Here is a 70,941-nt window from a genome sequence, read left to right as displayed (position 1 = left end):
TATAGTGGGGGAATCTAGGACCAGAGGACACAGATAGAGTGGATGTGGAGAGGATGTTTCCTATAGTGGGGGTCTAGGACCAGCGGACACAGATAGAGTGGATGTGGAGAGGATGTTTCCTGTAGTGGGGGAGTCTAGGACCAGAGGACACAGATAGAGTGGATGTGGAGAGGATGTTTCCTATAGTGGGGGTCTAGGACCAGCGGACACAGATAGAGTGGGTGTGGAGAGGATGTTTCCTATAGTGGGGGAGTCTAGGACCGGAGGACACAGATAGAGTGGATGTGGAGAGGATGTTTCCTGTAGTGGGGGAGTCTAGGACCAGAGGACACAGATAGAGTGGATGTGGAGAGGATGTTTCCTGTAGTGGGGGAGTCTAGGACCAGAGGACACAGATAGAGTGGATGTGGAGAGGATGTTTCCTATGGTGGGGGAGTCTAGGACCAGAGGACACAGATAGAGTGGATGTGGAGAGGATGTTTCCTGTAGTGGGGGAGTCTAGGACCAGAGGACTCAGATAGAGTGGATGTGGAGAGGATGTTTCCTATAGTGGGGGAGTCTAGGACCAGAGGACACAGATAGAGTGGATGTGGAGAGGATGTTTCCTATGGTGGGGGAGTCTAGGACCAGAGGACACAGATAGAGTGGATGTGGAGACGATGTTTCCTATGGTGGGGGAGTCTAGGACCAGAGGACACAGATAGAGTGGATGTGGAGAGGATGTTTCCTATAGTGGGGGAGTCTAGGGCCAGAGGACACAGCTAGAGTGGATGTGGAGAGGATGTTTCCTATATTGGGGGAGTCTAGGACCAGAGGACACAGATAGAGTGGATGTGGAGAGGATGTTTCCTATAGTGGGGGTCTAGGACCAGAGGACACAGATAGAGTGGGTGTGGAGAGGATGTTTCCTGTAGAGGGGGAGTCTAGGACCAGAGGACACAGATAGAGAGGATGTGGAGAGGATGTTTCCAATGGTGGGGGAGTCTAGGACCAGAGGTCACAGATAGAGTGGATGTGGAGAGGATATTTCCTGTAGTGGGGGAGTCTAGGACCAGAGGACACAGATAGAGTGGATGTGGAGAGGATGTTTCCTGTAGTGGGGGAGTCTAGGACCAGAGGACACAGATAGAGTGGATGTGGAGAGGATGTTTCCTATAGTGGGGGAGTCTAGGACCAGAGGACACAGATAGAGTGGATGTGGAGAGGATGTTTCCTGTAGTGGGGGATTCTAGGACCAGAGGACACAGATAGAGTGGATGTGGAGAGGATGTTTCCTGTTGTGAGGGAGTCTAGGACCAGAGGACACGGATAGAGTGGATGTGGAGAGGATGTTTCCTATAGTGGGAGAGTCTAGGACCAGAGGACACAGATTCAGTGGATGTGGAGAGGATGTTTTCTGTAGAGGGGGAGTCTAGGACCAGAGGACACAGATAGAGAGGATGTGGAGAGGATGTTTCCTGTTGTGAGGGAGTCTAGGACCAGAGGACACGGATAGAGTGGATGTGGAGAGGATGTTTCCTATAGTGGGGGAGTCTAGGACCAGAGGACACAGTTAGGGTGGATGTGGAGAGGATGTTTCCTGTAGTGGGTGAGTCTAGGACCAGAGGACACAGATAGAGTGGATGTGGAGAGGATGTTTCCTATGGTGGGGGAGTCTAGGACCAGAGGACACAGATAGAGTGGATGTGGAGAGGATGTTTCCTGTAGTGGGGGAGTCTAGGACCAGAGGACACAGATAGAGTGGATGTGGAGAGGATGTTTCCTATGGTGGGGGAGTCTAGGACCAGAGGACACAGATTGAGTGGATGTGGAGAGGATGTTTCCTATAGTGGGGGAGTCTAGGACCAGAGGACACAGATAGAGTGGATGTGGAGAGGATGTTTCCTATATTGGGGGAGTCTAGGACCAGAGGACACAGATAGAGTGGATGTGGAGAGGATGTTTCCTATAGTGGGGGTCTAGGACCAGAGGACACAGATAGAGTGGGTGTGGAGAGGATGTTTCCTGTAGAGGGGGAGTCTAGGACCAGAGGATACAGATAGAGAGGATGTGGAGAGGATGTTTCCAATGGTGGGGGAGTCTAGGACCAGAGGTCACAGATAGAGTGGATGTGGAGAGGATATTTCCTGTAGTGGGGGAGTCTAGGACCAGAGGACACAGATAGAGTGGATGTGGAGAGGATGTTTCCTGTAGTGGGGGAGTCTAGGACCAGAGGACACAGATAGAGTCGATGTGGAGAGGATGTTTCCTATAGTGGGGGAGTCTTGGACCAGAGGACACAGATAGAGTGGATGTGGAGAGGATGTTTCCTGTAGTGGGGGAGTCTAGGACCAGAGGACACAGATAGAGTGGATGTGGAGAGGATGTTTCCTGTTGTGAGGGAGTCTAGGACCAGAGGACACGGATAGAGTGGATGTGGAGAGGATGTTTCCTATAGTGGGGGAGTCTAGGACCAGAGGACACAGATTCAGTGGATGTGGAGAGGATGTTTTCTGTAGAGGAGGAGTCTAGGACCAGAGGACACAGATAGAGAGGATGTGGAGAGGATGTTTCCTGTTGTGAGGGAGTCTAGGACCAGAGGACACGGATAGAGTGGATGTGGAGAGGATGTTTCCTATAGTGGGGGAGTCTAGGACCAGAGGACACAGATAGAGTGGATGTGGAGAGGATGTTTCCTGTAGAGGGGGAGTCTAGGACCAGAGGACACAGATAGAGTGGATGTGGAGAGGATGTTTCCTATGGTGGGGGAGTCTAGGACCAGAGGACACAGATAGAGTGGATGTGGAGAGGATGTTTCCTATGGTGGGGGAGTCTAGGACCAGAGGACACAGATAGAGTGGATGTGGAGAGGATGTTTCCTATAGTGGGGGAGTCTAGGACCAGAGGACACAGATAGAGTGGATGTGGAGAGGATGTTTCCTATATTGGGGGAGTCTAGGACCAGAGGACACAGATAGAGTGGATGTGGAGAGGATGTTTCCTATAGTGGGGGAGTCTAGGACCAGCGGACACAGATAGAGTGGATGTGGAGAGGATGTTTCCTGTAGTGGGGGAGTCTAGGACCAGAGGACAGAGATAGAGTGGATGTGGAGAGGATGTTTCCTATAGTGGGGGTCTAGGACCAGCGGACACAGATAGAGTGGGTGTGGAGAGGATGTTTCCTATAGTGGGGGAGTCTAGGACCAGAGGACACAGATAGAGTGGATGTGGAGAGGATGTTTCCTGTAGTGGGGGAGTCTAGGACCAGAGGACACAGATAGAGTGGATGTGGAGAGGATGTTTCCTGTAGTGGGGGAGTCTAGGACCAGAGGACACAGATAGAGTGGATGTGGAGAGGATGTTTCCTATGGTGGGGGAGTCTAGGACCAGAGGACACAGATAGAGTGGATGTGGAGACGATGTTTCCTATGGTGGGGGAGTCTAGGACCAGAGGACACAGATAGAGTGGATGTGGAGAGGATGTTTCCTATAGTGGGGGAGTCTAGGGCCAGAGGACACAGCTAGAGTGGATGTGGAGAGGATGTTTCCTATATTGGGGGAGTCTAGGACCAGAGGACACAGATAGAGTGGATGTGGAGAGGATGTTTCCTATAGTGGGGGTCTAGGACCAGAGGACACAGATAGAGTGGGTGTGGAGAGGATGTTTCCTGTAGAGGGGGAGTCTAGGACCAGAGGACACAGATAGAGAGGATGTGGAGAGGATGTTTCCAATGGTGGGGGAGTCTAGGACCAGAGGTCACAGATAGAGTGGATGTGGAGAGGATATTTCCTGTAGTGGGGGAGTCTAGGACCAGAGGACACAGATAGAGTGGATGTGGAGAGGATGTTTCCTGTAGTGGGGGAGTCTAGGACCAGAGGACACAGATAGAGTGGATGTGGAGAGGATGTTTCCTATAGTGGGGGAGTCTAGGACCAGAGGACACAGATAGAGTGGATGTGGAGAGGATGTTTCCTGTAGTGGGGGATTCTAGGACCAGAGGACACAGATAGAGTGGATGTGGAGAGGATGTTTCCTGTTGTGAGGGAGTCTAGGACCAGAGGACACGGATAGAGTGGATGTGGAGAGGATGTTTCCTATAGTGGGAGAGTCTAGGACCAGAGGACACAGATTCAGTGGATGTGGAGAGGATGTTTTCTGTAGAGGGGGAGTCTAGGACCAGAGGACACAGATAGAGAGGATGTGGAGAGGATGTTTCCTGTTGTGAGGGAGTCTAGGACCAGAGGACACGGATAGAGTGGATGTGGAGAGGATGTTTCCTATAGTGGGGGAGTCTAGGACCAGAGGACACAGATAGAGTGGATGTGGAGAGGATGTTTCCTGTAGAGGGGGAGTCTAGGACCAGAGGACACAGTTAGGGTGGATGTGGAGAGGATGTTTCCTGTAGTGGGTGAGTCTAGGACCAGAGGACACAGATAGAGTGGATGTGGAGAGGATGTTTCCTATGGTGGGGGAGTCTAGGACCAGAGGACACAGATAGAGTGGATGTGGAGAGGATGTTTCCTGTAGTGGGGGAGTCTAGGACCAGAGGACACAGATAGAGTGGATGTGGAGAGGATGTTTCCTATGGTGGGGGAGTCTAGGACCAGAGGACACAGATAGAGTGGGTGTGGAGAGGATGTTTCCTATAGTGGGGGAGTCTAGGACCGGAGGACACTGATAGAGTAGATGTGGAGAGGATGTTTCCTGTAGTGGGGGAGTCTAGGACCAGAGGACACAGATAGAGTGGATGTGGAGAGGATGTTTCCTGTAGTGGGGGAGTCTAGGACCAGAGGACACAGATAGAGTGGATGTGGAGAGGATGTTTCCTATGGTGGGGGAGTCTAGGACCAGAGGACACAGATAGAGTGGATGTGGAGAGGATGTTTCCTGTAGTGGGGGAGTCTAGGACCAGAGGACTCAGATAGAGTGGATGTGGAGAGGATGTTTCCTATAGTGGGGGAGTCTAGGACCAGAGGACACAGATAGAGTGGATGTGGAGAGGATGTTTCCTATGGTGGGGGAGTCTAGGACCAGAGGACACAGATAGAGTGGATGTGGAGACGATGTTTCCTATGGTGGGGGAGTCTAGGACCAGAGGACACAGATAGAGTGGATGTGGAGAGGATGTTTCCTATAGTGGGGGAGTCTAGGGCCAGAGGACACAGCTAGAGTGGATGTGGAGAGGATGTTTCCTATATTGGGGGAGTCTAGGACCAGAGGACACAGATAGAGTGGATGTGGAGAGGATGTTTCCTATAGTGGGGGTCTAGGACCAGAGGACACAGATAGAGTGGGTGTGGAGAGGATGTTTCCTGTAGAGGGGGAGTCTAGGACCAGAGGACACAGATAGAGAGGATGTGGAGAGGATGTTTCCAATGGTGGGGGAGTCTAGGACCAGAGGTCACAGATAGAGTGGATGTGGAGAGGATATTTCCTGTAGTGGGGGAGTCTAGGACCAGAGGACACAGATAGAGTGGATGTGGAGAGGATGTTTCCTGTAGTGGGGGAGTCTAGGACCAGAGGACACAGATAGAGTGGATGTGGAGAGGATGTTTCCTATAGTGGGGGAGTCTAGGACCAGAGGACACAGATAGAGTGGATGTGGAGAGGATGTTTCCTGTAGTGGGGGATTCTAGGACCAGAGGACACAGATAGAGTGGATGTGGAGAGGATGTTTCCTGTTGTGAGGGAGTCTAGGACCAGAGGACACGGATAGAGTGGATGTGGAGAGGATGTTTCCTATAGTGGGAGAGTCTAGGACCGGAGGACACAGATTCAGTGGATGTGGAGAGGATGTTTTCTGTAGAGGGGGAGTCTAGGACCAGAGGACACAGATAGAGAGGATGTGGAGAGGATGTTTCCTGTTGTGAGGGAGTCTAGGACCAGAGGACACGGATAGAGTGGATGTGGAGAGGATGTTTCCTATAGTGGGGGAGTCTAGGACCAGAGGACACAGATAGAGTGGATGTGGAGAGGATGTTTCCTGTAGAGGGGGAGTCTAGGACCAGAGGACACAGTTAGGGTGGATGTGGAGAGGATGTTTCCTGTAGTGGGTGAGTCTAGGACCAGAGGACACAGATAGAGTGGATGTGGAGAGGATGTTTCCTATGGTGGGGGAGTCTAGGACCAGAGGACACAGATAGAGTGGATGTGGAGAGGATGTTTCCTGTAGTGGGGGAGTCTAGGACCAGAGGACACAGATAGAGTGGATGTGGAGAGGATGTTTCCTATGGTGGGGGAGTCTAGGACCAGAGGACACAGATTGAGTGGATGTGGAGAGGATGTTTCCTATAGTGGGGGAGTCTAGGACCAGAGGACACAGATAGAGTGGATGTGGAGAGGATGTTTCCTATATTGGGGGAGTCTAGGACCAGAGGACACAGATAGAGTGGATGTGGAGAGGATGTTTCCTATAGTGGGGGTCTAGGACCAGAGGACACAGATAGAGTGGGTGTGGAGAGGATGTTTCCTGTAGAGGGGGAGTCTAGGACCAGAGGATACAGATAGAGAGGATGTGGAGAGGATGTTTCCAATGGTGGGGGAGTCTAGGACCAGAGGTCACAGATAGAGTGGATGTGGAGAGGATATTTCCTGTAGTGGGGGAGTCTAGGACCAGAGGACACAGATAGAGTGGATGTGGAGAGGATGTTTCCTGTAGTGGGGGAGTCTAGGACCAGAGGACACAGATAGAGTCGATGTGGAGAGGATGTTTCCTATAGTGGGGGAGTCTTGGACCAGAGGACACAGATAGAGTGGATGTGGAGAGGATGTTTCCTGTAGTGGGGGAGTCTAGGACCAGAGGACACAGATAGAGTGGATGTGGAGAGGATGTTTCCTGTTGTGAGGGAGTCTAGGACCAGAGGACACGGATAGAGTGGATGTGGAGAGGATGTTTCCTATAGTGGGGGAGTCTAGGACCAGAGGACACAGATTCAGTGGATGTGGAGAGGATGTTTTCTGTAGAGGAGGAGTCTAGGACCAGAGGACACAGATAGAGAGGATGTGGAGAGGATGTTTCCTGTTGTGAGGGAGTCTAGGACCAGAGGACACGGATAGAGTGGATGTGGAGAGGATGTTTCCTATAGTGGGGGAGTCTAGGACCAGAGGACACAGATAGAGTGGATGTGGAGAGGATGTTTCCTGTAGAGGGGGAGTCTAGGACCAGAGGACACAGATAGAGTGGATGTGGAGAGGATGTTTCCTATGGTGGGGGAGTCTAGGACCAGAGGACACAGATAGAGTGGATGTGGAGAGGATGTTTCCTATGGTGGGGGAGTCTAGGACCAGAGGACACAGATAGAGTGGATGTGGAGAGGATGTTTCCTATAGTGGGGGAGTCTAGGACCAGAGGACACAGATAGAGTGGATGTGGAGAGGATGTTTCCTATATTGGGGGAGTCTAGGACCAGAGGACACAGATAGAGTGGATGTGGAGAGGATGTTTCCTATAGTGGGGGAGTCTAGGACCAGCGGACACAGATAGAGTGGATGTGGAGAGGATGTTTCCTGTAGTGGGGGAGTCTAGGACCAGAGGACACAGATAGAGTGGATGTGGAGAGGATGTTTCCTATAGTGGGGGTCTAGGACCAGCGGACACAGATAGAGTGGGTGTGGAGAGGATGTTTCCTATAGTGGGGGAGTCTAGGACCAGAGGACACAGATAGAGTGGATGTGGAGAGGATGTTTCCTGTAGTGGGGGAGTCTAGGACCAGAGGACACAGATAGAGTGGATGTGGAGAGGATGTTTCCTGTAGTGGGGGAGTCTAGGACCAGAGGACACAGATAGAGTGGATGTGGAGAGGATGTTTCCTATGGTGGGGGAGTCTAGGACCAGAGGACACAGATAGAGTGGATGTGGAGAGGATGTTTCCTGTAGTGGGGGAGTCTAGGACCAGAGGACTCAGATAGAGTGGATGTGGAGAGGATGTTTCCTATAGTGGGGGAGTCTAGGACCAGAGGACACAGATAGAGTGGATGTGGAGAGGATGTTTCCTATGGTGGGGGAGTCTAGGACCAGAGGACACAGATAGAGTGGATGTGGAGACGATGTTTCCTATGGTGGGGGAGTCTAGGACCAGAGGACACAGATAGAGTGGATGTGGAGAGGATGTTTCCTATAGTGGGGGAGTCTAGGGCCAGAGGACACAGCTAGAGTGGATGTGGAGAGGATGTTTCCTATATTGGGGGAGTCTAGGACCAGAGGACACAGATAGAGTGGATGTGGAGAGGATGTTTCCTATAGTGGGGGTCTAGGACCAGAGGACACAGATAGAGTGGGTGTGGAGAGGATGTTTCCTGTAGAGGGGGAGTCTAGGACCAGAGGACACAGATAGAGAGGATGTGGAGAGGATGTTTCCAATGGTGGGGGAGTCTAGGACCAGAGGTCACAGATAGAGTGGATGTGGAGAGGATATTTCCTGTAGTGGGGGAGTCTAGGACCAGAGGACACAGATAGAGTGGATGTGGAGAGGATGTTTCCTGTAGTGGGGGAGTCTAGGACCAGAGGACACAGATAGAGTGGATGTGGAGAGGATGTTTCCTATAGTGGGGGAGTCTAGGACCAGAGGACACAGATAGAGTGGATGTGGAGAGGATGTTTCCTGTAGTGGGGGATTCTAGGACCAGAGGACACAGATAGAGTGGATGTGGAGAGGATGTTTCCTGTTGTGAGGGAGTCTAGGACCAGAGGACACGGATAGAGTGGATGTGGAGAGGATGTTTCCTATAGTGGGAGAGTCTAGGACCAGAGGACACAGATTCAGTGGATGTGGAGAGGATGTTTTCTGTAGAGGGGGAGTCTAGGACCAGAGGACACAGATAGAGAGGATGTGGAGAGGATGTTTCCTGTTGTGAGGGAGTCTAGGACCAGAGGACACGGATAGAGTGGATGTGGAGAGGATGTTTCCTATAGTGGGGGAGTCTAGGACCAGAGGACACAGATAGAGTGGATGTGGAGAGGATGTTTCCTGTAGAGGGGGAGTCTAGGACCAGAGGACACAGTTAGGGTGGATGTGGAGAGGATGTTTCCTGTAGTGGGTGAGTCTAGGACCAGAGGACACAGATAGAGTGGATGTGGAGAGGATGTTTCCTATGGTGGGGGAGTCTAGGACCAGAGGACACAGATAGAGTGGATGTGGAGAGGATGTTTCCTGTAGTGGGGGAGTCTAGGACCAGAGGACACAGATAGAGTGGATGTGGAGAGGATGTTTCCTATGGTGGGGGAGTCTAGGACCAGAGGACACAGATAGAGTGGATGTGGAGAGGATGTTTCCTATAGTGGGGGTGTCTAGGACCAGAGGACACAGATAGAGTGGATGTGGAGAGGATGTTTCCTATATTGGGGGAGTCTAGGACCAGAGGACACAGATAGAGTGGATGTGGAGAGGATGTTTCCTATAGTGGGGGTCTAGGACCAGAGGACACAGATAGAGTGGGTGTGGAGAGGATGTTTCCTGTAGAGGGGGAGTCTAGGACCAGAGGATACAGATAGAGAGGATGTGGAGAGGATGTTTCCAATGGTGGGGGAGTCTAGGACCAGAGGTCACAGATAGAGTGGATGTGGAGAGGATATTTCCTGTAGTGGGGGAGTCTAGGACCAGAGGACACAGATAGAGTGGATGTGGAGAGGATGTTTCCTGTAGTGGGGGAGTCTAGGACCAGAGGACACAGATAGAGTCGATGTGGAGAGGATGTTTCCTATAGTGGGGGAGTCTTGGACCAGAGGACACAGATAGAGTGGATGTGGAGAGGATGTTTCCTGTAGTGGGGGAGTCTAGGACCAGAGGACACAGATAGAGTGGATGTGGAGAGGATGTTTCCTGTTGTGAGGGAGTCTAGGACCAGAGGACACGGATAGAGTCGATGTGGAGAGGATGTTTCCTATAGTGGGGGAGTCTAGGACCAGAGGACACAGATTCAGTGGATGTGGAGAGGATGTTTTCTGTAGAGGAGGAGTCTAGGACCAGAGGACACAGATAGAGAGGATGTGGAGAGGATGTTTCCTGTAGTGGGGGAGTCTAGGACCAGAGGACACAGATAGAGTGGATGTGGAGAGGATGTTTCCTATAGTGGGGGAGTCTAGGACCAGAGGACACAGATAGAGTGGGTGTGGAGAGGATGTTTCCTGTAGAGGGGGAGTCTAGGACCAGAGGACACAGATAGAGAGGATGTGGAGAGGATGTTTCCAATGGTGGGGGAGTCTAGGACCAGAGGTCACAGATAGAGTGGATGTGGAGAGGATATTTCCTGTAGTGGGGGAGTCTAGGACCAGAGGACACAGATAGAGTGGATGTGGAGAGGATGTTTCCTGTAGTGGGGGAGTCTAGGACCAGAGGACACAGATAGAGTGGATGTGGAGAGGATGTTTCCTATAGTGGGGGAGTCTAGGACCAGAGGACACAGATAAAGTGGATGTGGAGAGGATGTTTCCTGTAGTGGGTGAGTCTAGGACCAGAGGACACAGATAGAGTGGATGTGGAGAGGATGTTTCCTGTTGTGAGGGAGTCTAGGACCAGAGGACACGGATAGAGTGGATGTGGAGAGGATGTTTCCTATAGTGGGGGAGTCTAGGACCAGAGGACACAGATAGAGTGGATGTGGAGAGGATGTTTTCTGTAGAGGTGGAGTCTAGGACCAGAGGACACAGATAGAGAGGATGTGGAGAGGATGTTTCCAATGGTGGGGGAGTCTAGGACCAGAGGTCACAGATAGAGTGGATGTGGAGAAGATATTTCCTGTAGTGGGGGAGTCTAGGACCAGAGGACACAGATAGAGTGGATGTGGAGAGGATCTTTCCTGTAGTGGGGGAGTCTAGGACCAGAGGACACAGATAGAGTGGATGTGGAGAGGATGTTTCCTGTAGTGAGGGAGTCTAGGACCAGAGGACACAGATAGAGTGGATGTGGAGAGGATGTTTCCTGTTGTGAGGGAGTCTAGGACCAGAGGACACGGATAGAGTGGATGTGGAGAGGATGTTTCCTATAGTGGGGGAGTCTAGGACCAGAGGACACAGATAGAGTGGATGTAGAGAGGATGTTTCCTGTTGTGAGGGAGTCTAGGACCAGAGGACACTGATAGAGTGGATGTGGAGAGGATGTTTCCTATAGTGGGGGAGTCTAGGACCAGAGGACACAGATAGAGTGGATGTGGAGAGGATGTTTCTTGTAGAGGGGGAGTCTAGGACCAGAGGACACAGATAGAGAGGATGTGGAGAGGATGTTTCCTATAGTGGGGGAGTCTAGGACCAGAGGACACAGATAGAGTGGATGTGGAGAGGATGTTTCCTATAGTGGGGGAGTCTAGGACCAGAGGACACAGATAGAGTGGATGTGGAGAGGATGTTTCCTATAGTGGGGGAGTCTAGGACCAGAGGACACAGATAGAGTGGATGTGGAGAGGATGTTTCCTATGGTGGGGGAGTCTAGGACCAGAGGACACAGATAGAGTGGATGTGGAGAGGATGTTTCCTGTAGTGGGGGAGTCTAGGACCAGAGGACACAGATAGAGTGGATGTGGAGAGGATGTTTCCTATAGTGGGGGAGTCCAGGACCAGAGGACACAGATAGAGTTGGTGTGGAGAGGATGTTTCCTGTAGAGGGGGAGTCTAGGACCAGAGGACACAGATAGAGAGGAAGTGGAGAGGATGTTTCCAATGGTGGGGGAGTCTAGGACCAGAGGTCACAGATAGAGTGGATGTGGAGAGGATATTTCCTGTAGTGGGGGAGTCTAGGACCAGAGGACACAGATAGAGTGGATGTGGAGAGGATGTTTCCTGTAGTGGGGGAGTCTAGGACCAGAGGACACAGATAGAGTGGATGTGGAGAGGATGTTTCCTATAGTGGGGGAGTCTAGGACCAGAGGACACAGATAAAGTGGATGTGGAGAGGATGTTTCCTGTAGTGGGTGAGTCTAGGACCAGAGGACACAGATAGAGTGGATGTGGAGAGGATGTTTCCTGTTGTGAGGGAGTCTAGGACCAGAGGACACGGATAGAGTGGATGTGGAGAGGATGTTTCCTATAGTGGGGGAGTCTAGGACCAGAGGACACAGATAGAGTGGATGTGGAGAGGATGTTTTCTGTAGAGGTGGAGTCTAGGACCAGAGGACACAGATAGAGTGGATGTAGAGAGGATGTTTCCTGTTGTGAGGGAGTCTAGGACCAGAGGACACTGATAGAGTGGATGTGGAGAGGATGTTTCCTATAGTGGGGGAGTCTAGGACCAGAGGACACAGATAGAGTGGATGTGGAGAGGATGTTTCTTGTAGAGGGGGAGTCTAGGACCAGAGGACACAGATAGAGAGGATGTGGAGAGGATGTTTCCTATAGTGGGGGAGTCTAGGACCAGAGGACACAGATAGAGTGGATGTGGAGAGGATGTTTCCTGTAGTGGGGGAGTCTAGGACCAGAGGACACAGATAGAGTGGATGTGGAGAGGATGTTTCCTGTAGTGGGGGAGTCTAGGACCAGAGGACACAGATAGAGTGGATGTGGAGAGGATGTTTCCTGTAGTGGGGGAGTCTAGGACCAGAGGACCCAGATAGAGTGGATGTGGAGAGGATGTTTCCTATGGTGGGTGAGTCTAGGACCAGAGGACACAGATAGAGTGGATGTGGAGAGGATGTTTCCTATAGTGGGGGAGTCTAGGACCAGAGGACACAGATAGAGTGGATGTGGAGAGGATGTTTCCTATAGTGGGGGAGTCTAGGACCAGAGGACACAGATAGAGTGGATGTGGAGAGGATGTTTCCTATGGTGGGGGAGTCTAGGACCAGAGGACACAGATAGAGTGGATGTGGAGAGGATGTTTCCTGTAGTGGGGGAGTCTAGGACCAGAGGACACAGATAGAGTGGATGTGGAGAGGATGTTTCCTATAGTGGGGGAGTCTAGGACCAGAGGACACAGATAGAGTTGGTGTGGAGAGGATGTTTCCTGTAGAGGGGGAGTCTAGGACCAGAGGACACAGATAGAGAGGAAGTGGAGAGGATGTTTCCAATGGTGGGGGAGTCTAGGACCAGAGGTCACAGATAGAGTGGATGTGGAGAGGATATTTCCTGTAGTGGGGGAGTCTAGGACCAGAGGACACAGATAGAGTGGATGTGGAGAGGATGTTTCCTGTAGTGGGGGAGTCTAGGACCAGAGGACACAGATAGAGTGGATGTGGAGAGGATGTTTCCTATAGTGGGGGAGTCTAGGACCAGAGGACACAGATAAAGTGGATGTGGAGAGGATGTTTCCTGTAGTGGGTGAGTCTAGGACCAGAGGACACAGATAGAGTGGATGTGGAGAGGATGTTTCCTGTTGTGAGGGAGTCTAGGACCAGAGGACACGGATAGAGTGGATGTGGAGAGGATGTTTCCTATAGTGGGGGAGTCTAGGACCAGAGGACACAGATAGAGTGGATGTGGAGAGGATGTTTTCTGTAGAGGTGGAGTCTAGGACCAGAGGACACAGATAGAGAGGATGTGGAGAGGATGTTTCCAATGGTGGGGGAGTCTAGGACCAGAGGTCACAGATAGAGTGGATGTGGAGAGGATATTTCCTGTAGTGGGGGAGTCTAGGACCAGAGGACACAGATAGAGTGGATGTGGAGAGGATCTTTCCTGTAGTGGGGGAGTCTAGGACCAGAGGACACAGATAGAGTGGATGTGGAGAGGATGTTTCCTGTAGTGAGGGAGTCTAGGACCAGAGGACACAGATCGAGTGGATGTGGAGAGGATGTTTCCTGTTGTGAGGGAGTCTAGGACCAGAGGACACGGATAGAGTGGATGTGGAGAGGATGTTTCCTATAGTGGGGGAGTCTAGGACCAGAGGACACAGATAGAGTGGATGTGGAGAGGATGTTTCCTATGATGGGGGAGTCTAGGACCAGAGGACACAGATAGAGTGGATGTGGAGAGGATGTTTCCTATGGTGGGGGAGTCTAGGACCAGAGGACACAGATAGAGTGGATGTGGAGAGGATGTTTCCTGTAGTGGGGGAGTCTAGGACCAGAGGACACAGAGAGAGTGGATGTGGAGAGGATGTTTCCTGTTGTGAGGGAGTCTAGGACCAGAGGACACGGATAGAGTGGATGTGGAGAGGATGTTTCCTATAGTGGGGGAGTCTAGGACCAGAGGACACAGATAGAGTGGATGTGGAGAGGATGTTTCCTGTAGTGGGGGAGTCTAGGACCAGAGGACACAGATAGAGTGGATGTGGAGAGGATGTTTCCTATAGTGGGGGAGTCTAGGACCAGAGGACACAGATAGAGTGGATGTGGAGAGGATGTTTCCTGTAGTGGGGGAGTCTAGGACCAGAGGACACAGATAGAGTGGATGTGGAGAAGATGTTTCCTGTTGTGAGGGAGTCTAGGACCAGAGGACACGGATAGAGTGGATGTGGAGAGGATGTTTCCTGTTGTGAGGGAGTCTAGGACCAGAGGACACAGATAGAGTGGATGTGGAGACGATGTTTCCTGTAGAGGGGGAGTCTAGGACCAGAGGACACAGATGGAGAGGATGTTTCCTATAGTGGGGGAGTCTAGGACCAGAGGACACAGATAGAGTGGATGTGGAGAGGATGTTTCCTGTAGTGGGGGAGTCTAGAACCAGAGGACACAGATAGAGTGGATGTGGAGAGGATGTTTCCTGTTGTGAGGGAGTCTAGGACCAGAGGACACGGATAGAGTGGATGTGGAGAGGATGTTTCCTATAGTGGGGGAGTCTAGGACCAGAGGACACAGATAGAGTGGATGTGGAGAGGATGTTTCCTGTAGAGGGGGAGTCTAGGACCAGAGGACACAGATAGGGTGGATGTGGAGAGGATGTTTCCTGTAGTGGGGGAGTCTAGGACCAGAGGACACAGATAGAGTGGATGTGGAGAGGATGTTTCCTATGGTGGGGGAGTCTAGGACCAGAGGACACAGATAGAGTGGATGTGGAGAGGATGTTTCCTGTAGTGGGGGAGTCTAGGACCAGAGGACACAGATAGAGTGGATGTGGAGAGGATGTTTCCTATGGTGGGGGAGTCTAGGACCAGAGGACACAGATAGAGTGGATGTGGAGAGGATGTTTCCTATGGTGGGGGAGTCTAGGACCAGAGGACACAGATAGAGTGGATGTGGAGAGGATGTTTCCTGTAGAGGGGGAGTCTAGGACCAGAGGACACAGATAGAGAGGATGTGGAGAGGATGTTTCCAATGGTGGGGGAGTCTAGGACCAGAGGTCACAGATAGAGTGGATGTGGAGAGGATATTTCCTGTAGTGGGGGAGTCTAGGACCAGAGGACACAGATAGAGTGGATGTGGAGAGGATGTTTCCTGTAGTGGGGGAGTCTAGGACCAGAGGACACAGATAGAGTGGATGTGGAGAGGATGTTTCCTATAGTGGGGGAGTCTAGGACCAGAGGACACAGATAGAGTGGATGTAGAGAGGATGTTTCCTGTTGTGAGGGAGTCTAGGACCAGAGGACACTGATAGAGTGGATGTGGAGAGGATGTTTCCTATAGTGGGGGAGTCTAGGACCAGAGGACACAGATAGAGTGGATGTGGAGAGGATGTTTCCTGTAGAGGGGGAGTCTAGGACCAGAGGACACAGATAGAGTGGATGTGGAGAGGATGTTTCCTGTTGTGAGGGAGTCTAGGACCAGAGGACACTGATAGAGTGGATGTGGAGAGGATGTTTCCTATAGTGGGGGAGTCTAGGACCAGAGGACACAGATAGAGTGGATGTGGAGAGGATGTTTCCTGTAGAGGGGGAGTCTAGGACCAGAGGACACAGATAGAGTGGATGTGGAGAGGATGTTTCCTGTTGTGAGGGAGTCTAGGACCAGAGGACACGGATAGAGTGGATGTGGAGAGGATGTTTCCTATAGTGGGGGAGTCTAGGACCAGAGGACACAGATAGAGTGGATGTGGAGAGGATGTTTCCTGTAGTGGGGGAGTCTAGGACCAGAGGACACAGATAGGGTGGATGTGGAGAGGATGTTTCCTGTAGTGGGGGAGTCTAGGACCAGAGGACACAGATAGAGTGGATGTGGAGAGGATGTTTCCTATAGTGGGGGAGTCTAGGACCAGAGGACACAGATAGAGTGGATGTGGAGAGGATGTTTCCTATAGTGGGGGAGTCTAGGACCAGAGGACACAGATAGAGTGGATGTGGAGAGGATGTTTCCTATGGTGGGGGAGTCTAGGACCAGAGGACACAGATAGAGTGGATGTGGAGAGGATGTTTCCTGTCGTGGGGGAAGTATAGGACCAGAGGACTCAGATAGAGTGGATGTGGAGAGGATGTTTCCTATAGTGGGGGAGTCTAACGCCAATGGACATAGATAGAGTGGGTGTGGAGAGGATGTTTCCTGTAGTGGGGGAGTCTAGCGCCAATGGACATGGATTGAGTGGGTGTGGAGAGGATGTTTCCTGTAGTGGGGGAGTCTAGCGCCAATGGACATGGATAGAGTGGATGTGGAGAGGATGTTTCCTGTAGTGGGGGAGTCTAGCGCCAATGGACATGGATAGAGTGGATGTGGAGAGGATGTTTCCTGTAGAGGGGGAGTCTAGCGCCAGCAGACACGGCCTCATAAGGATGTCCATTTTGAACAGAGGAGGAATTTATTTAGCCAGAGGGAGAATCTGTGGAATTCTTTGCCACATGGGCCTATGGAGGCCAAGTCTTTCTGTATACAGACAGAGTCTGATAGATTCTCGATTGGTCAGGGTTTGAAGGGTTATGGGGAGAAGGCAGGAGATCGGGGCCGAGAAGGAAATGGTGGAGCAGACTGGAAGGTTCAAATGCCCTAATTCTGCTCCTATACCTTATAGTCCCTGTGCTGAGATTCCAAATTGGAGAAAGGCAAATGTTAACGGTAGCAGAACGGATCTGACAGGTGTGGATTGGTACAGGTTGTTTTGGCAAGTGAGAAGCCTTCAGAAGTATTGAGGGATTAATCATGTGGATAGTCAGAGGTTTTTTCCCAGGGCTGAAGTGACTAGCACGAAAGAGGTGCTTGGAAGTAGGTACAGAGGAGATGACAGGGGTAAGTTTTTTACTCAGAGAGGGGTGAGTGTGTGGAATGGGCTCCCAGTAACGGTGGTGGAGGCAGAAACGATAGGGTCTTTTAAGAGATTCCTGGATAGGTACATGGAGCTTTGAAAAATAGAGGGCTATGGGTTACCCTAGGTAATTTCTAAGGTAGGGACATGTTCGGCACAGCTTTGTGGGCTGAAGGGCCTGTATTGTGCTGGAGGTTTTCTGTTTCTAAATGAAGTATTGAGCGTACAGTTTTTATGTGCCTATCTGAATCAAAGATTTAGTGAAACTTAGTTTTTGAGATATTGAGGCCCTCGATATGAATATAACATATATATTCAATATTCATATAACAATTACAGCATGGAAACAGGCCATCTCGGCCCTTCTAATCCGTGCCGAACGCTTACTCTCACCTAGTCCCACTGACCTGCACTCAGCCCACAACCCTCCATTCCTTTCCTGTCCATATACCTATCCAATTTTACTTTAAATGACAATACTGAACCTGCCTCTACCACTTCTACTGGAAGCTCGTTCCACACAGCTACCACTCTCTGAGTAAAGAAATTCCCCCTCTTGTTACCCTTAAACTTTTGCCCCCAAATCATGTCCTCTTGTTTGAATCTCCCCTACTCTCAATGGAAAAACTGAGGCACACTGCAGGTGTAGACAGCAAGAAACAAATGAGGTGCTTGAGTATGAGAAATGCAAAAGAACATTATTTCTATTATGGTTATGTATGCCTGCAAGAAAATGAATCTCTGGGTTGTATTTGCTGACATGTAAGGAATGTAAGAGAACACCTCAGCAGGAATCTCTGGAGGGCTGAAAGGCGTGAGGTTGTGCAGCAGAACCCTAAAGGGCTTCTCAGCCGAAGCTTGCGAGCGCAACGAGCTGCCAGCTCAGGTGCTGGATGTGTCTTTGAGAAATTTGGACAGAGCAAAAGGTTAGTGAGGGACAGAATTGGATCTCTCGCAGATCAGCACGGAACCAAAAGAGATGGGAGAGATCTTAAATGGATTTCATTTGGTATCTGTATGAACTCAGGAGACAGACAGAGTCTACAGAAGTCAGGCAAAGCAGTGGTGAGGTCAGGGACCTAATATAGGTGAGGAGGTGTTTGCTGTCTTGAGGCAAATCAGGGTGGATAAATCCCCGGGGCCTGACAGGGTGTTCCCTCGGACCCTACGGGAGACAAGAGCAGAAATTGCAGGGGCCCTAACAGAGGTTTTTAAAACATCCTCTAAAGAATAAGCCTTGAAATTATAGCTGACGGGGTTGACATCAGCAGTGGAAGGTATTCTAAGGGATCAGATATATTAAATATTTGGGCAGTCAGGCCTGATTAAGTTGAGCCTACGTGGTAGGCAGGATTACAGATTTTGGGGAGTTACCAGGAAAGGCCTTTGACAAGGTCCCGCATGGGAGGTTGGTCAAGAAGGTTCAATTGCTTGGCATTCAGGATGAAGTAGATTAGAGATTGGCTTTGTGGGAGAGACGATTGCCTCTCTGACTAGAGTAGTGCCACAGGGGTATCAATGCTGGATCATAATGTGGAAAACCGGAGCAACAGATTTGCAGATGACACCGAGATTGGGGCATAGTGGTCAGGTTCAGGGAGTCATTACCCCTTAAACAGAGGGGATAATGCCTCTCAATTTCACTTGCTCTATAATGGAACTATTCCCACAACCTGTGGATTCACTTAAAGAGTCAGCTGATGTTCTTGATATTCATTCATTTATTTATATTTCCTCCTCTTGTATTTGTACAATTTGACTTTAGCTCTCTGGTTGTTCACCTTGTTGGTGTGGACAGTCACCAACTCCATAATGGTTACTGGATTTGTTGACTATGCCCACAAATGAATCTTAGGGTTGCTTATAAATACTTTGCTAACAAATTTACTTTGGACTAGACTGGAAGGGTATCAAAGCTTACAGCAGGGTCTGGACCAGCTGGGAAGACGGGAGATGTAATTTTAACACAGGGAAGTGTGAGGGCTTGCACAGGTTGTAAAGGGAATTTTTGGCACATCAGCCTTCATTAATCAATGTACTGAATACAGGAGATGGGGTCTTACGGTGAACTTGTTGGAGGGGCCTAAGTTGGAGTATCCGGTGCAGTTTCGGTCACCTACCTACAGATATCAATTAAGATTGAGAGAGTACAGAGAAAATTTACAAGGATGTTGCCAGGACTTCAGGACCTGAGTCATAGGGAAAGGTTGCATAGTTAGAACTTTGTTTCCTGAAGTGTGGGTAGAGGTATACAAAATGATGAGGGGTGTGGATAAGGTAAATGCAGTGTGGGTAGGTCTGCAACTAGAGGCCATGGGTTAAGGGTGAAATGTTTAAGGGAAGTTTTGCTCAGGGTGGACCGAGCTGCCAGCACAGCTGGTGGAAGCGTCTTTTGAGAAGTTTGGGAGGGATATGGAGAGCTATGGTGCGGATGCAGGTCATTGGGAGTCAGCATGGACAAGATGGGCCAAAGGGCCTGTACTGTTTGTTCAGCACCACCTTTTTCAGTATGTGCACACTCACTGACTCTGCTCCATATGTTCTGAACCAAATCATTGATGAACAGCAATGGTCCCAGCACTAAGCCCTGAGGAACACCATTAGTCACAGCAACGCCTTCCACTCACCCTTTCTGATTTCTACTGTCGAGTCAGAGTGCTCAGCCTGCCCTCATTTCCAAATGCTACCCAATTATTCAGAGACATAGTGAATTGGGACTGTTCAGTCCCTCTGTCAGCGAGGCAGAATCAGACCCCCACGTGAGGGGAGCCAGTGGCCTCCTACCCCAATGAGACAGGAACCTACGTGCCTGTGAAGACACCTGGGGCTAGGGAGGGGTTGTACAACGCTTTGACGAGAAGCAGTCAAGATTATCCACTGCAACCAATCAAGACAGCAGTTTGTGACGACGATCCATTCCACTGGATCCGGACTTTTGAGGTCGAGGGAATGCCACAGCTTTTCCTCTTTCAAAAACCCTCCTGCACAGGTGTGACACAACCAACAACATAGATTCTTTCAGTTTGTCTTCCTGCACTGCACTTTCTCTGTAAATGAAACATACATTCTGTCTCTTTTTGCTATTTAATGTACCTACACTCAGTGTCCATTTTATTAGTTATTGGGAAAAGCTTGCACGATGAGCTCAGGCTTGTTGAGACACACACCTGGGGGAAAGCCCAAATTTTCTTAAAAAAAAAACAAACAATATTTTATTACAAAAGAAATTCAACGATTTTGTACAAAGAACAGTTGTGGGGGGGAGGTGAGGGGAGCTAGGTCTGTGTGAGTACCAGCAGCAGGTCAATGGAGCCCGGAGACACGAAATGGAGGTGCAGGAGGGATGAGTGGAAATAAGTGTTCCTCGGAGGCCAGTTCTAGAAGGCAGGATGGATTCTGAAGGGGTGAACCCCCTCTCTTGAGAACCGGTCTCGACGTTCCTCGAGAAGGTGTTGCCGGCGGAGGTTTCTGTGGAGAGATGAAGGGACAGTGAGAGGAAACAGCATCCTCCCTGCTAGACTCAGGTGCCAGTGTTCAGTGCTGCAACCTTCCTCATCCCTCCCCTCCAAGTACCTATCCAAAGTCTCCTTGATGTCGCAATTGGTGCCCGTCCTCCAGAGCTCCTCACTATCCTTTGCGTGGAGAAGTTACCCCTCACATTCCTCTTAAATCTCCGTCCCTCTCTCCACACTGACTGGTGTCCCTCTGTCCCTCTCTCAGGGAGATCTCCACACTGACTGGTGTCCCTCTGTCCCTCTCTCAGGGAGATCTCCACACTGACTGGTGTCCCTCCGTCCCTCTCTCAGGGAGATCTCCACACTGACTGGTGTCCCTCTGTCCCTCTCTCAGGGAGATCTCCACACTGACTGGTGTCCCTCCGTCCCTCTCTCAGGGAGATCTCCACACTGACTGGTGTCCCTCCGTCCCTCCCTCAGGGAGATCTCCACACTGACTGGTGTCCCTCTGTCCCTCTCTCAGGGAGATCTCCACACTGACTGGTGTCCCTCCGTCCCTCTCTCAGGGATATCTCCACACTGACTGGTGTCCCTCTGTCCCTCTCTCAGGGAGATCTCCACACTGACTGGTGTCCCTCTGTCCCTCCCTCAGGGAGATCTCCACACTGACTGGTGTCCCTCTGTCCCTCTCTCAGGGAGATCTCCACACTGACTGGTGTCCCTCTGTCCCTCTCTCAGGGAGATCTCCACACTGACTGGTGTCCCTCTGTCCCTCTCTCAGGAAGATCTCCACACTGACCATATATAACCATATAACAATTACAGCACGGAAACAGGCCATCTCGGCCCTTCTAGTCCGTGCCGAACGCTTACTCTCACCTAGTCCCACCGACCTGCACTCAGCCCATAAACCTCCATTCCTTACCTGTCCATATCCCTATCCAATTTTACCTTAAATGACAATACTGAACCTGCCTCGACCACTTCTACTGGAAGCTCGTTCCACACAGCTACCACTCTCTGAGTAAAGAAATTCCCCCTCGTGTTAACCCTAAACTTTTGCCCCCTAACTCTCAACTCATGTCCTCTTATTTGCATCTCCCCTACTCTCAGTGGAAAAAGCCTATCCAGGTCAACCCTATCTATCCCCCTCATGATTTTAAATACCTCTATCAAGTCCCCCCTCAACCTTCTGTGCTCCAAAGAATAAAGACCTAACTTGCTCAACCTTTCCTTTTAACTTAGGTGCTGAAACCCAGGTAACATTCCAGTAAATCTTCTCTGTACTCCCTCTATTTTGTTGACATCTTTCCTATAATTCGGTGACCAGAACTGTATACAATTCTCCAAATTCGGCCTTACCAATGCCTTGTACAATTTTAACATTACATCCCAACTCCTGCACTCAATGCTCAGTTTTATAAAGGCCTGCATACCAAAAGCTTTCTTCACCACCCTATCCACATGAGATTCCACCTTCAGGGAACTATGCACCATTATTCCTCGATCACTCTGTTCTACTGCATTCTTCAATGCCCTACCATTTACCATGTATGTCCTATTTGGATTATTCCTACCAAAATGTAGCACCTCACACTTATCAGCATTAAACTCCATCTGCCATCTTTCAGCCCACTCTTCTAACTGGCCTAAATCTCTCTGCAAGCTTTGAAAACCTACTTCATTATCCACAACGCCACTTACCTTAGTATCATCTGCATACTTACTAATCCAATTTACCACCCCATCATCCAGATCATTAATGTATATGACAAACAACATTGGACCCAGTACAGATCCCTGAGGCACACCACTAATCACTGGCCTCCAACCTGACAAACAGTTATCCACCACTACTCTCTGGCATCTCCCACTATTGAATCTATTTTACTAATTCAATATTAATACCTAACGATTGAACCTTCCTAACTAACCTTCCATGCGAACCTTGTCAAAGGCCTTACTGAAGTCCATATAGACAACATCCACAGCTTTACCCTCATCAACTTTCCTCGTAACCTCTTCAAAAAATTCAATAAGATTTGTCAAACATGACCTTCCACGCACAAATCCATGCTGACTGTTCCTAATCAGACCCTGTCTATCCAGATAATTATATATACCATCTCTAAGAATACTTTCCATTAATTTACCCACCACTGACGTCAAACTGACAGGCCTATAATCACTAGGTTTACTCTTAGAACCCTTTTTAAACAATGGAACCACATGAGCAATACGCCAATCCTCCGGCACCATCCCCATCTCTAATGACATTTGAAATATTTCTGTCAGAGCCCCTGCTATTTCTACACCAACTTCCCTCAAGGTCCTAGGGAATATCCTGTCAGGATCCAGAGATTTATCCACTTTTATATTCCTTAAAAGTGCCAGTACTTCCTCCTCTTTAATCGTCATAGTTTCCATAACTTCCCTACTTGTTTCTCTTACCTTACACAATTCAATATCCTTCTCCTTAGTGAATACCGAAGAAATTGTTCAAAATCTTCCCCATCTCTCTTGGCTCTACACATAGCTGTCCACTCTGATTCTCTAAGGGACCAATTTTATCCCTCACTATCCTTTTGCTACTAATATATCTGTAGAAACCCTTTGGATTTATTTTCACTTTACTTGCCAAAGTAACCTCATATCTTCTTTTAGCTTTTCTAATTTCTTTAAGATTCTTTTTACATTCTTTATATTCCTCGAGCACCTCATTTACTCCATGCTGCCTATATTTATTGTAGATCTCTCTCTTTTCCCAAACCAAGTTTCCAATATCCCTTGAAAACCATGGCTCTCTCAAACTTTTAACCTTTCCTTTCAACCTAACAGGAACATAAAGATTTGCACCCTCAAAATTTCACCTTTAAATGACCTCCATTTCTCTATTACATCCTTCCCATAAAACAAGTTGTCTCAGTCCACTGACCACTGACTCTCTGTCCCTCCCTCAAGGAGATCTGTACACTGATCAGTGACCCTCTGTCCCTCTCTCTCTCAGGGAGATCTGTACACTGACTGGTGACTCTCTGTCCCTCCCTCAGGGAGATCTGTATACTGACCGGTGACTCTCTGTCCCTCTCTCAGGAATATCTGTACACTGACCGGTGACTCTCTGTCCCTCTCTCAGGGAGATCTGTACACTGACCGGTGACTCTCTGTCCCTCTCTCAGGAATATCTGTACACTGACCGGTGACTCTCTGTCCCTCCCTCAGGGAGATCTGTACACTGATCGGTGACTCTCTGTCCCTCTCTCAGGAATATCTGTACACTGACCGGTGACTCTCTGTCCCTCCCTCAGGGAGATCTGTACACTGACAGGTGACTCTCCGTCCCTCCCTCAGGGAGATCTGTACACTGACCGGTGACTCTCTGTCCCTCCCTCAGGGACATCTGTACACTGATCGGTGACTCTCTGGCCCTCCCTCAGGGAGATCTGTACACTGATCGGTGACTCTCTGGCCCTCCCTCAGGGAGATCTGTACACTGATCGGTGACTCTCTGTCCCTCTCTCTCTCTCAGGGAGATCTGTACACTGACAAGTGACTCTCTGTCCCTCTCTCTCAGGGGGAGATCTGTACACTGACCGGTGACTCTCTGTCCCTCCCTCAGGGAGATCTGTACACTGATCGGTGACTCTCTGTCCCTCCCTCAGGGAGATCTGTACACTGACCGGTGACTCTCTGTCCCTCCCTCAGGGAGATCTGTACACTGACCGGTGACTCTCTGTCCCTCCCTCAGGGAGATCTGTACACTGACCGGTGACTCTCTGTCCCTCCCTCAGGAATATCTGTACACTGACCGGTGACTCTCTGTCCCTCCCTCAGGGAGATCTGTACACTGACCGGTGACTCTCTGTCCCTCCCTCAGGGAGATCTGTACACTGACTGGTGACTCTCTGTCCCTCCCTCAGAGAGATCTGTACACTGACCGGTGACTCTCTGTCCCTCCCTCAGGGAGATCTGTACACTGATCGGTGACTCTCTGGCCCTCCCTCAGGGAGATCTGTACACTGATCGGTGACTCTCTGTCCCTCCCTCAGGAATATCTGTACACTGATCGGTGACTCTCTGTCCCTCTCTCTCTCTCAGGGAGATCTGTACACTGACCGGTGACTCTCTGTCCCTCTCTCTCTCAGGGAGATCTGTACACTGACCGGTGACTCTCTGTCCCTCCCTCAGGGAGATCTGTACACTGACCGGTGACTCTCCGTCCCTCCCTCAGGGAGATCTGTACACTGACCGGTGACTCTCTGTCCCTCTCTCTCAGGGGGAGATCTGTACACTGACCGGTGACTCTCTGTCCCTCCCTCAGGGAGATCTGTACACTGACCGGTGACTCTCTGTCCCTCCCTCAGGGAGATCTGTACACTGACCGGTGACTCTCTGTCCCTCCCTCAGGGAGATCTGTACACTGACCGGTGACTCCCTGTCCCTCCCTCAGGGAGATCTGTACACTGACCGGTGACTCTCTGTCCCTCCCTCAGGGAGATCTGTACACTGACCGGTGACTCTCTGTCCCTCCCTAAGGGAGATCTGTACACTGACCGGTGACTCTCTGTCCCTCCCTCAGGGAGATCTGTACACTGACCGGTGACTCTCTGTCCCTCCCTCAGGGAGATCTGTACACTGACCGGTGACTCCCTGTCCCTCCCTCAGGGAGATCTGTACACTGACCGGTGACTCTCTGTCCCTCCCTCAGGGAGATCTGTACACTGATCGGTGACTCTCTGGCCCTCCCTCAGGGAGATCTGTACACTGATCGGTGACTCTCTGTCCCTCCCTCAGGAATATCTGTACACTGATCGGTGACTCTCTGTCCCTCTCTCTCTCAGGGATATCTGTACACTGACCGGTGACTCTCTGTCCCTCCCTCAGGGAGATCTGTACACTGACCGGTGACTCTCCGTCCCTCCCTCAGGGAAATCTGTACACTGACCGGTGACTCTCTGTCCCTCTCTCTCAGGGGGAGATCTGTACACTGACCGGTGACTCTCTGTCCCTCTCTCTCAGGGGGAGATCTGTACACTGACCGGTGACTCTCTGTCCCTCTCTCTCAGGGGGAGATCTGTACACTGACCGGTGACTCTCTGTCCCTCTCTCTCTCAGGGAGATCTGTACACTGACCGGTGACTCTCTGTCCCTCTCTCAGGGAGTTCTGTACACTGACCGGTGACTCTCTGTCCCTCCCTCAGGGAGACCTGTACACTGACCGGTGACTCTCTGTCCCTCCCTCAGGGAGACCTGTACACTGACCGGTGACTCTCTGTCCCTCCCTCAGGGACATCTGTACACTGATCGGTGACTCTCTGGCCCTCCCTCAGGGAGATCTGTACACTGATCGGTGACTCTCTGGCCCTCCCTCAGGGAGATCTGTACACTGACCGGTGACTCTCTGTCCCTCCCTCAGGGAGACCTGTACACTGACCGGTGACTCTCTGTCCCTCCCGCAGGGACATCTGTACACTGATCGGTGACTCTCTGGCCCTCCCTCAGGGAAATCTGTACATTGATCGGTGACTCTCTGGCCCACCCTCAGGGAGATCTGTACACTGACCGGTGACACTCTGTCCCTCCCTCAGGAATATCTGTACACTGACCGGTGACTCTCTGTCCCTCTCTCTCAGGGGGAGATCTGTACACTGACCGGTGACTCTCTGTCCCTCCCTCAGGGACATCTGTACACTGACCGGTGACTCTCTGTCCCTCCCTCAGGGAGATCTGTACACTGATCGGTGACTCTCTGGCCCTCCCTCAGGGAGATCTGTACACTGACCGGTGACTCTCTGTCCCTCCCTCAGGAATATCTGTACACTGACCGGTGACTCTCTGTCCCTCCCTCAGGGAGATCTGTACACTGATCGGTGACTCTCTGTCCCTCCCTCAGGGAGATCTGTACACTGACCGGTGACTCTCTGTCCCTCCCTCAGGGAGATTTGTACACTGATCGGTGACTCTCTGTCCCTCCCTCAGGGAGATCTGTACACTGACCGGTGACTCTCTGTCCCTCCCTCAGGGAGATCTGTACACTGATCGGTGACTCTCTGTCCCTCCCTCAGGGAGATCTGTACACTGACCGGTGACTCTCTGTCCCTCCCTCAGGGAGATCTGTACACTGACCGGTGACTCTCTGTCCCTCCCTCAGGGAGATCTGTACACTGATCGGTGACTCTCTGGCCCTCCATCAGGGAGATCTGTACACTGATCGGTGACTCTCTGTCCCTCCCTCAGGAATATCTGTACACTGACCGGTGACTCTCTGTCCCTCCCTCAGGGAGATCTGTACACTGATCGGTGACTCTCTGTCCCTCCCTCAGGAATATCTGTACACTGATCGGTGACTCTCTGTCCCTCTCTCTCTCAGGGAGATCTGTACACTGACCGGTGACTCTCTGTCCCTCCCTCAGGGAGATCTGTACACTGACTGGTGACTCTCTGTCCCCCTCTCTCTCTCTCTCAGGGAGATCTGTACACTGACCGGTGACTCTCTGTCCCTCTCTCTCTCAGGGAGATCCGTACACTGACCGGTGACTCTCTGTCCCTCTCTCTCTCTCTCAGGGAGATCTGTACTCTGACTGGTGACTCTCTGTCCCTCCCTCAGGGAGATCTGTACACTGATCGGTGACTCTCTGTCCCTCTCTCAGGAATATCTGTACACTGATCGGTGACTCTCTGTCCCTCTCTCAGGAATATCTGTACACTGTCCGGTGACTCTCTGTCCCTCTCTCAGGAATATCTGTACACTGACCGGTGACTCTCTGTCCCTCCCTCAGGGAGATCTGTACACTGATCGGTGACTCTCTGTCCCTCCCTCAGGGAGATCTGTACACTGATCGGTGACTCTCTGTCCCGCCCTCAGGGAGATCTGTACACTGATCGGTGACTCTCTGTCCCTCTCTCAGGAATATCTGTACACTGACCGGTGACTCTCTGTCCCTCCCTCAGGGAGATCTGTACACTGACCGGTGACTCTCTGGCCCTCCCTCAGGGAGATCTGTACACTGACCGGTGACTCTCTGTCCCTCCCTCAGGAATATCTGTACACTGATCGGTGACTCTCTGTCCCTCCCTCAGGGAGATCTGTACACTGACCGGTGACTCTCTGTCCCTCCCTCAGGGAGATCTGTACACTGACCGGTGACTCTCTGTTCCTCCCTCAGGGAGATCTGTACACTGACCGGTGACTCTCTGTCCCACCCTCAGGGAGATCTGTACACTGACCGGTGACTCTCTGTCCCTCCCTCAGGGAGATCTGTACACTGACCGGTGACTCTCTGTCCCTCTCTCAGGAATATCTGTACACTGACCGGTGACTCTCTGTCCCTCCCTCAGGGACATCTGTACACTGACCGGTGACTCTCTGTCCCTCCCTCAGGGAGATCTGTACACTAACCGGTGACTCTCTGTCCCTCCCTCAGGGAGATCTGTACACTGATCGGTGACTCTCTGTCCCTCCCTCAGGGAGATCTGTACACTGATTGGTGACTCTCTGTCCCTCCCTCAGGAATATCTGTACACTGATCGGTGACTCTCTGTCCCTCTCTCTCTCAGGGAGATCTGTACACTGACCGGTGACTCTCTGTCCCTCCCTCAGGGAGATCTGTACACTGACTGGTGACTCTCTGTCCCCCTCTCACTCTCTCAGGGAGATCTGTACACTGACCAGTGACTCTCTGTCCCTCTCTCTCAGGGGGAGATCTGTATACTGACCGGTGACTCTCTGTCCCTCTCTCTCTCTCTCAGGGAGATCTGTACACTGACTGGTGACTCTCTGTCCCTCTCTCTCTCTCTCAGGGAGATCTGTACACTGACCGGTGACTCTCTGTCCCTCTCTCTCTCTCAGGGAGATCTGTACACTGACCTGTGACTCTCTGTCCCTCTCTCTCAGGGGGAGATCTGTACACTGACCAGTGACTCTCTGTCCCTCCCTCAGGAATATCTGTACACTGATCGGTGACTCTCTGTCCCTCTCTCTCAGGGGGAGATCTGTACACTGACTGGTGACTCTCTGTCCCTCTCTCTCTCAGGGAGATCTGTACACTGACCAGTGACTCTCTGTCCCTCTCTCTCTCTCTCAGGGAGATCTGTACACTGACCGGTGACTCTCTGTCCCTCTCTCTCTCAGGGAGATCTGTATACTGACCTGTGACTCTCTGTCCCGCCCTCTCAGGGGGAGATCTGTACACTGACCGGTGACTTTCGTCCCTCTCTCTCTCTCTCAGGGAGATCTGTACACTGACTGGTGACTCCCTGTCCCTGTCTCTCAGGGGGAGATCTGTACACTGATTGGTGACTCTCTGTCCCTCTCTCAGGAATATCTGTACACTGACCGGTGCCTCTCTGTCCCACCCTCAGGGAGATCTGTACACTGACCAGTGACTCTCTGTCCCTCTCTCTCTCTCAGGGAGATCTGTACACTGACCGGTGACTCTCTGTCCCTCTCTCAGGGAGTTCTTACACTGACCGGTGACTCTCTGTCCCTCTCTCAGGGAGTTCTTACACTGACCGGTGACTCTCTGTCCCTCCCTCTCAGGCGGAGATCTGTACACTGACCGGTGACTCTCTGTCCCTCTCTCTCAGGCGGAGATCTGTACACTGACCAGTGACTCTCTGTCCCTCCCTCAGGAATATCTGTACACTGATCGGTGACTCTCTGTCCCTCTCTCTCAGGGGGAGATCTGTACACTGACCGGTGACTCTCTGTCCCTCCCTCAGGGAGATCTGTACACTGACCGGTGACTCTCTGTCCCTCCCTCAGGAATATCTGTACACTGACCGGTGACTCTCTGTCCCTCACTCTCTCTCAGGGAGATCTGTACACTGACCAGTGACTCTCTGTCCCTCTCTCTCAGGGGGAGATCTGTATACTGACCGGTGACTCTCTGTCCCTCTCTCTCTCTCTCAGGGAGATCTGTACACTGACTGGTGACTCTCTGTCCCTCTCTCTCTCTCTCAGGGAGATCTGTACACTGACCGGTGACTCTCTGTCCCTCTCTCTCTCTCAGGGAGATCTGTACACTGACCTGTGACTCTCTGTCCCGCCCTCTCAGGGGGAGATCTGTACACTGACTGGTGACTCTCTGTCCCTCTCTCTCTCAAGGAGATCTGTACACTGATCGGTGACTCTCTGGCCCTCCCTCAGGGAGATATGTACACTGATCGGTGACTCTCTGTCCCTCTCTCTCTCTCAGGGAGATCTGTACACTGACCGGTGACTCTCTGTCCCTCCCTCAGGGAGATCTGTACACTGACCGGTGACTCTCTGTCCCTCACTCTCTCTCAGGGAGATCTGTACACTGACCAGTGACTCTCTGTCCCTCTCTCTCAGGGGGAGATCTGTATACTGACCGGTGACTCTCTGTCCCTCTCTCTCTCTCTCAGGGAGATCTGTACACTGACTGGTGACTCTCTGTCCCTCTCTCTCTCTCTCAGGGAGATCTGTACACTGACCGGTGACTCTCTGTCCCTCTCTCTCTCTCAGGGAGATCTGTACACTGACCTGTGACTCTCTGTCCCGCCCTCTCAGGGGGAGATCTGTACACTGACTGGTGACTCTCTGTCCCTCTCTCTCTCAGGGAGATCTGTACACTGACCAGTGACTCTCTGTCCCTCTCTCTCTCTCTCAGGGAGATCTGTACACTGACCGGTGACTCTCTGTCCCTCTCTCTCTCAGGGAGATCTGTATACTGACCTGTGACTCTCTGTCCCGCCCTCTCAGGGGGAGATCTGTACACTGACTGGTGACTTTCGTCCCTCTCTCTCTCTCAGGGAGATCTGTACACTGACTGGTGACTCCCTGTCCCCCTCTCTCAGGGGGAGATCTGTACACTGATTGGTGACTCTCTGTCCCTCTCTCAGGAATATCTGTACACTGACCGGTGCCTCTCTGTCCCGCCCTCAGGGAGATCTGTTCACTGACCAGTGACTCTCTGTCCCTCTCTCTCTCTCAGGGAGATCTGTACACTGACCAGTGACTCTCTGTCCCTCTCTCAGGAATATCTGTACACTGATCGGTGACACTCTGTCCCTCCCTCAGGGAGATCTGTACACTGACCGGTGACTCTCTGTCCCTCCCTCAGGAATATCTGTACACTGACCGGTGACTCTCTGTCCCTCCCTCAGGGAGATCTGTACACTGACCGGTGACTCTCTGTCCCTCCCTCAGGGACATCTGTACACTGACCGGTGACTCTCTGGCCCTCCCTCAGGGAGATCTGTACACTGATCGGTGACTCTCTGGCCCTCCCTCAGGGAGATCTGTACACTGATCGGTGACTCTCTGGCCCTCCCTCAGGGAGATCTGTACACTGATCGGTGACTCTCTGTCCCTCCCTCAGGAATATCTGTACACTGACCGGTGACTCTCTGTCCCTCCCTCAGGGAGATCTGTACACTGATTGGTGACTCTCTGTCCCTCCCTCAGGAATATCTGTACACTGATCGGTGACTCTCTGTCCCTCTCTCTCTCAGGGAGATCTGTACACTGACCGGTGACTCTCTGTCCCTCCCTCAGGGAGATCTGTACACTGACTGGTGACTCTCTGTCCCCCTCTCACTCTCTCAGGGAGATCTGTACACTGACCAGTGACTCTCTGTCCCTCTCTCTCTCTCAGGGAGATCTGTACACTGACCAGTGACTCTCTGTCCCTCTCTCTCAGGGGGAGATCTGTACACTGACCGGTGACTCTCTGTCCCTCTCTCTCTCTCTCAGTGAGATCTGTACTCTGACTGGTGACTCTCTGTCCCTCCCTCAGGGAGATCTGTACACTGATCGGTTACTCTCTGTCCCTCTCTCAGGAATATCTGTACACTGTCCGGTGACTCTCTGTCCCTCTCTCAGGAATATCTGTACACTGACCGGTGACTCTCTGTCCCTCTCTCAGGGAGATCTGTACACTGACCGGTGACTCTCTGTCCCTCCCTCAGGGAGATCTGTACACTGATCGGTGACTCTCTGTCCCTCCCTCAGGGAGATCTGTACACTGACCGGTGACTCTCTGTCCCTCACTCTCTCTCAGGGAGATCTGTACACTGACCAGTGACTCTCTGTCCCTCTCTCTCAGGGGGAGATCTGTATACTGACCGGTGACTCTCTGTCCCTCCCTCAGGGAGATCTGTACACTGACCGGTGACTCTCTGTCCCTCCCTCAGCGAGATCTGTACACTGACCGGTGACTCTCTGTCCCTCCCTCAGGGAGATCTGTACACTGATCGGTGACTCTCTGTCCCTCCCTCAGGGAGATCTGTACACTGACCGGTGACTCTCTGTCCCTCCCTCAGGGAGATCTGTACACTGACCGGTGACTCTCTGTCCCTCCCTCAGGGAGATCTGTACACTGATCGGTGACTCTCTGGCCCTCCCTCAGGGAGATATGTACACTGATCGGTGACTCTCTGTCCCTCTCTCTCTCAGGGAGATCTGTACACTGACCGGTGACTCTCTGTCCCTCCCTCAGGGAGATCTGTACACTGACCGGTGACTCTCTGTCCCTCCCTCAGGGAGATCTGTACACTGAACGGTGACTCTCTGTCCCTCCCTCAGGGAGATCTGTAGACTGACCGGTGACTCTCTGTCCCTCTCTCTCTCAGGGAGATCTGTACACTGACCGGTGACTCTCTGTCCCTCCCTCAGGGAGATCTGTACACTGACCGGTGACTCTCTGTCCCTCTCTCTCTCAGGGAGATCTGTACACTGACCGGTGACTCTCTGTCCCTCTCTCTCAGGAGGAGATCTGTACACTGACCGGTGACTCTCTGTCCCTCTCTCTCTCAGGGAGATCTGTACACTGACCGGTGACTCTCTGTCCCTCTCTCTCTCTCTCAGGGAGATCTGTACACTGACTGGTGACTCTCTGTCCCTCCCTCAGGGAGATCTGTACACTGATCGGTGACTCTCTGTCCCTCTCTCAGGAATATCTGTACACTGACCACTGACTCTCTGTCCCTCCCTCAGGGACATCTGTACACTGATCGGTGACTCTCTGGCCCTCCCTCAGGGAGATCTGTACACTGATCGGTGACTCTCTGGCCCTCCCTCAGGGAGATCTGTACACTGACCGGTGACTCTCTGTCCCTCCCTCAGGGAGACCTGTACACTGACCGGTGACTCTCTGTCCCTCCCGCAGGGACATCTGTACACTGATCGGTGACTCTCTGGCCCTCCCTCAGGGAAATCTGTACATTGATCGGTGACTCTCTGGCCCACCCTCAGGGAGATCTGTACACTGACCGGTGACACTCTGTCCCTCCCTCAGGAATATCTGTACACTGACCGGTGACTCTCTGTCCCTCTCTCTCAGGGGGAGATCTGTACACTGACCGGTGACTCTCTGTCCCTCCCTCAGGGACATCTGTACACTGACCGGTGACTCTCTGTCCCTCCCTCAGGGAGATCTGTACACTGATCGGTGACTCTCTGGCCCTCCCTCAGGGAGATCTGTACACTGACCGGTGACTCTCTGTCCCTCCCTCAGGAATATCTGTACACTGACCGGTGACTCTCTGTCCCTCCCTCAGGGAGATCTGTACACTGATCGGTGACTCTCTGTCCCTCCCTCAGGGAGATCTGTACACTGACCGGTGACTCTCTGTCCCTCCCTCAGGGAGATTTGTACACTGATCGGTGACTCTCTGTCCCTCCCTCAGGGAGATCTGTACACTGACCGGTGACTCTCTGTCCCTCCCTCAGGGAGATCTGTACACTGATCGGTGACTCTCTGTCCCTCCCTCAGGGAGATCTGTACACTGACCGGTGACTCTCTGTCCCTCCCTCAGGGAGATCTGTACACTGACCGGTGACTCTCTGTCCCTCCCTCAGGGAGATCTGTACACTGATCGGTGACTCTCTGGCCCTCCATCAGGGAGATCTGTACACTGATCGGTGACTCTCTGTCCCTCCCTCAGGAATATCTGTACACTGACCGGTGACTCTCTGTCCCTCCCTCAGGGAGATCTGTACACTGATCGGTGACTCTCTGTCCCTCCCTCAGGAATATCTGTGCACTGATCGGTGACTCTCTGTCCCTCTCTCTCTCAGGGAGATCTGTACACTGACCGGTGACTCTCTGTCCCTCCCTCAGGGAGATCTGTACACTGACTGGTGACTCTCTGTCCCCCTCTCTCTCTCTCTCAGGGAGATCTGTACACTGACCGGTGACTCTCTGTCCCTCTCTCTCTCAGGGAGATCCGTACACTGACCGGTGACTCTCTGTCCCTCTCTCTCTCTCTCAGGGAGATCTGTACTCTGACTGGTGACTCTCTGTCCCTCCCTCAGGGAGATCTGTACACTGATCGGTGACTCTCTGTCCCTCTCTCAGGAATATCTGTACACTGATCGGTGACTCTCTGTCCCTCTCTCAGGAATATCTGTACACTGTCCGGTGACTCTCTGTCCCTCTCTCAGGAATATCTGTACACTGACCGGTGACTCTCTGTCCCTCCCTCAGGGAGATCTGTACACTGATCGGTGACTCTCTGTCCCTCCCTCAGGGAGATCTGTACACTGATCGGTGACTCTCTGTCCCGCCCTCAGGGAGATCTGTACACTGATCGGTGACTCTCTGTCCCTCTCTCAGGAATATCTGTACACTGACCGGTGACTCTCTGTCCCTCCCTCAGGGAGATCTGTACACTGACCGGTGACTCTCTGGCCCTCCCTCAGGGAGATCTGTACACTGACCGGTGACTCTCTGTCCCTCCCTCAGGAATATCTGTACACTGATCGGTGACTCTCTGTCCCTCCCTCAGGGAGATCTGTACACTGACCGGTGACTCTCTGTCCCTCCCTCAGGGAGATCTGTACACTGACCGGTGACTCTCTGTTCCTCCCTCAGGGAGATCTGTACACTGACCGGTGACTCTCTGTCCCACCCTCAGGGAGATCTGTACACTGACCGGTGACTCTCTGTCCCTCCCTCAGGGAGATCTGTACACTGACCGGTGACTCTCTGTCCCTCTCTCAGGAATATCTGTACACTGACCGGTGACTCTCTGTCCCTCCCTCAGGGACATCTGTACACTGACCGGTGACTCTCTGTCCCTCCCTCAGGGAGATCTGTACACTAACCGGTGACTCTCTGTCCCTCCCTCAGGGAGATCTGTACACTGATCGGTGACTCTCTGTCCCTCCCTCAGGGAGATCTGTACACTGATTGGTGACTCTCTGTCCCTCCCTCAGGAATATCTGTACACTGATCGGTGACTCTCTGTCCCTCTCTCTCTCAGGGAGATCTGTACACTGACCGGTGACTCTCTGTCCCTCCCTCAGGGAGATCTGTACACTGACTGGTGACTCTCTGTCCCCCTCTCACTCTCTCAGGGAGATCTGTACACTGACCAGTGACTCTCTGTCCCTCTCTCTCAGGGGGAGATCTGTATACTGACCGGTGACTCTCTGTCCCTCTCTCTCTCTCTCAGGGAGATCTGTACACTGACTGGTGACTCTCTGTCCCTCTCTCTCTCTCTCAGGGAGATCTGTACACTGACCGGTGACTCTCTGTCCCTCTCTCTCTCTCAGGGAGATCTGTACACTGACCTGTGACTCTCTGTCCCTCTCTCTCAGGGGGAGATCTGTACACTGACCAGTGACTCTCTGTCCCTCCCTCAGGAATATCTGTACACTGATCGGTGACTCTCTGTCCCTCTCTCTCAGGGGGAGATCTGTACACTGACTGGTGACTCTCTGTCCCTCTCTCTCTCAGGGAGATCTGTACACTGACCAGTGACTCTCTGTCCCTCTCTCTCTCTCTCAGGGAGATCTGTACACTGACCGGTGACTCTCTGTCCCTCTCTCTCTCAGGGAGATCTGTATACTGACCTGTGACTCTCTGTCCCTCCCTCTCAGGGGGAGATCTGTACACTGACCGGTGACTTTCGTCCCTCTCTCTCTCTCTCAGGGAGATCTGTACACTGACTGGTGACTCCCTGTCCCTGTCTCTCAGGGGGAGATCTGTACACTGATTGGTGACTCTCTGTCCCTCTCTCAGGAATATCTGTACACTGACCGGTGCCTCTCTGTCCCACCCTCAGGGAGATCTGTACACTGACCAGTGACTCTCTGTCCCTCTCTCTCTCTCAGGGAGATCTGTACACTGACCGGTGACTCTCTGTCCCTCTCTCAGGGAGTTCTTACACTGACCGGTGACTCTCTGTCCCTCTCTCAGGGAGTTCTTACACTGACCGGTGACTCTCTGTCCCTCCCTCTCAGGCGGAGATCTGTACACTGACCGGTGACTCTCTGTCCCTCTCTCTCAGGCGGAGATCTGTACACTGACCAGTGACTCTCTGTCCCTCCCTCAGGAATATCTGTACACTGATCGGTGACTCTCTGTCCCTCTCTCTCAGGGGGAGATCTGTACACTGACCGGTGACTCTCTGTCCCTCCCTCAGGGAGATCTGTACACTGACCGGTGACTCTCTGTCCCTCCCTCAGGAATATCTGTACACTGACCGGTGACTCTCTGTCCCTCACTCTCTCTCAGGGAGATCTGTACACTGACCAGTGACTCTCTGTCCCTCTCTCTCAGGGGGAGATCTGTATACTGACCGGTGACTCTCTGTCCCTCTCTCTCTCTCTCAGGGAGATCTGTACACTGACTGGTGACTCTCTGTCCCTCTCTCTCTCTCTCAGGGAGATCTGTACACTGACCGGTGACTCTCTGTCCCTCTCTCTCTCTCAGGGAGATCTGTACACTGACCTGTGACTCTCTGTCCCGCCCTCTCAGGGGGAGATCTGTACACTGACTGGTGACTCTCTGTCCCTCTCTCTCTCAAGGAGATCTGTACACTGATCGGTGACTCTCTGGCCCTCCCTCAGGGAGATATGTACACTGATCGGTGACTCTCTGTCCCTCTCTCTCTCAGGGAGATCTGTACACTGACCGGTGACTCTCTGTCCCTCCCTCAGGGAGATCTGTACACTGACCGGTGACTCTCTGTCCCTCACTCTCTCTCAGGGAGATCTGTACACTGACCAGTGACTCTCTGTCCCTCTCTCTCAGGGGGAGATCTGTATACTGACCGGTGACTCTCTGTCCCTCTCTCTCTCTCTCAGGGAGATCTGTACACTGACTGGTGACTCTCTGTCCCTCTCTCTCTCTCTCAGGGAGATCTGTACACTGACCGGTGACTCTCTGTCCCTCTCTCTCTCTCAGGGAGATCTGTACACTGACCTGTGACTCTCTGTCCCGCCCTCTCAGGGGGAGATCTGTACACTGACTGGTGACTCTCTGTCCCTCTCTCTCTCAGGGAGATCTGTACACTGACCAGTGACTCTCTGTCCCTCTCTCTCTCTCTCAGGGAGATCTGTACACTGACCGGTGACTCTCTGTCCCTCTCTCTCTCAGGGAGATCTGTATACTGACCTGTGACTCTCTGTCCCGCCCTCTCAGGGGGAGATCTGTACACTGACTGGTGACTTTCGTCCCTCTCTCTCTCTCAGGGAGATCTGTACACTGACTGGTGACTCCCTGTCCCCCTCTCTCAGGGGGAGATCTGTACACTGATTGGTGACTCTCTGTCCCTCTCTCAGGAATATCTGTACACTGACCGGTGCCTCTCTGTCCCGCCCTCAGGGAGATCTGTTCACTGACCAGTGACTCTCTGTCCCTCTCTCTCTCTCAGGGAGATCTGTACACTGACCAGTGACTCTCTGTCCCTCTCTCAGGAATATCTGTACACTGATCGGTGACACTCTGTCCCTCCCTCAGGGAGATCTGTACACTGACCGGTGACTCTCTGTCCCTCCCTCAGGAATATCTGTACACTGACCGGTGACTCTCTGTCCCTCCCTCAGGGAGATCTGTACACTGACCGGTGACTCTCTGTCCCTCCCTCAGGGACATCTGTACACTGATCGGTGACTCTCTGTCCCTCTCTCTCAGGGGGAGATCTGTACACTGACTGGTGACTCTCTGTCCCTCTCTCTCTCAGGGAGATCTGTACACTGACCAGTGACTCTCTGTCCCTCTCTCTCTCTCTCAGGGAGATCTGTACACTGACCGGTGACTCTCTGTCCCTCTCTCTCTCAGGGAGATCTGTATACTGACCTGTGACTCTCTGTCCCGCCCTCTCAGGGGGAGATCTGTACACTGACCGGTGACTTTCGTCCCTCTCTCTCTCTCTCAGGGAGATCTGTACACTGACTGGTGACTCCCTGTCCCTGTCTCTCAGGGGGAGATCTGTACACTGATCGGTGACTCTCTGTCCCTCTCTCAGGAATATCTGTACACTGACCGGTGCCTCTCTGTCCCACCCTCAGGGAGATCTGTACACTGACCAGTGACTCTCTGTCCCTCTCTCTCTCTCAGGGAGATCTGTACACTGACCGGTGACTCTCTGTCCCTCTCTCAGGGAGTTCTTACACTGACCGGTGACTCTCTGTCCCTCTCTCAGGGAGTTCTTACACTGACCGGTGACTCTCTGTCCCTCCCTCTCAGGCGGAGATCTGTACACTGACCGGTGACTCTCTGTCCCTCTCTCTCAGGCGGAGATCTGTACACTGACCAGTGACTCTCTGTCCCTCCCTCAGGAATATCTGTACACTGATCGGTGACTCTCTGTCCCTCTCTCTCAGGGGGAGATCTGTACACTGACCGGTGACTCTCTGTCCCTCCCTCAGGGAGATCTGTACACTGACCGGTGACTCTCTGTCCCTCCCTCAGGAATATCTGTACACTGACCGGTGACTCTCTGTCCCTCACTCTCTCTCAGGGAGATCTGTACACTGACCAGTGACTCTCTGTCCCTCTCTCTCAGGGGGAGATCTGTATACTGACCGGTGACTCTCTGTCCCTCTCTCTCTCTCTCAGGGAGATCTGTACACTGACTGGTGACTCTCTGTCCCTCTCTCTCTCTCTCAGGGAGATCTGTACACTGACCGGTGACTCTCTGTCCCTCTCTCTCTCTCAGGGAGATCTGTACACTGACCTGTGACTCTCTGTCCCGCCCTCTCAGGGGGAGATCTGTACACTGACTGGTGACTCTCTGTCCCTCTCTCTCTCAAGGAGATCTGTACACTGATCGGTGACTCTCTGGCCCTCCCTCAGGGAGATATGTACACTGATCGGTGACTCTCTGTCCCTCTCTCTCTCAGGGAGATCTGTACACTGACCGGTGACTCTCTGTCCCTCCCTCAGGGAGATCTGTACACTGACCGGTGACTCTCTGTCCCTCACTCTCTCTCAGGGAGATCTGTACACTGACCAGTGACTCTCTGTCCCTCTCTCTCAGGGGGAGATCTGTATACTGACCGGTGACTCTCTGTCCCTCTCTCTCTCTCTCAGGGAGATCTGTACACTGACTGGTGACTCTCTGTCCCTCTCTCTCTCTCTCAGGGAGATCTGTACACTGACCGGTGACTCTCTGTCCCTCTCTCTCTCTCAGGGAGATCTGTACACTGACCTGTGACTCTCTGTCCCGCCCTCTCAGGGGGAGATCTGTACACTGACTGGTGACTCTCTGTCCCTCTCTCTCTCAGGGAGATCTGTACACTGACCAGTGACTCTCTGTCCCTCTCTCTCTCTCTCAGGGAGATCTGTACACTGACCGGTGACTCTCTGTCCCTCTCTCTCTCAGGGAGATCTGTATACTGACCTGTGACTCTCTGTCCCGCCCTCTCAGGGGGAGATCTGTACACTGACTGGTGACTTTCGTCCCTCTCTCTCTCTCAGGGAGATCTGTACACTGACTGGTGACTCCCTGTCCCCCTCTCTCAGGGGGAGATCTGTACACTGATTGGTGACTCTCTGTCCCTCTCTCAGGAATATCTGTACACTGACCGGTGCCTCTCTGTCCCGCCCTCAGGGAGATCTGTTCACTGACCAGTGACTCTCTGTCCCTCTCTCTCTCTCAGGGAGATCTGTACACTGACCAGTGACTCTCTGTCCCTCTCTCAGGAATATCTGTACACTGATCGGTGACACTCTGTCCCTCCCTCAGGGAGATCTGTACACTGACCGGTGACTCTCTGTCCCTCCCTCAGGAATATCTGTACACTGACCGGTGACTCTCTGTCCCTCCCTCAGGGAGATCTGTACACTGACCGGTGACTCTCTGTCCCTCCCTCAGGGACATCTGTACACTGACCGGTGACTCTCTGGCCCTCCCTCAGGGAGATCTGTACACTGATCGGTGACTCTCTGGCCCTCCCTCAGGGAGATCTGTACACTGATCGGTGACTCTCTGGCCCTCCCTCAGGGAGATCTGTACACTGATCGGTGACTCTCTGTCCCTCCCTCAGGAATATCTGTACACTGACCGGTGACTCTCTGTCCCTCCCTCAGGGAGATCTGTACACTGATTGGTGACTCTCTGTCCCTCCCTCAGGAATATCTGTACACTGATCGGTGACTCTCTGTCCCTCTCTCTCTCAGGGAGATCTGTACACTGACCGGTGACTCTCTGTCCCTCCCTCAGGGAGATCTGTACACTGACTGGTGACTCTCTGTCCCCCTCTCACTCTCTCAGGGAGATCTGTACACTGACCAGTGACTCTCTGTCCCTCTCTCTCTCTCAGGGAGATCTGTACACTGACCAGTGACTCTCTGTCCCTCTCTCTCAGGGGGAGATCTGTACACTGACCGGTGACTCTCTGTCCCTCTCTCTCTCTCTCAGTGAGATCTGTACTCTGACTGGTGACTCTCTGTCCCTCCCTCAGGGAGATCTGTACACTGATCGGTTACTCTCTGTCCCTCTCTCAGGAATATCTGTACACTGTCCGGTGACTCTCTGTCCCTCTCTCAGGAATATCTGTACACTGACCGGTGACTCTCTGTCCCTCTCTCAGGGAGATCTGTACACTGACCGGTGACTCTCTGTCCCTCCCTCAGGGAGATCTGTACACTGATCGGTGACTCTCTGTCCCTCCCTCAGGGAGATCTGTACACTGACCGGTGACTCTCTGTCCCTCACTCTCTCTCAGGGAGATCTGTACACTGACCAGTGACTCTCTGTCCCTCTCTCTCAGGGGGAGATCTGTATACTGACCGGTGACTCTCTGTCCCTCCCTCAGGGAGATCTGTACACTGACCGGTGACTCTCTGTCCCTCCCTCAGCGAGATCTGTACACTGACCGGTGACTCTCTGTCCCTCCCTCAGGGAGATCTGTACACTGATCGGTGACTCTCTGTCCCTCCCTCAGGGAGATCTGTACACTGACCGGTGACTCTCTGTCCCTCCCTCAGGGAGATCTGTACACTGACCGGTGACTCTCTGTCCCTCCCTCAGGGAGATCTGTACACTGATCGGTGACTCTCTGGCCCTCCCTCAGGGAGATATGTACACTGATCGGTGACTCTCTGTCCCTCTCTCTCTCAGGGAGATCTGTACACTGACCGGTGACTCTCTGTCCCTCCCTCAGGGAGATCTGTACACTGACCGGTGACTCTCTGTCCCTCCCTCAGGGAGATCTGTACACTGACCGGTGACTCTCTGTCCCTCCCTCAGGGAGATCTGTAGACTGACCGGTGACTCTCTGTCCCTCTCTCTCTCAGGGAGATCTGTACACTGACCGGTGACTCTCTGTCCCTCCCTCAGGGAGATCTGTACACTGACCGGTGACTCTCTGTCCCTCTCTCTCTCAGGGAGATCTGTACACTGACCGGTGACTCTCTGTCCCTCTCTCTCAGGAGGAGATCTGTACACTGACCGGTGACTCTCTGTCCCTCTCTCTCTCAGGGAGATCTGTACACTGACCGGTGACTCTCTGTCCCTCTCTCTCTCTCTCAGGGAGATCTGTACACTGACTGGTGACTCTCTGTCCCTCCCTCAGGGAGATCTGTACACTGATCGGTGACTCTCTGTCCCTCTCTCAGGAATATCTGTACACTGACCACTGACTCTCTGTCCCTCCCTCAGGGAGATCTGTACACTGATCGGTGACTCTCTGTCCCTCCCTCAGGGAGATCTGTACACTGATCGGGGACTCTCTGTCCCTCCCTCAGGGAGATCTGTACACTGACCGGTGACTCTCTGTCCCTCTCTCAGGAATATCTGTACACTGATCGGTGACTCTATGTCCCTCCCTCAGGGAGATCTGTACACTGACCGGTGACTCTCTGTCCCTCCCTCAGGGAGATCTGTAAACTGACCGGTGACTCTCTGTCCCTCCCTCAGGGAGATCTGTACAGTGATCGGTGACTCTCTGTCCCTCCCTCAGGGAGATCTGTACACTGATCGGTGACTCTCTGTCCCTCCCTCAGGGAGATCTGTACACTGACCGGTGACTCTCTGTCCCTCCCTCAGGGAGATCTGTACACTGACCGGTGACTCTCTGTCCCTCCCTCAGGGAGATCTGTACACTGACCGGTGACACTCTGTCCCTCCCTCAGGGAGATCTGTACACTGACCGGTGACTCTCTGTCCCTCTCTCTCTCTCAGGGAGATCTGTACACTAACCGGTGACTCTCTGTCCCTCTCTCAGGGAGTTCTGTACACTGACCGGTGACTCTCTGTCCCTCCCTCAGGGAGATCTGTACACTGACCGGTGACTCTCTGTCCCTCCCTCAGGGAGATCTGTACACTGACCGGTGACTCTCTGTCCCTCACTCTCTCTCAGGGAGATCTGTACACTGACCAGTGACTCTCTGTCCCTCTCTCTCAGGGGGAGATCTGTATACTGACCGGTGACTCTCTGTCCCTCTCTCTCTCTCTCAGGGAGATCTGTACACTGACTGGTGACTCTCTGTCCCTCTCTCTCTCTCTCAGGGAGATCTGTACACTGACCGGTGACTCTCTGTCCCTCTCTCTCTCTCAGGGAGATCTGTACACTGACCTGTGACTCTCTGTCCCGCCCTCTCAGGGGGAGATCTGTACACTGACTGGTGACTCTCTGTCCCTCTCTCTCTCAGGGAGATCTGTACACTGACCAGTGACTCTCTGTCCCTCTCTCTCTCTCTCAGGGAGATCTGTACACTGACCGGTGACTCTCTGTCCCTCTCTCTCTCAGGGAGATCTGTATACTGACCTGTGACTCTCTGTCCCGCCCTCTCAGGGGGAGATCTGTATACTGACTGGTGACTTTCGTCCCTCTCTCTCTCTCAGGGAGATCTGTACACTGACTGGTGACTCCCTGTCCCCCTCTCAGGAATATCTGTACACTGACCGGTGCCTCTCTGTCCCGCCCTCAGGGAGATCTGTTCACTGACCAGTGACTCTCTGTCCCTCTCTCTCTCTCAGGGAGATCTGTACACTGACCGGTGACTCTCTGTCCCTCTCTCTCTCTCAGGGAGATCTGTACACTGACCGGTGACTCTCTGTCCCTCTCTCAGGGAGTTCTTACACTGACCGGTGACTCTCTGTCCCTCTCTCAGGGAGTTCTTACACTGACCGGTGACTCTCTGTCCCTCTCTCTCAGGCGGAGATCTGTACACTGACCGGTGACTCTCTATCCCTCTCTCTCAGGGGGAGATCTGTACACTGACCAGTGACTCTCTGTCCCTCCCTCAGTAATATCTGTACACTGATCGGTGACTCTCTGTCCCTCTCTCTCAGGGGGAGATCTGTACACTGACCGGTGACTCTCTGTCCCTCCCTCAGGGAGATCTGTACACTGACCGGTGACTCTCTGTCCCTCCCTCAGGAATATCTGTACACTGACCGGTGACTCTCTGTCCCTCCCTCAGGGAGATCTGTACACTGACCGGTGACTCTCTGTCCCTCCCTCAGGGACATCTGTACACTGACCGGTGACTCTCTGGCCCTCCCTCAGGGAGATCTGTACACTGATCGGTGACTCTCTGGCCCTCCCTCAGGGAGATCTGTACACTGATCGGTGACTCTCTGGCCCTCCCTCAGGGAGATCTGTACACTGATCGGTGACTCTCTGTCCCTCCCTCAGGAATATCTGTACACTGACCGGTGACTCTCTGTCCCTCCCTCAGGGAGATCTGTACACTGATTGGTGACTCTCTGTCCCTCCCTCAGGAATATCTGTACACTGATCGGTGACTCTCTGTCCCTCTCTCTCTCAGGGAGATCTGTACACTGACCGGTGACTCTCTGTCCCTCCCTCAGGGAGATCTGTACACTGACTGGTGACTCTCTGTCCCCCTCTCACTCTCTCAGGGAGATCTGTACACTGACCAGTGACTCTCTGTCCCTCTCTCTCTCTCAGGGAGATCTGTACACTGACCAGTGACTCTCTGTCCCTCTCTCTCAGGGGGAGATCTGTACACTGACCGGTGACTCTCTGTCCCTCTCTCTCTCTCTCAGTGAGATCTGTACTCTGACTGGTGACTCTCTGTCCCTCCCTCAGGGAGATCTGTACACTGATCGGTTACTCTCTGTCCCTCTCTCAGGAATATCTGTACACTGTCCGGTGACTCTCTGTCCCTCTCTCAGGAATATCTGTACACTGACCGGTGACTCTCTGTCCCTCTCTCAGGGAGATCTGTACACTGACCGGTGACTCTCTGTCCCTCCCTCAGGGAGATCTGTACACTGATCGGTGACTCTCTGTCCCTCCCTCAGGGAGATCTGTACACTGACCGGTGACTCTCTGTCCCTCACTCTCTCTCAGGGAGATCTGTACACTGACCAGTGACTCTCTGTCCCTCTCTCTCAGGGGGAGATCTGTATACTGACCGGTGACTCTCTGTCCCTCCCTCAGGGAGATCTGTACACTGACCGGTGACTCTCTGTCCCTCCCTCAGCGAGATCTGTACACTGACCGGTGACTCTCTGTCCCTCCCTCAGGGAGATCTGTACACTGATCGGTGACTCTCTGTCCCTCCCTCAGGGAGATCTGTACACTGACCGGTGACTCTCTGTCCCTCCCTCAGGGAGATCTGTACACTGACCGGTGACTCTCTGTCCCTCCCTCAGGGAGATCTGTACACTGATCGGTGACTCTCTGGCCCTCCCTCAGGGAGATATGTACACTGATCGGTGACTCTCTGTCCCTCTCTCTCTCAGGGAGATCTGTACACTGACCGGTGACTCTCTGTCCCTCCCTCAGGGAGATCTGTACACTGACCGGTGACTCTCTGTCCCTCCCTCAGGGAGATCTGTACACTGACCGGTGACTCTCTGTCCCTCCCTCAGGGAGATCTGTAGACTGACCGGTGACTCTCTGTCCCTCTCTCTCTCAGGGAGATCTGTACACTGACCGGTGACTCTCTGTCCCTCCCTCAGGGAGATCTGTACACTGACCGGTGACTCTCTGTCCCTCTCTCTCTCAGGGAGATCTGTACACTGACCGGTGACTCTCTGTCCCTCTCTCTCAGGAGGAGATCTGTACACTGACCGGTGACTCTCTGTCCCTCTCTCTCTCAGGGAGATCTGTACACTGACCGGTGACTCTCTGTCCCTCTCTCTCTCTCTCAGGGAGATCTGTACACTGACTGGTGACTCTCTGTCCCTCCCTCAGGGAGATCTGTACACTGATCGGTGACTCTCTGTCCCTCTCTCAGGAATATCTGTACACTGACCACTGACTCTCTGTCCCTCCCTCAGGGAGATCTGTACACTGATCGGTGACTCTCTGTCCCTCCCTCAGGGAGATCTGTACACTGATCGGGGACTCTCTGTCCCTCCCTCAGGGAGATCTGTACACTGACCGGTGACTCTCTGTCCCTCTCTCAGGAATATCTGTACACTGATCGGTGACTCTATGTCCCTCCCTCAGGGAGATCTGTACACTGACCGGTGACTCTCTGTCCCTCCCTCAGGGAGATCTGTAAACTGACCGGTGACTCTCTGTCCCTCCCTCAGGGAGATCTGTACAGTGATCGGTGACTCTCTGTCCCTCCCTCAGGGAGATCTGTACACTGATCGGTGACTCTCTGTCCCTCCCTCAGGGAGATCTGTACACTGACCGGTGACTCTCTGTCCCTCCCTCAGGGAGATCTGTACACTGACCGGTGACTCTCTGTCCCTCCCTCAGGGAGATCTGTACACTGACCGGTGACTCTCTGTCCCTCCCTCAGGGAGATCTGTACACTGACCGGTGACTCTCTGTCCCTCTCTCTCTCTCAGGGAGATCTGTACACTAACCGGTGACTCTCTGTCCCTCTCTCAGGGAGTTCTGTACACTGACCGGTGACTCTCTGTCCCTCCCTCAGGGAGATCTGTACACTGACCGGTGACTCTCTGTCCCTCCCTCAGGAATATCTGTACACTGATCGGTGACACTCTGTCCCTCCCTCAGGGAGATCTGTACACTGATCGGTGACTCTCTGTCCCTCCCTCAGAGAGATCTGTACACTGACCGGTGACTCTCTGTCCGTCTCTCTCAGGGAGATCTGTACACTGACCGGTGACTCTCTGTCCCTCCCTCAGGGAGATCTGTACACTGATCGGTGACTCTCTGTCCCTCTCTCTCTCAGGCAGATCTGTACACTGACCTGTGACTCTCTGTCCCGCCCTCTCAGGGGGAGATCTGTACACTGACCGGTGACTCTCTGTCCCTCTCTCTCTCAGGGAGATCTGTATACTGACCAGTGACTCTCTGTCCCTCTCTCTCTCTCTCAGGGAGATCTGTACACTGACCGGTGACTCTCTGTCCCTCTCTCTCTCAGGGAGATCTGTATACTGACCTGTGACTCTCTTTCCCGCCCTCTCAGGGGGAGATCTGTACACTGACCGGTGACTTTCGTCCCTCTCTCTGTCTCAGGGAGATCTGTACACTGACTGGTGACTCCCTGTCCCCCTCTCTCAGGGGGAGATCTGTACACTGATTGGTGACTCTCTGTCCCTCTCTCTCTCTCAGGGAGATCTGTACACTGACCGGTGACTCTCTGTCCCTCTCTCAGGGAGTTCTTACACTGACCGGTGACTCTCTGTCCCTCTCTCTCAGGCGGAGATCTGTACACTGACCGGTGACTCTCTGTCCCTCTCTCTCAGGGGGAGATCTGTACACTGACCAGTGACTCTCTGTCCCTCCCTCAGGAATATCTGTACACTGATCGGTGACTCTCTGTCCCTCTCTCTCAGGGGGAGATCTGTACACTGACCGGTGACTCTCTGTCCCTCTCTCAGGGAGTTCTGTACACTGACCGGTGACTCTCTGTCCCTCCCTCAGGGAGATCTGTACACTGACCGGTGACTCTCTGTCCCTCCCTCAGGGACATCTGTACACTGATCGGTGACTCTCTGTCCCTCCCTCAGGAATATCTGTACACTGACTGGTGACTCTCTGTCCCTCTCTCAGGGAGTTCTTACACTGACCGGTGACTCTCTGGCCCTCCCTCAGGGAGATCTGTACACTGATCGGTGACTCTCTGGCCCTCCCTCAGGGAGATCTGTACACTGACCGGTGACTCTCTGTCCCTCCCTCAGGGAGATCTGTACACTGATCGGTGACTCTCTGTCCCTCTCTCTCTCTCAGGGAGATCTGTACACTGACTGGTGACTCTCTGTCCCTCCCTCAGGGAGATCTGTACACTGACCGGTGACACTCTGTCCCTCTCTCTCAGGGAGATCTGTACACTGACTGGTGTCTCTCTGTCCCTCCCTCAGGGAGATCTGTACACTGATCGGTGACTCTCTGTCCCTCCCTCAGGGAGATCTGTACACTGACCGGTGACTCTCTGTCTCTCTCTCTCGGGGGGAGATCTGTACACTGACCGGTGACTCTCTGTCCCTCTCTCTCTCTCAGGGAGATCTGTACACTGACCGGTGTCTCTCAGTCCCTCTCTTTCAGGGAGATCTGTACACTGATCGGTGACTCTCTGTCCCTCCCTCAGGGAGATCTGTACACTGACCGGTGACTCTCTGTCCCTCTCTCTCTCTCAGGGAGATCTGTACACTGACCGGTGACTCTCTGTCCCTCTCTCTCTCTCAGGGAGATCTGTACACTGACCGGTGACTCTCTGTCCCTCCCTCAGGGAGATCTGTACACTGACTGGTAACTCTCTGTCCCTCTCTCTCTCTCAGGGAGATCTGTACACTGACCAGTGACTCTCTGTCCCGCCCTCTCAGGGGGAGATCTGTACACTGATCGGTGACTCTCTGTCCCTCCCTCAGGGAGATCTGTACACTGACCGGAGACTCTGTGTCCCTCCCTCAGGAATATCTGTACACTGACCGGTGACTCTCTGTCCCTCCCTCAGGGAGATCTGTACACTGACTGGTGACTCTCTGTCCCTCCCTCAGGGAGATCTGTACACTGACCGGTGACTCTCTGTCCCTCTCTCAGGGAGATCTGTACACTGACCGGTGACTCTCTGTCCCTCCCTCAGGGAGTTCTGTACACTGACCGGTGACTCTCTGTCCCTCCCTCAGGGAGATCTGTACACTGACCGGTGACTCTCTGTCCCTCCCTCAGGGAGATCTGTACACTGACCGGTGACTCTCTGTCCCTCCCTCAGGGAGATCTGTACACTGACCGGTGACTCTCTGTCCCTCCCTCAGGGAGATCTGTACACTGACCGGTGACTCTCTGTCCCTCCCTCAGGGAGATCTGTACACTGAGCGGTGACTCTCTGTCCCTCCCTGAGGGAGATCTGTACACTGACCGGTGACTCTCTGTCCCTCCCTCAGGGAGATCTGTACACTGACCGGTGACTCTCTGTCCCTCCCTCAGGGAGATCTGTACACTGAGCGGTGACTCTCTGTCCCTCTCTCAGGAATATCTGTACACTCACCTTTCGTACATATCGTAGGGGTCGTACAGCGTCTGTGGGTCTCGTCCTCGGAAAAAGGGGGGCTGCGGTTCCAGGTAGCGGGACCAGGCTCGGTCGTACTGGGGTGGCGGAGGGAGGGGCACTGATCCCGGAGGTCGCTGGTAGAAGGGGCGATCTCTGAATTCCCGGAAACGAGATGGTGCCGACCACTTCCCCTCGTGGGAGAGGCTAGATGTCCTCTTCATGTCCCTGGGTGCGGTGAAAGAGAGTTAGTGAGAAGGGATGGGGATGGCTGTATCATGGACTGCTATGGAATCACCAGTGCCTTTAAAGGGAAAATCGTACAAAAGGCAGTGTAGTCAGAGGTAAAATCCCCCAACTATTGAGGACATCTACCTGAAGCACTGTCGTAGACAAAAGCACTCATCATCAGCAATACCCATCACCCAGGCTGGGCTGTCTGCTCACTGAGCCAGCCACCATTATCTACTCCTCCATTCAATCTGGGCTGAATTTTCACCTCCCCCCTCCCAAACCAATCAGGAGCATACCACTCTGTCTTAAATTCACCAAATCTCCTGTCAGTGGCAATGAATTCTGTAAATCCACACCCGACCCGCTGGAGATAGTCCACAGACCCACCACCATCTGGACAGAGACACTCCACAGACCCATGTCCAGCTGGAGATAGTCCACAGACCCACCACCCTCTGGACAGAGACACTCCACAGACCCACCTCCCTCTGGAGACACTCCACAGACCCACCTCCCTCTGGACAGAGACACTCCACAGACCCACCTCCCTCTGGAGACACTCCACAGACCCACCTCCCTCTGGACAGAGACACTCCACAGACCCACCTCCCTCTGGACAGAGACACTCCACAGACCCACCTCCCTCTGGACAGAGACACTCCACAGACCCACGTCCCTCTGGAGACACTCCACAGACCCACCTCCCTCTGGACAGAGACACTCCACAGACCCACCTCCCTCTGGAGACACTCCACAGACCCACCACCCTCTGGACAGAGACACTCCACAGACCCACCTCCCTCTGGACAGAGACACTCCACAGACCCACCTCCCTCTGGACAGAGACACTCCACAGACCCACCTCCCTCTGGAGACACTCCACAGACCCACCACCCTCTGGACAGAGACACTCCACAGACCCACCTCCCTCTGGACAGAGACACTCCACAGACCCACCACCCTCTGGAGACACTCCACAGACCCACCACCCTCTGGACAGAGACACTCCACAGACCCACCACCCTCTGGACAGAGACACTCCACAGACCCACCTCCCTCTGGAGACACTCCACAGACCCACCACCCTCTGGACAGAGACACTCCACAGACTCACCACCCTCTGGACAGAGACACTCCACAGACCCACCACCCTCTGGACAGAGACACTCCACAGACCCACCTCCCTCTGGACAGAGACACTCCACAGACCCACCACCCTCTGGACAGAGACACTCCACAGACCCACCTCCCTCTGGACAGAGACACTCCACAGACCCACCTCCCTCTGGACAGAGACACTCCACAGACCCACCACCCTCTGGACAGAGACACTCCACAGACCCACCTCCCTCTGGAGACACTCCACAGACCCACCACCCTCTGGAGACACTCCACAGACCCACCACCCTCTGGACAGAGATACTCCACAGTCCCACCTCCCTCTGGAGACACTCCACAGACCCACCTCCCTCTGGACAGAGACACTCCACAGACCCACCTCCCTCTGGAGACACTCCACAGACCCACCTCCCTCTGGAGACACTCCACAGACCCACCTCCCTCTGGACAGAGACACTCCACAGACCCACCTCCCTCTGGACAGAGACACTCCACAGACCCACCACCCTCTGGAGACACTCCACAGACCCACCACCCTCTGGACAGAGACACTCCACAGACCCACGTCCCTCTGGAGACACTCCACAGACACACCTCCCTCTGGACAGAGACACTCCACAGACCCACCTCCCTCTGGAGACACTCCACAGACCCACCTCCCTCTGGACAGAGACACTCCACAGACCCACCTCCCTATGGAGACACTCCACAGACCCACTTCCCTCTGGACAGAGACACTCCACAGACCCACCACCCTCTGGACAGAGACACTCCACAGTCCCACCACCCTCTGGACAGAGACACTCCACAGACCCACCACCCTCTGGACAGAGACACTCCACAGACCCACCTCCCTCTGGACAGAGACACTCCACAGACCCACGTCCCTCTGGAGACACTCCACAGACACACCTCCCTCTGGACAGAGACACTCCACAGACCCACCTCCCTCTGGACAGAGACACTCCACAGACCCACCTCCCTCTGGAGACACTCCACAGACCCACCTCCCTCTGGAGACACTCCACAGACCCACCACCCTCTGGACAGAGACACTCCACAGACCCACCTCCCTCTGGAGACACTCCACAGACCCACCACCCTCTGGACAGAGACACTCCACAGACCCCCCTCCCTCTGGAGACACTCCACAGACCCACCACCCTCTGGACAGAGACACTCCACAGACCCACCTCCCTCTGGAGACACTCCACAGACCCACCTCCCTCTGGACAGAGACACTCCACAGACCCACCTCCCTCTGGACAGAGACACTCCACAGACCCACCTCCCTCTGGAGACACTCCACAGACCCACCTCCCTCTGGAGACACTCCACAGACCCACCACCCTCTGGACAGAGACACTCCACAGTCCCACCTCCCTCTGGAGACACTCCACAGACTCACCTCCCTCTGGACAGAGACACTCCACAGTCCCACCACCCTCTGGAGACACTCCACAGATCCACCACCCTCTGGACAGAGACACTCCACAGACCCACCTCCCTATGGAGACACTCCACAGACCCACTTCCCTCTGGACAGAGACACTCCACAGACCCACCACCCTCTGGACAGAGACACTCCACAGACCCACCTCCCTCTGGACAGAGACACTCCACAGACCCACCTCCCTCTGGAGACACTCCACAGACCCACCTCCCTCTGGACAGAGACACTCCACAGACCCACCACCCTCTGGACAGAGACACTCCACAGACCCACCTCCCTCTGGACAGAGACACTCCACAGACCCACCACCCTCTGGACAGAGACACTCCACAGACCCACCTCCCTCTGGACAGAGACACTCCACAGACCCACCTCCCTCTGGAGACACTCCACAGACCCACCTCCCTCTGGAGACACTCCACAGACCCACCTCTCTCTGGACAGAGACACTCCACAGACCCACCTCCCTCTGGACAGAGACACTCCACAGACCCACCTCCCTCTGGAGACACTCCACAGACCCACGTCCCTCTGGAGACACTCCACAGACCCACCACCCTCTGGAGACACTCCACAGACCCACGTCCCTCTGGAGACACTCCACAGACCCACGTCCCTCTGGAGACACTCCACAGACCCACCTCCCTCTGGAGACACTCCACAGACCCACCTCCCTCTGGAGACACTCCACAGACCCACGTCCCTCTGGAGACACTCCACAGACCCACCTCCCTCTGGAGACACTCCACAGACCCACCTCCCTCTGGAGACACTCCACAGACCCACCTCCCTCTGGAGACACTCCACAGACCCACCACCCTCTGGAGACACTCCACAGACCCACCTCCCTCTGGAGACACTCCACAGACCCACGTCCCTCTGGAGACACTCCACAGACCCACCACCCTCTGGAGACACTCCACAGACCCACGTCCCTCTGGAGACACTCCACAGACCCACCTCCCTCTGGAGACACTCCACAGACCCACGTCCCTCTGGAGACACTCCACAGACCCACCTCCCTCTGGACAGAGACACTCCACAGACCCACCTCCCTCTGGAGACACTCCACAGACCCACCACCCTCTGGAGACACTCCACAGACCCACCTCCCTCTGGAGACACTCCACAGACCCACGTCCCTCTGGAGACACTCCACAGACCCACCTCCCTCTGGAGACACTCCACAGACCCACCACCCTCTGGAGACACTCCACAGACCCACCTCCCTCTGGAGACACTCCACAGACCCACCTCCCTCTGGAGACACTCCACAGACCCACCTCCCTCTGGACAGAGACACTCCACAGACCCACCTCCCTCTGGAGACACTCCACAGACCCACCACCCTCTGGAGACACTCCACAGACCCACCTCCCTCTGGAGACACTCCACAGACCCACGTCCCTCTGGAGACACTCCACAGACCCACCTCCCTCTGGAGACACTCCACAGACCCACCACCCTCTGGATCCAGTCCCGCTGAAGGGTCTCAGCCCAAAACATTGACTATTCTTTCCAGCATCACTGAACCTTGTCCAAGGAACTGATGGAGCACTTCAAAAAAGGGGAGGTTTAGGGTTTACTCGTCATCGAGGTAGCAGAAGTGATACACTGTGGAGGACATTCTGACTGGCTGCATCCCCGTCTGGTGTGCAGTGGCCACTGCAATGGGCCGCCTGTCCACGCTAAGCACAGCCCTCCCCACCGCTGAGGACAGCTCCCATTACCCTCAGGACAATATGGAGCAGGTTGCCCTCTGCACATAGACAATGAGCCCAAAGGAACAGCAGTTTGGCACCAGCAGTGCTCAACCTGGCACAGGCTCCTATGGGACTGCTGCTCCACATTTTCCCTCCGGCTTCCCCATGACTGGGCGCAGCCACAAGGCAGCAGAGGTCTGAGATCAGAGTTTTATATAACAACTACAGTATGGGAACAGGCCATCTTGGCCATTCTACTCCGTGACGAACGCTTACTCTCACCTAGTCCCACTGACCCACACTCAGCTCATAACCCTCCATTCCTTTCCTGTCCATATACCTATCCAATTTTACTTTAAATGACAATACTGAACCTGCCTCTACCACTTCTACTGGAAGCTCGTTCCACACAGCTACCACTCTCTGAGTAAAGAAATTCCCCCTCGTGTTACCCCTAAACTTTTGCCCCCTAACTCTCAACTCATGTCCTCTTGTTTGAATCTCCCCTACTCTCAATGGAAAAAGCCTATCCAACTCTATCTATCCCCCTCATAATTTTAAATACCTCTATCAAGTCCCCCCCTCAACCTCTACGCTCCAAAGAATAAAGACCTAACTTGTTCAATCTTTCTCTGTAACTTAGGTGCTGAAACCCAGGTAACATTCTAGTAAATCTTCTCTGTACTCTCTCTATTTTGTTGACATCTTTCCTATAATTCGGTGACCAGAACTGTACACAATACTCCAAATTCGACCTTACCAATGCCTTGTACAATTTTAACATTACATCCCAACTCCTGTACTCAATGGCAACATGAGTGAATCTGCAGATGCTGGAAATAAATAAAAACACAAAATGCTGGCAGAACTCAGCAGGCCAGACAGCATCTATGGGAGGAGGTAGTGACAACGTTTCAGGCCGAAACCCTTCATCAGAGTAAAGGGTAACTCTCTGGCATCTCCCAACCAGCCACTGTTGAATCCATTTTACTACTTCAATATTAATACCTAACGATTGAACCTTCCTAACTAACCTTCCGTGTGGAACCTTGTCAAAGACCTTACTGAAGTCCATATAGACAACATCCACAGCTTTACCCTCGTCAACTTTCCTCGTAACCTCTTCAAAAAATTCAATAAAATTTGTCAAACATGACCTTCCATGCACAAATCCATGCTGACTGTTCCTAATCAGACCCTGTCTATCCAGATAATTATATATATCATCTCTAAGAATACTTTCCATTAATTTTTCCACCACTGACGTCAAACTGACAGGCCTATAATCACTAGATTTACTCTTAGAACCCTTTTTAAACAATGGAACAATAGCTCACACAAAACACACATTGTAAATCATTTATGACAACTGGATGCAGTCAGTCAAGTTACACTGCATGTTAACACTGACACAGATGTGACTCTGCACAGCAAGATCATCTATTACCACAGGGGACTGCTTTCTTCTGCACACCATTCAGCTCTCCATGTCCAACAGCATCGAAGTAGAACAAGGGAGCACCATGGAGTGCAGAATAAAGTGTTACAGTTTCAGAGAAAGGGCAGTGCAGGCAGACAACAAGGTGCAAGTGTCACAACGAGGTAGATCGTGAGGTCAGGAGTCCATCTTATCGTTCAATAGTCTGATAACACTGGGGTAGAAGCTGTCTTATCGTACTGGGGGACCGTTCAATAGTCCGATAACGGGGGTAGAAGCTGTCTTATTGTACTGAGGGACCATTCAATAGTCTGATAACAGCGGGGTAGAAGCTGTCTTATCGTACTGGGGGACCGTTCAATAGTCTGATAACAGCGGGGTAGAAGCTGTCTTATCGTACTGGGGACCGTTCAATAGTCTGATTAACAACGGGGTAGAAGCTGTCTTATCGTACTGGGGACCGTTCAATAGTCTGAAAACAGCGGGGTAGAAGCTGTCTTATCGTACTGGGGGACCGTTCAATAGTCTGATAACAGCGGGGAAGAAGCTGTCTTATCGTACTGGGGGACCGTTCAATAGTCTGATAACAGCGGGGTAGAAGCTGTCTTATCGTACTGGGGGACCGTTCAATAGTCTGATAACAGCGGGGTAGAAGCTGTCTTATCGTACTGGGGGACCGTTCAATAGTCTGATAACAGCGGGGTAGAAGCTGTCTTATCGTACTGGGGGACCGTTCAATAGTCTGATAACAGCGGGGTAGAAGCTGTCTTATCGTACTGGGGGACCGTTCAATAGTCTGATAACAGCGGGGTAGAAGCTGTCTTATCGTACTGGGGGACCGTTCAATCATCTGATAACAGCGGGGTAGAAGCTGTCTTATCGTACTGGGGGACCGTTCAATAGTGTGATAACAGCGGGGTAGAAGCTGTCTTATCGTACTGGGGGACCGTTCAATAGTCTGATAACAGCGGGGTAGAAGCTGTCTTATCGTACTGGGGGTCCGTTCAATAGTCTGATAACAGCGGGGTAGAAGCTGTCTTATCGTACTGGGGGACCGTTCAATAGTCTGATAACAGCGGGGTAGAAGCTGCCTTATCGTACTGGGGGACCGTTCAATAGTCTGATAACAGCGGGGTAGAAGCTGTCTTATCGTACTGGGGGACCGTTCAATAGTCTGATAACAGCGGGGTAGAAGCTGTCTTATCATACTGGGGGTCCGTTCAATAGTCTGATAACAGCGGGGTAGAAGCTGTCTTATCGTACTGGGGGACCGTTCAATAGTCTGATAACAGCGGGGTAGAAGCTGTCTTATCGTACTGGGGGACCGTTCAATAGTCTGATAACAGCGGGGTAGAAGCTGTCTTATCATACTGGGGGTCCGTTCAATAGTCTGATAACAGCGGGGTAGAAGCTGTCTTATCGTACTGGGGGACCGTTCAATAGTCTGATAACAGCGGGGTAGAAGCTGTCTTATCGTACTGGGGGACCGTTCAATAGTCTGGTAACAGCGCGGTAGAAGCTGTCCTCGAGCCTGGTGGGACCGTTCAATAGTCTGATAACAGCGGGGTAGAAGCTGTCTTATCGTACTGGGGGACCGTTCAATAGTCTGATAACAGCGGGGTAGAAGCTGTCTTATCATACTGGGGGTCCGTTCAATAGTCTGATAACAGCGGGGTAGAAGCTGTCTTATCGTACTGGGGGACCGTTCAATAGTCTGATAACAGCGGGGTAGAAGCTGTCTTATCGTACTGGGGGACCGTTCAATAGTCTGATAACAGCGGGGTAGAAGCTGTCTTATCGTACTGGGGGACCGTTCAATAGTCTGATAACAGCGGGGTAGAAGCTGTCTTATCGTACTGGGGGACCGTTCAATAGTCTGATAACAGCGGGGTAGAAGCTGCCTTATCGTACTGGGGGACCGTTCAATAGTCTGATAACAGCGGGGTAGAAGCTGTCTTATCGTACTGGGGGACCGTTCAATAGTCTGATAACAGCGGGGTAGAAGCTGTCTTATCATACTGGGGGTCCGTTCAATAGTCTGATAACAGCGGGGTAGAAGCTGTCTTATCGTACTGGGGGACCGTTCAATAGTCTGATAACAGCGGGGTAGAAGCTGTCTTATCGTACTGGGGGACCGTTCAATAGTCTGATAACAGCGGGGTAGAAGCTGTCTTATCATACTGGGGGTCCGTTCAATAGTCTGATAACAGCGGGGTAGAAGCTGTCTTATCGTACTGGGGGACCGTTCAATAGTCTGATAACAGCGGGGTAGAAGCTGTCTTATCGTACTGGGGGACCGTTCAATAGTCTGGTAACAGCGCGGTAGAAGCTGTCCTCGAGCCTGGTGGGACCGTTCAATAGTCTGATAACAGCGGGGTAGAAGCTGTCTTATCGTACTGGGGGACCGTTCAATAGTCTGATAACAGCGGGGTAGAAGCTGTCTTATCATACTGGGGGTCCGTTCAATAGTCTGATAACAGCGGGGTAGAAGCTGTCTTATCGTACTGGGGGACCATTCAATAGTCTGATAACAGCGGGGTAGAAGCTGTCTTATCGTACTGGGGGACCGTTCAATAGTCTGATAACAGCGGGGTAGAAGCTGTCTTATCGTACTGGGGGACCGTTCAATAGTCTGATAACAGCGGGGTAGAAGCTGTCTTATCGTACTGGGGGACCGTTCAATAGTCTGATAACAGCGGGGTAGAAGCTGTGCTCGAGCCTGGTGGGACGTGCTTTCAGGCTTTTGTATCTTCTGCCCGATGGGGGGGGGGGGGGTGGGGGTAGAGAGAATGTCCGGTGTGGGTGGGGTATTTGATTATGTTGTCTGGCCAACGGGAGAAGGGACAGAATAGAAGATGGCTTTGGCTCTGACGTATTAAGCCCACACTATAAACAGCTCAACAGCACTTTGGCACATCAAACCATCCCAACCTTCTTTTCTGTCTCATCCCATCGAGCCACAGCTGGGCCACAGCCCTCTCCCATCCACGTACTTATCCAAACCTCTTAAATATTGAACTCAAGCTTGCTCCAACCATTTCCACTGGACACTCATTCCACACTGTCACCACCCTCAGGTTCCCCTGAAACATTTGATCCTTCACCCAGAACCTCCAACCCCACTCAGCAAAGTCTGCTTGCATTTACCCGATCCAGATTTCTATAATTTTCCACACCTCTATCAAATCTCCCCTTATTCTGAAGGGAATAAAACCCTAACCTATTCCTTCTAGCTGAGGTCCTCGTTCTGAACTTTCCCTGTACTCTTTCAGTCTTGTTTACATTCTTTGCATTGGTTTTTGACCAAAACTATTTCTGGTGTGTTGTCCCCACCTGCTGGTAGGAAAGTGATATAGCAGCTTGCCACCTTTTTATTTTTCATTGGCTGAGGATTAGCATGTGACACACGAGCCCTGACGACGTTACTTTTTATTGGTTCCTTACGACTGTGTCTGAACTGCAGTATAAAGGTGCCAGGTTTTGCAAAGGCTCAATCTTTGTATCTTAGTTTAAACTTTAAAATAAATTACTATAAAGCAGCAAATTTTCATTCATTCTTGGTCTCCTAAAAGTTGGGGAATCAAAAAACTCACCAGATCCCACACAGGGCTTTAACTCAGCCCCACCCCTCCACCTAATGAAGGGCAGCTTAGAGCACTCCAGCACAGTAAAATGTTGTGCCGACCTTTTAACCTACTCCAAGATCATCGAAAATTACCCTCATCAATTTGCACAGTAACTTTGAGGGTTTGGAGGATGTGGACCCCAAGACCCCCGTCCCTCCACACTGCTAAGAATCCTGCCTTCAAGTTCAGTCTTCCAAAGTGAATCACTTCACAAGTTCCTGGTTGAACTGCATCTGCCACTTTCCAGCCCAGCTCTGCATCCTGTCAATGTCCCATTGTAACCCACAACCACCTTCTACACCGTCCACAACTACACCAGGTCATCTGCAAATTTCCTAACCCACCGTTCCTCATCCAAATCATTGGAAAGATTCCTCACCAATTGCAACAGCTCACTCCTGTCTGCTGTGTTTCCCATTCGTTCCTCTGCCCAGTCACTGATCAGCAGCGTTAAATTGTATCTGGAATCATCTGGGGGCGTGTACACCAGCGGGTGACAGACACACCTGGGTCTGGGGGTGTGAACCCCAGCGGGTGACAGACATGCCTGGGTCTGGGGGCGTGAACCCCAGAGGACGACAGACACGCCTGGGTCTGGGGGTGTGAACCCCAGCGGGTGACAGACACGCCTGGGTCTGTGAACCCCAGCGGGTGACAGACACGCCTGGGTCTGGGGGCATGAACCCCAGCGGGTGACAGACACGCCTGGGTCTGGGGGCGTGAACCCCAGAGGACGACAGACACGCCTGGGTCTGGGGGCGTGAACCCCAGAGGACGACAGACACGCCTGGGTCTGGGGTGTGAACCCCTGTGGACGACAGACACGCCTGGGTCTGGGGGTGTGAACCCCAGCGGGTGACAGACACGCCTGGGTCTGGGGGTGTGAACCCCAGCGGGTGACAGACACGCCTGGGTCTGGGGGTGTGAACCCCAGCGGGTGACAGACATGCCTGGGTCTGGGGGCGTGAACCCCTGAGGGTGACAGACACGCCTGGGTCTGGGGGCGTGAACCCCAGCGGGTGACAGACACGCCTGGGTCTGGGGGCGTGAACCCCAGCGGGTGACAGACACGCCTGGGTCTGGGGGCGTGAACCCCAGAGGACGACAGACATGCCTGGGTCTGGGGGTGTGAACCCCGACGGGTGACAGACACGCCTGGGTCTGGGGGTGTGAACCCCTGTGGGTGACAGACACGCCTGGGTCTGGGGTGTGAACCACAGCAGACGACAGACACGCCTGGGTCTGGGGGCGTGAACCACAGCAGACGACAGACACGCCTGGGTCTGGGGTGTGAACCACAGCAGACGACAGACACGCCTGGGTCTGGGGACGTGAACCCCTGTGGGTGACAGACACGCCTGGGTCTGGGGGCGTTAACCCTGGCAGGTGACAGACACGCCTGGGTCTGGGGACGTGAACCCCTGTGGTTGACAGACACGCCTGGGTCTGGGGACATGAACCCCGGCGGGTGACAGACACACCTGGGTCTGGGGAAGTGAACCCCGGCGGGTGACAGACACGCCTGGGTCTGGGGGCATTAACCCTGGCGGGTGACAGACACGCCTGGGTCTGGGGGCGTTAACCCTGGCGGGTGACAGACACGCCTGGGTCTGGGGGTGTGAACCCCGGCGGGTGACAGACACGCCTGGGTCTGGGGGTGTGAACCCCGGCGGGTGACAGACACGCCTGGGTCTGGGGGTGTGAACCCCGGCGGGTGACAGACACACCTGGGTCTGGGGGCGTGCTCCAGCCTGCGTTCAGACAAACGCCGTTCTGGCCTGCGTTCCTCCCTCTGTCGAGATGTCTCTGTCTCCGATGTTCCCAGCTTCTGGCTGAGCGTCTTCTGCAGAAAAGGGGGTAGAAAGTAGAGTGTGAGAGGTTGAACGATAGAGCGGGAAGTTAGCATGGAACTCAATCATCGACTCTGACAACTTGTTGCTTATATGTTCCAGGGGGTGGGGGGGAGAGACGGGAGCACTGATCGCACCTTGATCTGCTGAAGTTTGCTTCGGATCTCCATGAAGCCCATGTGTAAACGGCCACGGAAGTGGTCGGCCAGCCTCTTGTCCTTCTCCTGCAGCCCCAGATAGGCACCGCACACATCGCACACACGCAGCTTCTGTTGCTGTAGGCTGCACGTCGGGATGTTATTGCGGTATTCTTCCTGCAGGGACGGAGACAGGGAGAGGGTGAGAATGAGAGGTTCCAGCCCTGGGACAGTGGGACCTCACATGGCATGGCTGTGGATTTAGGGACTGTGGGAGAGAGTGGGACAGTGGGATTAGTTTGGGGACTGACACAGGGTTGTGGGGAGAGAGTGGGACAATGGGATTAGTTTGGGGTCTGACACAGGGTTGTGGGGAGAAAGTGGGACTGTGGGATTAGTGTGGGGACAGATACAGGACTGTGGGGAGACAGTGGGATTAGTTTGGGAACTGACACAGGGTTGTGGGGAGAGAATGGGACAGTTGGATGAGTTTGGGGACTGACACAGGGCTGTGGGGAGAGAGTGGGACAGTGGGATTAGTTTGGGGACTGACAAAGGGCTGTGGGGAGACAGTGGGACAGTGGGATTAGTTTGGGAACTGACACAGGGTTGTGGGGAGAGAATGGGACAGTTGGAGAGTTTGGGGACTGACAAAGGGCTGTGGGGAGAGAGTGGGACTGGGATTAGTTTGGGAACTGACACAGGGTTGTGGGGAGAGAGTGGGACAGTTGGAGAGTTTGGGGACTGACAAAGGGCTGTGGGGAGAGAGTGGGACTGGGATTAGTTTGGGAACTGACACAGGGTTGTGGGGAGAGAATGGGACAGTTGGAGAGTTTGGGGACTGACAAAGGGCTGTGGGGAGAGAGTGGGACTGGGATTAGTTTGGGGACTGACACAGGGCTGTGGGGAGAGAGTGGGACAGTTGGAGAGTTTGGGGACTGACACAGGGCTGTGGGGAGAGAGTGGGACAGTTGGATGAGTTTGGGGACTGACAAAGGGCTGTGGGGAGACAGTGGGATTAGTTTGGGAACTGACACAGGGCTGTGGGGAGAGAGTGGGACAGTTGGAGAGTTTGGGGACTGACAAACGGCTGTGGGGAGAGAGTGGGACAGTGGGATTAGTTTGGGGACTGACAAAGGGCTGTGGGGAGAGAGTGGGACAGTGGGATTAGTTTGGGAACTGACACAGGGTTGTGGGGAGAGAATGGGACAGTTGGAGAGTTTGGGGACTGACACAGGGCTGTGGGGAGAGAGTGGGACAGTTGGAGAGTTTGGGGACTGACACAGGGCTGTGGGGAGAGAGTGGGACAGTTGGATGAGTTTGGGGACTGACACAGGGCTGTGGGGAGAGAATGGGACAGTTGGAGAGTTTGGGGACTGACAAAGGGCTGTGGGGAGAGAGTGGGACAGTGGGATTAGTTTGGGGACTGACAAAGGGCTATGGGGAGAGAGTGGGACAGTGGGATTAGTTTGGGAACTGACACAGGGCTGTGGGGAGAGAATGGGACAGTTGGAGAGTTTGGGGACTGACAAAGGGCTGTGGGGAGAGAATGGGACAGTTGGATGAGTTTGGGGACTGACAAAGGGCTGTGGGGAGAGAGTGGGACAGTGGGATTAGTTTGGGAACTGACAAAGGGCTGTGGGGACAGTGGGATTAGTTGAGATGATGTTCCCTATCTTGGGAAGCCAGGACCAGAGCGCACGACCTCAGAATAGAGGGGCATCCATCTAGAAGAGAGATGAGGAGGAATTTCTTCAGCTAGAGAGTGGTGGATCTGTGGAATTCATCGCCACAGTTGGCCATAGAGTATATTTAAAGTGAGGTCGGTATGTTCTTGATTGGTCAGGTGTCAAAAGTTATAGGGCGAAGGCAGGAGAATAGTATTGTGAGGGATTATAAAATAATAAATCAGCCATGGAGGAGCAAACTCGAATGGTGCCAGATGGGGACAGTAGACAGGGGCCCCCACTCACCTCAGACTCCTTCTTGAGTTGTGTTAGCCTCTCCACCTCCTCCAGTACCCGCTGTGACTGGTCAAGGATCCCGCTGGAACCTAGCAGCTCAGCTCGGGCCAGCAGCTTGCCAATGTCCTCATTCAACATCTGCACCTTCTCCACCTGGCAGCGAGGGACAGAGGGTTAGGGTTAGGGTTAACCCGCGCTCGGGCCAGCAGCTTGCCAATGTCCGCATTCAACATCTGCACCTTCTCCACCTGGCAGCGAGGGACAGAGGGTTAGGGTTAGGGTTAACCCGCGCTCGGGCCAGCAGCTTGCCAATGTCCTCATTCAACATCTGCACCTTCTCCACCTGGCAGCGAGGGACAGAGGGTTAGGGTTAGGGTTAGGGGAAGGATACTCGGTGATGCATTAGGGTTAGGGTTAGGGTTAAGCAGGAAAGTGAGAGACAGCCAGGACAGCCAGAATTGAGGACAGGGTGTGGCCAGCAGGGAGTATGGAGGAGAGGGAGCTGGGGAGGAGATGAAGTGAGGCAAGGTGGAGGGAGATCCGGGAGGGTAGGAGGAAGGACTAAGGGGAGGGCAGGTAGGTTGAGGGATCTGAGATTAGGTGATGGAGGGTATTTCTTGTTACCTTGGCAATGATCTCAGTACTGAAGGATTTCTGGACCAGCACCAATTTCTCTTTGTCCTGCTCAGCCTTGCGGTCGCATTCGCTAAGAAACTCCTCCAGCGCAGACATGGCCTGTGGGATGGGGGGAGGAAAGAATTTGGGATAGGGAAGTAGGGGGCCACCATCCCTCCATCCATTCTGTGCCCCCCTCCCCGCTCCGCCCTGACCCCACCTCCTCTCCCACTCTGTCACGTCCTCATCATCCCCATTTTATCTCCCTCCCTCCCTCCACCCTTCCACACCCCGCCTTCCTTTGAACTTCTCCTCTTCAAACAATTTCCTTCTACCCTGAGACAGCAGTGCCCCCTCACCTCCTTTTCAAAGAGGTAGTCCTTGGTCTTGGACGCGATCAGATAGTCGGCTCGCAGAGCCACATCGTGTAGCTTCTTACACCCCCCCACGTCCATTTTCTGTGGGTACAGAAAGGGGGAAGTGTTCACGAGACAACTGCATACAGAAGGGGGACTGCAGACAGCCCAGAGAAAGAATTGTACTCTCTGTACACCACCTGTCTCCTACTCCCTTCAAACCCCCCCGGGAACCTGTCCCCCCTCCCTTTAAAACCCCCCCGGGAACCTGTCCCCCCCTCCCTTTAAAACCCCCCCCGAACCCGTATCCCTCTCCCTTTAAACCCTCCTGAGAACCCATCTCCCCCCACTTTAAATCCCTCTGGGAACCCATCTCCCCCTCCGTTTCACCCCCACCCGAGACCCTGTCTCCCTCTGCGTTTCACCCCCACCCGAAACCCTGACTCCCCTTCCCTTTAAACCCCCCCCCCCCGGGACCCCGTCTCCCTCTCCGGGAACCTGTCTCCCCGTTTCACCCCCACCCGAGACCCTCTCCCCCTGCGTTTAAACCCAATGGGAACCCCTGTCACCCTCTCCCTTTAAACCCAACTCCTCGGGTCCGCATCTTGCACCCATGGGTGGCAGGATATAGAGCATATTCCGAGATCGGTGACCAGTGCTGTGCCTCAGGGATGACCCCTACTCTTTGTGACTTGGATGAGGAAGTGGAAAGGTTTGTTAGTAAGTTTGCAGATGACCTGAAGGTTGGTGGAGTTGTGGACGGTGTAGAAGATTACAACGGGACATTGCAGGATGCAGAGCTGGGCTGATGAGTGGCAGATGCAGTTCAGCCTGGGAAAGTGTGAAGTGATTCAGTCTGGAATGCTGTATTTAAAGGCAGAGTACGTTAATGATAGTGTGAAAGAACAGAAGGATGGCCCCACAAAGTTGCCACACTATTGGATAGGGTAGTTGAAGAGGCATAACCTTGCTATCAACTTTCCTCATAAGACATGCTGTCTAATCCAGGCAGCATTCTGATGAATCTCCTCTGCACCCTCTCTAAAACTTCCATGAAGAGACCAGAACTGAACACAATATTCCGTGTGTGGTCTAACCAGGGTTTGAGAGATGCAACTTTGCATCATGGCTCTTGACTACACGAAGGTCGCAGTGCCTGTACTGTTCGCTGTAACACCAATTTGGGGGCACAATCTCAGAAAGGTTTATTACCTGAGTAGGAGGAGCTAAAGATGGTGCCAGACTTTGGTGTCTTGTTGGTGACCCAGCTTATTTCTCCTCTTGGCATTTCTCTTTTTCCTTTTCGGGTTGGCTGGGGTTCTGTCAGGGTCAGTGGCTTCTCGCTCTGGGAACTCACCTTCGGGATTCCTCACCAACTGGAGTGTCGTGGGAGATTGACTCTCACTGCAGCAGGAGCGGTATCTCTCTCCCCCTCACTAGTGAGCGAGCACGCCTGTCTGAGATGTCAAAGTGTTGGGATGGTCTGTGGGGGCTTTGCATGGTGGGTAGTGGGGATTGATGTTTGTACTGCAGCAAGTGGGGGGGGGGGTGATGTAAGTGGACAGGGCCTTGGGGTCCTAACTCTTCCTGTCACTCATTCTTTGGGGCTTTGTTCTGCTTTCCTGGATGTCTGCAAAGATTAAGAATTTCAGGTTGTATACTGATGTCTTCACTGTCCCCACTGTTCGACTGGAAGCCCAGGTTCTCATTGCCCTGTCTCCAGGCAGCAGAACGGGCTGGGACTCACCGACCCAGCCAGAATATCGTGCGGACAACACCCCAGGAGATGCGCCTTGCAGACCCGGTCATCTGTGAACTTCACCTTCTGCCGGTTGACGTCACCTGGGGTGAGAGATACAACAAGAGTCAGAATCAGGTTTATTTTCACTGACATTATAGGCACTCTTCATCCAATCTAACCCTTCCTTCCCACACAGCATAGACGAGAACTACAACCTTTACAGGCTTGCTTCAGAGAGTGATGTTGTGAAGGAAAGACTGAGAATGGCCCACCAGTCCTCCAGGCTCAGGGGTTCAGGCCAGGGCCAACAACCGACTGGTAAAAGCAAATTTGATACGAAACAGCAGTGAAGAATCCTGCTACATCTCAGTGCACGGTATTCCCAAGTCTCCAACAAGAACATGCATGACTGACAGTAGTAGAAACCGGGAGAAAGTTACTGACACGATGGAGGAAGCCCTGAACTCCACCGGAGATGGAGGACCGTCACTGCTGCCCCAAATGCTGACGGTGTATCAGGCAGCGAGTAACTGAGGGCCTTATTGAAACTTATTGATGTTGAAAGGCTTCGATACAGTAGATCTGAAGAGAATGTTTCCTATGGTGGGAGAGTCTAAGACAAGAGGGGCTCAACCTCAGAGGGTTGTCCTTTTAGAAGGGAGATGAGGAAGACTTTTTGGCAGAGAATGGTGAATCTGTGGAATTTGTTGCCACAGATGGCTGTGGAGGCCAAGCCATTGAGTATGTTTAAGACAAAGGTTTACAGATTCTTGATTAGTCTGGGCAGGAAGTGATGTAGGGAGAAAACAGGAGATTGGGGCTGAGAAGGAAAATGGATCAGCCACGATGAAATAGTGGAGCAGACCCGATGGGCAGAATGGCCTTCAATCTCCCTAATGTATCTGCTTCTACCATGACCCTGGCTGCATACATCCGCACTGACCGGCTACCCCCCGATTTAGCCCAGCCCAATCATGGGACAATTACAATGAATCCTACCAACCAGTACACCTTTGGACTGTGGGAGGAAACCGGAGCACCCAGAGGAAACAACACGCTCCCAGTGACTTATCCAAAAGCTCCAGAACACCCTTTTCCTTCATATCTACAAGCTCAAGCCTCTCATTCTGCCACAAGCCAGTCCTTTTCCGCAGTGAATACTGAAGTATTAAGTACCTCTGCCATCTCCTCCGGTTCCATGCACACTTTTCCACTGTCACACTTGATTGGGCCTATTCCCTCATGTCTTATCCTCTTCCTCTTCGCATACTTGTAGAATGCCTTGGGGTTTTCCTTAATCCTGTCCACCAAGACCTTTTCAAGCTCTCCTAATTTCTTTCTTGAGCTCCTTCCTGATAGCCTTATAATTTTCTAGCTCTCTTATCATTACCTAGCTTTTTGAACCTTTCGAGAGCTCTTTTCTTCTTGACCAGGTTTACTACAGCCTTTGTAAACCACGGTTCCTGTACCCTACCATCATTTCCCTGTCTGACTGGAATGTACCTGTGCAGAACTCCACGCAAATAACCCCTTAACATTTGCCATATTTCTTCCGTACATTTCTCTGAGAACATCTGTTTCCAATTTATGCTTCCAAGTTCCTGCCTGATAGCCTAATTTCCCCTTATTCCTAACTTGTCTGTTCCTATCCCTCTCCAATTCTATGGTAAAGGAGACACAGAGATGTGATCACTATCTACAAAATGTTCTCCCACTGAGATATCTGACACCTGACCAGGTTCATTTCCCAATACCAGATCAACTACAGCCTCTCCTCTTGTCGGATTATCTACATACTGTGTCAGGAAACCTTCTTGAACACACCTAACAAATTCCACCCCATCTAAACCCCTAGCTCTAGGGACATGCCAATCAAATACTTGGAAAATTAAAATCTCCCACGACAACAGCCCTGTTATTATTGCACCTTTCCAGAATCTGTCCCCCTATCTGCTCTTCGATGTCCCTGTTTCTATTGGGTGGTCGATAAATACACCCAGTAGAGTTATTGACCCCTTCCTGTTCCCAACCTCCACCCAGAGACTCCGTACACATCCCCTCCATGTCTTCCTCCTTTTCTGCACTGTGACACTATCTCTGATTGGCAGTGCCACACCACCACCTCTTTTGCCTCCCTCCCTGTCCTTTCTGAAACATCTAAAGTCTGGGACTCTAAGTAACCATTCCTGCCCCTGAGCCATCCAAGTCTCGGTATTGGCCACAACATCATATCTCCAAGTGCTGATCCACGCTCTAAGCTCATCCACTTTGTTCATTATACTCCTTGCATTAAAATAGACACATCTCAAACCATTCGTCTGACCGTGTCCCTTCTCGATCCTCCCGCTCACACTGTCTCCAAGCTTTCTATTTGAGCCAACCGCCCCTTTCTCGGTCCCTTCAGTTTGGTTCCCACCACCCCCAGAAATTCTAGCTTAAACTCTCCCCAGTAGCCTTAGCAAACCTCCCCACCAGGATATTGGTCCCCCTGTGATTCAAGTGGAACCCATCCTTTTTGTACAGGTCACACCAGCACCAGGAGAGGCCCCAATGATCCAGAAATCAGAATCCCTGCCCCAATCCCTCAGCCATGCATTTATCTTCCCTCACTCCACTCCTATTCTCACTGTCACGTGGCACAGGCAGTAATCCCGAGAATACTACCTTTGCGGTACTGTTTCTCAACTCCCCGTAGTCTGTTTTCAGTACCTTCTCCCTTTTCCTGTCTATGTCATTGGTACCATTATGTACCATGACCTCTGGCTGTTCTCCTTCACACTTCAGGATATCTTGAACACGATCAGAAACATCCCTGGCACATGGGAGGCACATGTGCACAGAACACCAACCTCACACACATACTTCCTGTCCGGCAACCTACCTCGCCTCAACCGTTATTGCCGAAGCCCGTCTCCCTCTACTCTGTCGCCCGCTCTGTAAAGCTGTCTCCTTTTAAACTTTTCCCACTGTTCTCACTGGCGGACATCCATGCACTTGCGCAGTCGTGCCAATCAAACCACCCAGAGGGTGCAGAGAGATTCACCAGGATGCCGGCTGGATTGGACAGCAGGTCTTACGAGAAAAGGTTGAGCAAGCTGGGGCTTTTCTCCTTGAAGCAAAGGAGGACGAGAAGTGATTTGATAGAGGTGCACGGTATGATAAGAAGCACAGATCGAGTGGACAGCCAGGGAATCTTTCCCAGGACTGGAATGAAGGGGTATAATATTGAGGTGATTAGAGGGAGATGTCAGAGGTACTAAAAGCACACAGAATGGTGGGTGCATGGAACTTGCGGCCAGGGCTGGAGGAAGAGACAGACACCTGAGACACACAATGATGGGAGCACGTTGGGCTATTCTGCTGGGAGGTGTGAGATTGATCTAAGAGGCCAGCACCACCTAGTGGCCGAAGACCCTGCACTGTTCGAAGTTTGAAGGTTTATCTAAGGAAACTGTAACTTGTGCAACACACACAAAATACTGGAGGAACTCAGCAGGTCAGACAGTGTCTATGGACGGAGTAACACACACAAAATGCTGGAGGAACTCAGCAGGTCAGACAGTGTCTATGGACGGAGTAACACACACAGAATGCTGGAGGAACTCAGCAGGTCAGACAGTGTCTATGGACAGAGTAACACACACAAAATGCTGGAGGAACTCAGCAGGTCAGACAGGGTCTATGGTCATAGTAACACATACAAAATGCTGGAGGAACTCAGCAGGTCAGACAGTGTCTGTGGACAGAGTAACACACACAAAATGCTGGAGGAACTCAGCAGGTCAGACAGTGTCTATGGACAGAGTAACACACAAAATGCTGGAGGAACTCAGCAGGTCAGACAGTGGCTGTGGTCAGAGTAACACACAAAATGCTGGAGGAACTCAGCAGGTCAGACAGTGTCTATGGACAGAGTAACACACAAAATGCTGGAGGAACTCAGCAGGTCAGACAGTGTCTATGGTCATAGTAACACATACAAAATGCTGGAGGAACTCAGCAGGTCAGACAGTGTCTGTGGACAGAGTAACACACACAAAATGCTGGAGGAACTCAGCAGGTCAGACAGTGTCTATGGTCAGAGTAACACAGACAAAATGCTGGAGGAACTCAGCAGGTCAGACAGTGTCTATGGTCAGAGTAACACACACAAAATGCTGGAGGAGCTCAGCAGGTCAGACAGTGTCTATGGACAGAGTAACACACACAAAATGCTGGAGGAACTCAGCAGGTCAGACAGTGTCTACGGACAGAGTAACAGAGTAACTCTTTTACTCTTTTCCACAGATGCTGCCTGACTGCTGGGGATTGACACAGGACTGTGGGGAGAGAGTGGGACAGTGGAATTAGTGTGGGGACTGACCCGGCTGAGGGAGAGAGTGGGACAGTAGGATTAGTTTGGGGACTGACACAGGACTGTGGGGAGAGAGTGGGAGAGTGGGATTAGTTTGGGGATTGACACAGGACTGTGGGGAGAGAGGTGGACAGTCAGATTAGTTTGGGGACTGACAGGACTGTGGGGAGAGAGTGGGACAGTGGGATTAGTTTGGGGACTGACATGGCTGTGGGGAGAGAGTGGGACAGTGGGATTAGTTTGGGGACTGACACAGGACTGTGGGGAGAGAGGGGGACAGTCAAATTATTTTGGGGACTGACACAGGACTGTGGGGAGAGAGTGGGACAGTGGGATTAGTTTGGGGACTGACACAGGGCTGTGGGGAGAGAGTGGGACAGTGGGATTAGTTTGGGGACTGACACGGCTGTGGGGAGAGAGGGGGACAGTCAGATTAGTTTGGGGACTGACACAGGGCTGTGGGGAAAGAGTGGGACTGTGGGATTAGTGTGGGGACTGACGCGGCTGTGGGGAGAGAGTGGGACAGTGGGATTAGTTTGGGGACTGACACAGTGCTGTGGGGAGAGAGTGGGACTGACACAGGACTGTGGGGAGAGAGGGGGACAGTCAGATTAGTTTGGGGACTGACACAGGACTGTGGGGAGAGAGGGGGTCAGTGGGATTAGTTTGGGGAATGACACGGCTGTGCGGAGAGAGGGGGACAGTCAGATTAGTTTGGGGACAGACACAGGGCTGTGGGGAGAGAGGGGGACAGTCAGATTAGTTTGGGGACAGACACAGGGCTGTGGGGAGAGAGGGGGACAATCAGATTAGTTTGGGGACTGACACGGGGCTGTGTGGAGAGTGAGACAGTGGGATTAGTGTGGGGACTGACGCGGCTGTGGGGGGAGAGTGGGACTGTGGGATTAGTGTGGGGACTGACGCGGCTGTGGGGAGAGAGTGGGACAGTGGGATTAGTGTGGGGACAGATACAGGGCTGTGGGGAGAGAGTGTGGGACAGTGGGATTATTTGGGGACTGACACAGGGCTGTGGGGAGAGAGTGGGACAGTGGGATTAGTTTGGGGACTGACAGGACTGTGGAGAGAGAGGGGGACAGTCAGATTAATTTGGGGACTGACACAGGACTGTGGGGAGAGAGGGGGACAGTCAGATTAGTTTGGGGACTGACACAAAACTGTGGGGAGAGAGTGGGACAGTGGGATTAGTTTGGGGACTGACACAGGGCTGTGGGGAGAGAGTGGGACAGTGGGATTAGTGTGGGGACAGATACAGGACTGTGGGGAGAGAGTGGGACAGTGGGATTAGTTTGGGGACTGACACAGAGCTGTGGGGGAGAGAGTGGGACAGTGGGATTAGTTTGGGGACAGATACAGGACTGTGGGGAGAGAGTGGGACAGTGGGATTAGTTTGGGGACAGATACATGACTGTGGGGAGAGAGTGGGATTAGTTTGGGGACGGACACAAGGCTGTGGGGAGAGAGTGGGACAGTGGGATTAGTTTGGGGAATGACTTAGGGCTGTGGGGAGAGAGGGGGACAGTGGGATTAGTTTGGGGACTGACACGGGTGTGGGGAGAGAGGGGGACAGTCAGATTAGTTTGGGGACTGACACAGGACTGTGGGGAGAGAGTGGGACAGTGGGATTAGTTTGGGGACTGACACAGAGCTGTGGGGGAGAGAGTGGGACAGTGGGATTAGTTTGGGGACTGACACAGGACTGTGGGGAGAGAGGGGGACAGTGGGATTAGTTTGGGGACTGACACAGGACTGTGGGGAGAGAGGGGGACAGTGGGATTAGTTTGGGGACTGACACAGGGCTGTGGGGAGAGAGGGGGACAGTCAGATTAGTTTGGGGACTGACACGGCTGTGGGGAGAGAGGGGGACAGTCAGATTAGTTTGGGGACTGACACAGCTGTGGGGAGAGAGGGGGACAGTCAGATTAGTTTGGGGACTGACACAGGACTGTGGGGAGAGAGTGGGACAGTGGGATTAGTGTGGGGACTGACGCGGCTGTGGGAAGTGAGTGGGACAGTGGGATTAGTGTGGGGACTGACACAGGGCTATGGGGAGAGCGGGGGAGAGTCAGATTAGTTTGGGGACTGACACAGGACTGTGGGGAGAGAGGGGGCCAGTCTGATTATTTTGGGGACTGACACAGGACTGTGGGGGGAGAGTGGGACAGTGGGATTAGTTTGGGGACTGACACAGGACTGTGGGGAGAGAGGGGGACAGTGGGATTAGTTTGGGGACTGACACGGCTGTGGGGAGAGAGGGGGACAGTCAGATTATTTTGGGGACT

General features: G+C 53.0%; 3 protein-coding genes across 7 annotated transcripts; all 3 read right to left on the bottom strand.

The window, feature by feature from the left end:
* Positions 1 to 18,877: 18,877 nt before the first annotated feature.
* Positions 18,878 to 64,455, bottom strand: LOC132389987 (putative RNA-binding protein Luc7-like 1). Its single transcript, XM_059962567.1, has 8 exons — positions 64,294 to 64,455; positions 62,550 to 62,648; positions 62,200 to 62,310; positions 61,585 to 61,728; positions 59,612 to 59,788; positions 59,352 to 59,467; positions 48,052 to 48,279; positions 18,878 to 20,477 (listed from the first exon to the last, which is right to left on the bottom strand). Exons 1-8 carry the CDS (start codon positions 64,438 to 64,440, stop codon positions 20,387 to 20,389), a joined length of 1,113 nt encoding a protein of 370 aa, XP_059818550.1. The 5' UTR covers positions 64,441 to 64,455; the 3' UTR covers positions 18,878 to 20,386.
* LOC132389986 (uncharacterized) lies at positions 48,286 to 54,727 on the bottom strand. Of its 5 annotated transcripts, XM_059962564.1 has the most exons (4): positions 51,036 to 54,718; positions 50,383 to 50,659; positions 49,722 to 50,093; positions 48,286 to 49,147 (listed from the first exon to the last, which is right to left on the bottom strand). In XM_059962564.1, the coding sequence occupies exons 1-4, from the start codon at positions 52,361 to 52,363 to the stop codon at positions 48,473 to 48,475; spliced, it is 2,652 nt and encodes an 883-aa protein (XP_059818547.1). In that variant the 5' UTR covers positions 52,364 to 54,718; the 3' UTR covers positions 48,286 to 48,472. The 5 variants fall into 5 exon arrangements, with proteins under 5 accessions (XP_059818547.1, XP_059818544.1, XP_059818549.1 ...); XM_059962561.1 differs by having other exon boundaries at positions 49,722 to 51,908; positions 52,112 to 54,719; XM_059962566.1 differs by lacking the exons at positions 49,722 to 50,093; positions 50,383 to 50,659 and having other exon boundaries at positions 48,475 to 48,986; positions 51,354 to 52,140; positions 52,203 to 54,714.
* LOC132389988 (splicing factor 3A subunit 2-like) lies at positions 56,514 to 59,344 on the bottom strand. The gene is made up of 2 exons (XM_059962568.1): positions 58,213 to 59,344; positions 56,514 to 58,130 (listed from the first exon to the last, which is right to left on the bottom strand). The coding sequence occupies exons 1-2, from the start codon at positions 58,734 to 58,736 to the stop codon at positions 57,935 to 57,937; spliced, it is 720 nt and encodes a 239-aa protein (XP_059818551.1). The 5' UTR covers positions 58,737 to 59,344; the 3' UTR covers positions 56,514 to 57,934.
* Positions 64,456 to 70,941: the final 6,486 nt, after the last annotated feature.

The sequence above is a fragment of the Hypanus sabinus genome, unplaced genomic scaffold, assembly GCF_030144855.1.
Source record: "Hypanus sabinus isolate sHypSab1 unplaced genomic scaffold, sHypSab1.hap1 scaffold_728, whole genome shotgun sequence".
NCBI classification, from domain to species: domain Eukaryota; kingdom Metazoa; phylum Chordata; class Chondrichthyes; order Myliobatiformes; family Dasyatidae; genus Hypanus; species Hypanus sabinus.
This window is presented reverse-complemented; position numbering and strand designations above follow the sequence as displayed.

Bases quoted from the DNA above. Each gene is read 5' to 3' on its own strand.
- LOC132389987 (XM_059962567.1), bottom strand. From the start codon at position 64,440: ATGTCAGTGAAAATAAACCTGATTCTGACTCTTGTTGTATCTCTCACC. The intron at 61,729-62,199 runs GTAACAAGAAAT...CCTCGCTGCCAG, and splicing joins GTACTGAGATCATTGCCAAG to GTGGAGAAGGTGCAGATGTT. The intron at 59,789-61,584 runs GTGAGTGGGGGC...CCGTCCCTGCAG, and splicing joins AACTCAAGAAGGAGTCTGAG to GAAGAATACCGCAATAACAT.
- LOC132389988 (XM_059962568.1), bottom strand. From the start codon at position 58,736: ATGTCTGTCGTCCTCTGGGGTTCACGCCCCCAGACCCAGGCGTGTCTG. The intron at 58,131-58,212 runs GCGTGTCTGTCG...CCCCAGACCCAG, and splicing joins GTTCACACCCCCAGACCCAG to GTGTGTCTGTCACCCGCTGG.
- LOC132389986 (XM_059962561.1), bottom strand. From the start codon at position 52,363: ATGTTTTGGGCTGAGACCCTTCAGCGGGACTGGATCCAGAGGGTGGTG. The intron at 51,909-52,111 runs GTGGGTCTGTGG...CTCCAGAGGGAG, and splicing joins TGGAGTGTCTCCAGAGGGAG to GTGGGTCTGTGGAGTGTCTC. The intron at 49,148-49,721 runs GTGGGACTGTGG...CTCCAGAGGGAG, and splicing joins TGGAGTGTCTCCAGAGGGAG to GTGGGTCTGTGGAGTGTCTC.